Consider the following 72,089-nt stretch of genomic DNA (forward strand, 5'->3'; position numbering starts at 1 on the left):
TGTAATATATTCTATAATAGTGAATAAAATGCTGATGTTAGCTTGGTACATTTACTTCAGCATTTTGAAATAGAAATTCAGTTGAATGGTGTGAAGTGTTAGACATTGTTTCTACTTAATATGTGCAAATTTAATAATTAATGAGTATCATGAATATTTTAGTAAATTGGTAAAAATACTAGGACTGTAGAATGTTTTATGGTGCCGTAATTGAAACTCATTACAGTTAAAATGAGCTATAGTTTATCATTCATAGAAACTTATTACCAAGTAGAGCACCCAACCACATATTTTATGTGATAAATATGTGTTGTTTAGAAAAATCTCTGATTTATAACTTAGAAAGTGAAAAGTGATGACAGGCTTCAACTATAAGTGAAGGATTCAAATCCCTTAAGATATAGTTAAGTTATGATCTGTCATCTCTGGGTATAACTTTAGTATCTGTGATAAGACAAAAAAAAATACCAGAACTTCAAGTGGAACTTCTATCCCAAATAATAGAATGAATGCATCAGTGCTGAATGAGGCATCTTTAGTTTAGGGAGTACAGCAGCTTTGAACAGAATTGAGTTCACTTGAATAGCACCAGTATTTCTTGATCTAAAGCGTCTCTGCATCATTGGTATCAAATTTAGGGTATGGTCTCTAATGGCATAATTTTATAATTTAATAATGAGTACTCTGAATGTGTGATAGCTGAAAATCTGAGATTAGAATTTGATACTCAAAATATCAGAATCATATTTGAATCATGCTTAAATTTGGATGAATATGTTTTCAAATCAAATAGCCATTAGGAAAAGTGAGGACTTCATGATTTTTGGAACTAGAAAAGTTTCATTTCCAACAATAATTCTGTTCATACACCTGTGTAATACACAGGAATGTTTTCTAAGTGGAAGGAATGGCATAACCTAAAATATTTTTGTGTCTTATATTTCCTAACATTTTACCTACTGGTTTGATATATTGTTAAATGGGAAAGTTGAAAAAAAAAAGAAAAGCATTACACTCTTTGACATTGCAGCAAAAAATCACAATGGAGAGAACAGTTAAGTTGCTTTTAAGCCTGTTTAAAATAGACATCATCAGAGGAAAAACTACCAGGTCATTGACATGAACAAAGATAATGAGAAAGCCAGAGAAATGAAGGAAAATGGTGTATTGTACAAAGTAACAATATTGACAAATACATGGTTCTAAAAATGTACATAAATCTTATATGCTGTTAGATTTCATGTTGAGAAAATACATTTATTGTTAAAATATTAAATTTGAGATTCTTTTAATTGAATAGCAATATCTAATTACTGTATGGAGAGAAAACTTTATCGTTGAAAGGTGAGGTAAGAATCTTGAAAATGTCAGGCTACCAGAGTGTTGTTTAATACATTTGCTAGGATGATTAATTCCTCATAAATTTATGCTTTAAATTCAGACAGTTTTTATCACAGTGTTTAAATTCAAAGACCTTGAGTATGAATCAAACTGTCGTAGTGCCCATGAAGTAGTGAGAGGTGGCACGATGCATCAGCATTACATTTGTGACTAGTTGTAGAGAGGATGATCTATGTGAGGGTCATTATTGCTATTTGTCCCCATAGATGTTATTTGTAGATTAGTTTTACTTGATTACAGTGACAGATCATGAATATCTGATAGGACTTGGGCTATTATTTTTAAATAGATTTATGATATTATCATTGTATGTTAAAATTAAAATCAGTTGACTAAATCAATTAAAACAGAATTTATTTTCTAATAAAATATATCTATATTTTATAAAGGAAAAAATTATTTACTATTCATAGATACAGCTGGTGTAAAAAGTTATACAATCAAGTCTAATATCAGTCTCTATCAAATGAGAAAAGAGGAAAACATCATTTATTTAGGCATATATTTCTGTATACTTAAGTATTTAGTGTAATGCATAAATATATATAAACATTTACAGATATTCATGCACTTCCATAGTATTAAACTTAGATAATTTTATTAGATTTTTAAATTGTACTAGATTAAATGCTATTTGTAAAATGAGAAAAGAAAAAATACATTCAGGACATCTAATTTATTATGATAAAGAATATTCTGCATATTTGAGGTATGATAATAAAATTATTTTAAATTTAAAGGATAAAAGTGACTAAAAAGCTTATTAGTATGCTTTAAACAATCCTAATTTGTTTAACAGAGACAAGCATTCAACTGCACAAAGAGTTCAGAAAACTGACATGTAACGAATGTGAAAAAGATTTCCATTCTAACACTAAATATTTCCTCTCAAATAAATAAATTCACAAATAAGTACATGTAGCAACTTCCAAATGACCCAAAGATATACAGAGATTTTTTTGCCTCTTTTGGACAATTGTTCTCACATACCTGGAAGAAAGTCATTTTGTGTACTGTGATTTATTTATTTATTCATCTTTTTTAGACAATTCTGTATGGATACAGCTTGACATGATCATAGCCATATTCATTTTTCATATGATCACTCTGGAGTAACACTAGTCTGTTTTTCCTGCATGATCTTCCAGCCTGTCATGATCATCAAAGCCAGACTCTGTTGTCTGAAATGCTGATTGACATTAGCTCTATGTAAACCAGATAATTTAGGTTTGCATGAAGTCACTTTTATCCTAAACAACTGATACAACCATCCCATCTTCCTGTTTTTTAGGGCTATGATTTTGTTAGTCATCTCTGCTCTAAATGACATTCTGGATCTGTCAGCCTCTTTCATTCCATTTTATGGAAATTTGGGCCTGGTTCTGAACCACTGGAAAAGCAATAGAAGAATATTGTTAAGTACCATAGACACACTAGATGGAAAAAAACAAAAACAAAAATGATACCCTGGGAAATTATAAATTATACAGGTCTCACACACAGTGAGACCAAGGGAGGTTATTCATAGGAGTGGAACACTAAGGCAAAATATTTATGTGTATAAGATCATAAAATAATATTTATAAAATGAACTATAGGGAATGGAAACAAGAGGTCTTTATTTTGTTGCTGCCTTTGCTCTCTTTTTTGTATTGTTTGATCATCTGTCTTTGGGAAGGAAAGTGGAAGTCAAAGAAAGGGTAGGTCAAAGGTTGACATATACATAACAGTGATACTCACTAAATACTATGTTGAAAATGAGCTATACAATTTGTGGGTGTGGCTGAAAGAGAAAAACTGGGAGAGAGCCAAGAAAGGGGTGACATAGTTCAAAAAGAAATGTTCTCTTTATGACTTAGATAACGGTAAACCCCTGTATATCATCTTTACAATAACAATTTAAAATGAAAAAATTATTCTACGATATTTAACTTTGTCAATTGTAATGACCAGAAATCTATGCATAAACTGACTTATGCACAGAGAGAAGAGGGAGAGGTACAAAGAGGTGTAAAGGAGTAGAGAACCTAATTTTCACAAGAGTGAATAGGGATACTTTTTTTTTTTTAGAAATTTCTTTAAATATCTTTAATTACTCTGGTAAAAATACATGACAAAGTTTTAAATTGCAATGTTATTTAGTTCAAAATTCCTGAGTGGAAAAACTATCATAATGAAATAATTGGACAGTGGATAAGAATATACATGAAGACATGAACAAAGATGCACAATTTTGTGGCTTATTTGTTTAAGTATTTGGAAATCAGAAAGATGATTTACAAACTTTATCAAAATAAATGGCATAATGTCTAACTATACCCTTTAGTGGATACTTAAATCCCAACATATTGGGACTGAGTATGGGTACAAAATATAGCTAAAATATACCCACCAATATGTACACATATAAGCACATTCTCAGAGCATATCAATTGATAGATCTAAGAATACATATAAATGAATATTTTCAACACTCAAGATTTGAATTATGATTTATTCTTTCTATTCTTATTGTGGTTTTCGATTTTTGTTTTTGTTTTTCTTTATTTATTGTAACAATGATAAACAGAGGATTACAATTGCAAAAAAAAGGTAATGAGTCCTTTTTATTTTTGTCTGTCTTGGGGCTTGAACTCAGGACCTGGGCACCATACCTGAGCTTCTTTTGCTCAAGGCTAGCACTACAACTTGAGCCATAGTGCCATTTCCAGCTATTTCTGTGTATGTGGTACTGAGGAATAAAAACAGGGCTTCATGCAGGCCAGGCAAGCACTGTACCACTAAGCCACATTCCCAGACCTACATTTATTTTTAAACATTGCTACCCATCCCTCATTTTCTCCCCCTTACCCCTCCCCATACCCTTCACTTGCTCCCTCCTCAACTGCCCCCATCAAGTTTTTTTTCATATATATTTTATTGTAAAAACACTGTACAGAGGGATTACAGTTACATGAGTAGGGTAATGAGTACATTTCTTATCTAGCATTGTTACCTCCTTCTTTGTTTTACCTCTACCAGCCCTTCCATCCCTCCCTCCCCAACTCCTCCCTTCTTCCTCCCTCCTTCATTTTCAACATAGTGTCTTTTACTTTCTCATTGTTACAATGGGTCAACCTGTATCCTTATTTAAGCATTTTGTTATATCCCTTCCCTCCCCAAATTACTGTATATACAAGATGCAAGACACAGGAATAAGAGACAGTGAAAACAGGGGTTATACCTTGGGGGAAGAACATACAAAAGAAACAAAAGAATCGCATTGTGCAGTATAAGTATGTTAAAAAACAATAGCAAGAAGAAGAAAAAAGAACAACCTCTTGTGTCCCTGTCCTGGGATTCATTTCATTTAACATCATCTTATATGGTCGTATGTGGATGGTTTACACAGGGACACCTCCCTACCTCTTGGCTAAGTTTCTGCCCATATCTGTTACCTAGGTAACTGGCACACCTGAAAGCAGTCACCTTCCCCTCCTGCTAGGTCACATCCTGGGCCACCTCTGGTCACATGCCTCCCATCTGACCTTAGGAGGGTCCCAGACCCTGAGGTCTCATCCAGATCCAGTGTGGCCATGCCTTTCCTCCACCTGGCCACACCTCTTCCTTTCCCTGGCCTAGATAAGTCCTGCCCAGGGGTGGGTCGCCCCTTCCTTTCTTTTCAGCCATGCCTCTCACCATGCATGGCCAGAGCAGCAGTTCGGTAAATAAACTTCTTTTCCTGCCTGAATAGTGTGTTGTGTTCTCTTCATCAGCTACCTAATGAAACCTACCTATTTAATATACTTTACATATGGTACGGTGAGTAGGGTGGGGTTTTTGAGTTGAAAATGTTAGAATTTCCTAACCACCCCTTTTCTGTGAACTGACTGCCTTGAGACACCATGAGAGACTTTTCACCAATACCACTGCTGGCCTTCACATCCACGCCCACACCACTTCTCTACTCTGGTGAGTGAAACTACTCTCTACCTCTGTTGCTCAGTTTCTGTTCAGATGTGGCTCCAAACCTGAGAGCTCCTACATCCTTTAGCTGAAAGGCCGGTCACCTCTGAAGCCGAGGATGCTTGGTTTTGGGGGCTTGGCCATTTCTCTCTAGAGGGCTCTGGGGGAAGTCAGGACGCCGCTTCTGCCTGGTCAGCTCTCCTTCACTCACCAGACTGACTCTCCTACACATTTAATGGGGTGCTGTGAGTCACAACTGAGTTGTGAAACCCCTTTGAAATGCCTCCTATGCTCCCTGGAAAGCCAGAGCGCCTCATTTTTATGCCATTCTCAGATGTAGACAGTTTTTGTCACTGTGATGGTTAATGGTCATAAGTCTGTTTACTTTCAGGCTCTCTTTGCTCTCTCTCTGCCAATCATGTCCAACTTTCCTTATCTCTCTCTTTCTCTTTTCTACATTTTGGCTTGTGCCCTGAAGAGTGCGTGTAGGCTGGATCCCGGGGACTCCCCTCTAGGTTCCCTCTCAAAGGCTAGCCACTCTAGGTTTGAAAATTGTCAGAGTTTCCATTTGTTCAGGGTTTCTTTGCACTATTTCAGAAATTCATCATCTTGAGTTTGCCATCTTGGCCACATGGTGGGTTAAGGGTTTGTTCTCATCTGACCCTTAACCTTCCACCAAGCTTACTACTCCTCTACCCATTTATTACTGTCTCTTTTCACAGGACTTGGTAACTGAGGCCCAACCATCTGATGTGCTTTCTTAGCAAAGATGTCTAAACATTGTTTTCAAAAATTGTAGGCTTTGAGTTCTTCCTTTTTTGTTTGGTGGTGTGTATTCTACTACTGACCACATGGTTCTAGATATTAGGCAAAATAATGTCATCTGACTGCTGAAATTCCAAGAGTTTACAGCCATTATTCATTTTGGGGCACTGTAATATTTAATGAGTGCAGTGTGTGTGTGTGTGCGTGTGTGTGTGCGCACACTTATGTGTGTATGTCTGTGTCTGTGTAAACTTGTTACCTGGCATTATAATCAAGTTATTTGGCTTAAATTGTCTGAGATTCCTGAAGTTTGTTCAGTTTGGATTCACAGTTCAGTGCCAGCCAGTATACATGCAGTCCAGATCCAGGCCATCTCTTCCAACCTGGAAGACAGGCCTCACACCTGCCTAGTACATCCTGACTACCTCTACCATGGTAAAAGTTGACTGGAGTCTTGCTTGGCTCCATCATATGCAGCTGATTTCCTGGTGAAAGATTGCTTTGGATTTGCAAAAGCTAAGGCTTTTTCTATAACATTGTTTAACTTAATCACTGTTAGGGTTAGCAGAAAGAAATCAATACTACATCTGTGCTAAAATTTTCATCACATCTAATGAGTTTTGTCATTGCAGAATATTTGTTGGTCAATTCTTGATAAGGACCAGGTATGCTCTACTTATTCTATTTGATCTCCTTGTTGCTTTAGTTGGAAATAACAAAAGTTTTTTGTGGCAAAGATTGCAGTTCAAAGCCAGCCCAGGCCAAAAATTCCCTAAGTCTCCATCTCCCAACTAACCTGCAAAGAGCCAGGCTGGAAGCATGGCTCAAGACTCTTATCTGTAATTAACACGCAAACACTAGAACTTTATCTTTGAGCAGAAGTACTAAGGGACAGTGCCCAGGCCTTGAGTTCAAATCTCCATGAATACCAACTGGGACAAGCCATCCCAACAATGAGCACTTGGAATCAGCCAATGTGGGGTACAAGGGACCATGGAGAGTAGTAAGAGGAGCTAATGTCACATCAACCAGTTTGTGCCGCCCTTTCAAAATGAACAGAGCTGAGAGGTCAGTAGAAGTAAGAAGCCTGCCCATCTAATGTCCATACCTGTCTACCTTTTAACTGGATAGGAATTTAGATTCTTGCCTTTGTCACCTGACATTCTCCCTACCTAGTCACCAGATGTGAGAAGTGGCTAGGAACATTTCCACCAACTCCAGGACAGCCTGGAAAGCAGGGGATAATTTTCTGTCCAAAACCCTTCCTCTTGCTATTTATGTAAGGTATATTAAATAGGTAGGTTTCATTAGGTAACCTATGAAGAGAACACCATGTGCTAGTCAGGCTGGAAAAGAAGTTTGTTTACCAACTGCAGCCCCTGACATGCATGGTGTAGAGGCATGGCTTAAAAGGAAGTGTGACCCACCTCTGGGCCAGGACTTATCTAGGCCAGGGACAGGAAGAGGTGTGGCCAGGTGGGGGAAAGGTGTGGCCACACTGGATCTGGATGTGACCTCAGGGTCTGGGACCCTCCTAAGGTCAGATTGGAGGCATGTGACCAGAGGTAGCTCATGATGTGACCTAGCAGGAGGGGAAAGTGACTGCTTCCAGGTGTGCCAGTTACCTAGGTAACAGATACTGGGCAGAAACTTAGCCAAAAGGTAAGGAGGTGTCACTGTGTAGACCTTACATTTCAGCCTTTTGATAATTATGAAAAAGGGCTAAGATTCTCTCTGGATACTTCCTGCTGGCAAGGGGCGTCAACATTAGGGGTAAAAGGCTGAGATGTGATTCTCTCTGGGAGAAAGCAACAGGCAGCAGCCGTCACTTGGTGGTAGTCCTTGAATGAAGTCTGCAAGCAGTCTCATTAGGCAGTGAGGGGCTCCACAAAAAACAACAAAAACAAAAACAAAAAACTAGAGAGCAAACAATATGTACATAGCTTTTGAACTTTTTTTGCTTGTCCTAGACATGTACTAGTTATTACAAATGTTTCTTTGGGCCTGGCTAACTTCACTTAGTATAATTTTTTCCAAGCTTTTCCATTTTCCATTTCCTAATAAATAAGGCTATGTCATTCTTTCTGATGGAGGCATAGAATACATATATATATATATATATATATATTCATACATATATATATTCGTACATATATATATATATATATATATACATATATTATCACATTTTCATGATCCATTCCTCTACTGAGGGGCATCTGGGCTGGTTCCATAAGTTAGCTATGGTGCAAAAGAGGAATTGCTGGGTCATAGGGGAGCTCTATGTGGAGTCTTTGGAGGAACCTCCATCCTGCTTTCCAGTGTTTGAACAAGTTTACACTCCCACCAACAATGCAGTAAGGTTCCCTTTTGGCCACATCCACTCCAGCATCTGTTGTTACTAGATTTTTTTTATTATAGCCATTGTAACTGGGGTGAGGTAGAATCTCAATGTTGTCTTGATTCACATTACTTTTATAGCTAGAGAAGATGATTGTTTCTTCAAACTCTATGAAGCCATCATAACAATCATCCCAAAACTAGGCAGGGACTCATCAAATAGAGAGAGAACTATAGACACATTTCTTTGATGAACATCGATGCAAAACTTCTCAAGAAAATTTTGGCCAATTGACTTCAACAACTCATCCAAAAAAATCATACACCACTGTAGGAGGCATCTACTCACAAGCCCCCAACTGAGGTCTTGTGTGCTGTGAGGTGGCATGCTTGCATACATTCCTCTGGGGTGAGGAAGGGGGATGCCCTTTCCTCCATGCAGGGCCAAAGTCCTGTGCCCAGTGCTAGACTCAGGTGATGGTTTTCGGGAAGTGCCATTCCTGCTCCTCCTAGTTAATTGTGTAGAACTATGCCTCAATATTCCATTTGTGTTTTTTAATGGAGCTCCATGTACACCTTGCTACCTCTTTTATTACCTTCCCAAGCACTGATCACCGATGAAAGTTTGCTAAATTTCCACATTCCCCAAGAATTGTTTTAGGTCATCTATCTGTCCTGTGATTGTCCCCTGACTACAGCCTCATCTTCTATTCCCCTATGCCCTATATAAGACTATGATGTTTCAATAAACTTTATCTATATAGGCATGGTATTGTCCTTTATGCCTATAAGACACCGACTTCCTGGGTCTCACTATGTGAACAGCAACACACCATGATCAAATAGGATTAATTTCAAAGATGCAAAACTGGTTAAATATATGCAAATAAATTAATATAATTCATCACGTCAACATGAGCAAGGACAAGAGCCACATGATTATCTCAATAGATGCAGAAAAAGCAGTTGACAACATCAAACACCCCTTTATGATGAAAGTTCTGGACAAACTAGGAATCCATGCATTGTTCCTCAATATAATAAAGGCTATATATGACAAATCTATAGCCAGCATTATACTTAATGGTGAAAAGTTAAAGCCATTTCCTCCAAATTCAGGAATGAGACAAAAATGTCTGTTCTCTTCACTCCTCTCCAAATAAATATTAGAATGCCTACCTAGGGCAATAAAACAAGATGCAAACATAAAGGGGATCCAAATTGGGAAAGATGAAGTAAAACTCTCCCTCGTTGCAGATGACATGATCTTGTATCTAAAGAACTTCATGTAACTCCACTCCCAATTTATTTGAGCTGATTGGAAACTTTGGCAAAGTAGTAGGGTTTAAAATTAACCCTCAGAAATCAATGCATTTCGTATATGCCAATAACAAGAACAGCGCAGCTGACATTAGGAAAGCAATTCCTTTTGTAATAGCCCCACAAAATATAAAATACCTAGGAGTTAACTAAAGAGGTGAAGGACCTCTATGATGAAAACTTTAAAAACCTGAAAAAGGAAATGAAAGCAGAACTAAGGAAGTCAAAAAAAAAAAAAAACATGCTCCTGGATTGGGAGGATTAACATCGTGAAAATGGCAATACTGCCAAAGGCTCTATACAAATTCAATCCTTTACCTATCAATATCCCAACCTCATTCTTCAATGAAATAGAAGTAGCAATTCAAAAATTCATATAGAACAATAAAGGACCCTGAATAGCAAAAACAATTCTTAGCAGAAAGAACAGTGCTGGAGGAATATTAATTCCAAATTTCAAACTCTTCTACAAAGCCATATAATCAAAACAGCATGGTAGTGGCACAAAAGCATACCTGAAGACCAATGAAATAGGACTGAAGATCCAGAAATGCACCTACAGATGTATAGCCACCTAACCTTTAACAAGGGAGCTAAAAAAGTAGAAAGGAAGAAAGACAGCCTTTTCAGTAAATAGTGCTGGCAAAATTGGTTTAACACCTGTAGAAAACTAAAGCTAGACCCGTATTTATCACCCGGCACCAGAATCAATTCCAAATGGATCAAAGACCTCTAAATAAAAGCAGACACCCTGAAAACATTACAGGAAGGAATAGGAGAAACTCTAGGGCTCTTTAGCACAGGCTGAAAGTTTCTTAATAGACCCAGAAACACAACAAATCAAAGATAGGTTGGACTAATGGGATTGCATGAAACTGCAGAGCTTCTGCATGGCAAAGGACATAGCTAGCAAGATCAATAGTAAGTCCACAGACTAGGAGAAGATCTTCACTAGCCATACAACGGACAAGGGTCTCATATCTAAATTATACTTAGAACTCAAAAAATTAAATCCCCCAACAACAAATCCTCCAAGAAACAACTGCCCAATTAGTAGGCTAAGCACTTAAATAGAGACTTCTCTGAAGAGAAAATAAGAATGGCCCCACCAAGTTTTAAAGTTCATTTCCAACAGTGTCTAGTGAGTATCATTGTTGCATTAGTTCATTCTTTGTCCTGCTGTTTCTGTGATTTCCTTTCCCTTCCATGGATCAGATGAGCTTATAGACAAAGTGTACAGAAAACTAAAACAGAAAAAAAACTAGAAATAACTGCATACAGTTATAGTAAGAACCTCTTGTTTCCAATTCTTCGAGTTCATTTCAATATCCTTCATTTTATATGGTCCTATGCACCTAGTGATTGGACTATTGTGATCCCCTGCTAAGAAAATATAGACATATTCTAGTTATTACAAATGAGGAAAACTATGCAACCTATGTTTCTTTGGGCCTGGCTTGCTTTGCAGGTCTTTCCATTTCCTGATGAAAGGGGCAATACCATTCTTTCTGATGGAGGCATAGAATTCTATTGTGTATATATATTACATCTTCTTGATTCATTCTTCTACAATGGACAGCTGGGTTGGTTCCATATCTTAGCTATGGTAAATAATGCTGCAATGGACAAGGGACACATTTTGAGATTTTCTCCTGCTAGTATGCATTGTCAGATATATCTGATTTTGTTGCCCCATCTGTACTACATTTAAAAAAAATTGGACATGAGAAAATATTGTGAAAACAGCATAAACTTACACAATTTATTTATTTCCATGCTTTATTATAGCTATGTAAAATGTAAGTATTTTACAGTAAATTTGGATATTTAGGGGTTGCGTATGAATATTAATATAGTGAAAATATAGTTATGCCTAGAATATTAAATTAAGATTGGGTGCACACAAACACATGCACATACTTACTTGCCCTCTTTCCTGTATTTTGTATTAAAGGATCTTCAACTAGTCCTTTGGATATATTAATTCTTGGTCTTCAGATAATATGTTACAGATGACCTCAAATATGCTTCTCTTCTAAAATATTCAGTACCCTAGGAAACACACTAATGTCAATCCTCCTTAGTATCTGACTTACAGGGAAGAAATTATATTCTTTTGTTAGATTGATCATTTAATGCATTGTCATGCTAATTACTGTAAGTAGCTTTTATGTTTCCCCCTCATTTTTTAAATCTCAAAACCAGTATCTATTTCCTCAACTTATTTATATTGAAAACAATGATCTGAAAATAATCAGACATTTTAAGCCCTAAGAACTTCTCAACAATTTCAGACAAATCAAAAGCACCCTAGAAAACTATAGTTAAAAGCCTTTTAATAAAAAGAATTCTGACTGCTAGCTAAAATTAAAGGAATTCTGTTTAAATAATAAAAAGATGAGTGGAAAATTCTTATAATACAATATTAAAAGTCCATCTGATCTCACCTTACATAGTTTTGCAATATAATTACCTAGAGCTAAAAAAGGGCAATTCATAAGCCACACCTAAATAAAAAAATTGGTGAGACCTATAATTAATATTTTTACAAATCTATTCAGATGTTATAATGTGCAGAAAAGTGCTTGAATTATTGATCTAAACCAAAGCCCAATATAAAATAAACAAGTTCCTAAATTCTATTAACATCATGGGAACTTTTAAAAGTTGAGTATTAGCTCTTGGTCCTTCAAACCCACAAAATGTACACATCTGTATCCTTATACAAGCTCCAATGAGATATTCATAGATGTGCAACTTCTTCCTCTTTCTCTTTTTCTCCCTCTCCTTTCTGTTGTTCTTTCTTTCTTTCTTTTTCTTTCCTTCCTTCCTTCCTTCTTTCTTTTCATTTTTTCATTCTTTCATTCTCTCTCTCTCTTTTTCTCTCACGCACACATATAAACACATACAGGTAAAGAACTAGTTGTGAACAAGCATGATCATGACTAACTTTTCTATTCATCCCAAGACAAGTTTCACCTGAAAAACTAAGAAATTTAAAAATAGAGTAAAAATTCTATGAAATGTTTCACACTGATGTTGAAAAAGAGTATTAGTATTGATGTTTTACTATATTCTGTTTTTAAAAAAGTTTCAGGGGCTGGGAAGGTGGCTCAGTGGTAGAGTGCTTGCCTTGCATGCATGAGGCCCTAGGTTCAATTCCTCCGCACCACGTAAGCAGAAAAAACAAGAAGTGGCACTGTGGCTCAAGTGGTAGAGCACTAGCCATGAGCTGAAGAGTTGAGGGACAGGGCCCAGGCCCAGAGTTCAGGCCCCACAACCAACAAAAAACAAAAAAAAAGTTTCATATACTTAGTATGAAAAATGTAGTAAAATTTTCCATTTACTAGTTTCATCTCCAGGAAATAGTCACATTAAAGAGTGAAGGACATGAAATGAACAAACATAGCAATGTTCAGGAGAGCCACCAGTGTTTTCTTTCACTTTGATTTAATTTATGCTGAATAAAAAAGTTTGTAATAGAGAGGAACTATTGGGAGAGTGCTTGTGTTTCCAATTTTAAAATCTGTTATGTTAAACAGAGGAAGAAGACTGGTTAAGAGAATATCACAGCAGTATGTTGATGACTCATACCATCTTTTTGTTGTCTTTGTAAGATAGATCTAATTCTACTAAAATTAATTCAATTTTGATTGTTCATTAAATGTAAATTTTGTTGATATTCCTCATACTAGATATTACTGTTTATAGTGAACTATAATCATATTGAATTTGAATTGGTGTCATGATAATGATGCCAACTTCCATGTGATTCCTGAAATAAGATGGCAGGTGTAACCTCCTTTTTAGTACTTTAATCCTGACTTTTAGTGTTCTATCTTTTATTTCCCTCATCTATTTCTCTCCCTCCCCTTACTCCTTCCTACCCTCCTTCTCTCCTTCAAATTTCCAAACGTGACATACAACTTTTAAATCAACATAACACCTTCAAGATGTAAGAAATACCTTGAAACTGACACAGACAAAGTGAATCATGTTGCTTTCCAGATTAAGATCTGTAAAGCCAGAGATGCATGTAAGTGTGATATAGATATACAAAAGATTGAGCTGAAACCTGATTTACCTATAGGCTAATTTGACTGAAACTTTCTTTATGACCTTAGCACTCCCTGGAACTGAATATGCTTTGTTATATAATCTAATTAAAGAATTTAAGCTTCTATTATAAATACTGACTTCATGATGATCAGTTTAGAATGTAATATTCTGTATGGACCAGAGAGAGCTGTGATAACACAAAATCAGCACACACTGAAAGAAACAATCTTTACTTTTAGACATCCATTATTTGCATTGCTTCTCATTCTCACAACTACCTCACAATTCCGGAGCATTTGACCTCACTTTCAGAGATGAGTGGCCTGTATTTTAAAGGGATTAAGTGTTTGACCCAAGATAACAAAAAGAGTAAGTAATTGAGATGGAATTGGATTTCTTTTCTGCTGAGATTCTCTATCCTAGTATTAAATTATGACATACTGCTCTTCTTAAGAGAATAAGAAGTTAACTTTTTTCCTACACATAATAAGTTAAAACTGAAGCTACCAGTGATTTAGATGAATCATGGCACTGTGGTAAAATAAAAAGTAGCATATACAAAATTTTAAATCACTGCTGTATAATAAAATAATTAGCAGCAATGTATTAGAAGAGAAATTCTGCTGTAGCTAATTCTCATTATAAAGGGCTCTAGACTTTCTCATGCCTGTTTTCTGAAGATGCTTAAAACTATTACTTTCATGTATGTGTAAAACTCAGATCATATTAAAATATGCAAAATGATACTAATATATTCATAATGAAAAGATAAACACTCTACTACAAATTCTAGGCACACACAAAACATGAGGTATTGTGTAAATTAAAGAGTATCTGTAGAAATAAATTGTGATTAAATTCCAATTATATGCAATGCAAGAATATACAAATAAGACATAAACATTGAAAATTTGTGTCTATGCTTTGAGACCTAGTTTAGGGTTATATACAAACAAAGCCAAGACTGTCTTTGGTTAATAAATAAATAAAAATATAATTCAATAATCTAATTTGAATATTTATATGAATTAAACTGTCGATATTTAATATTATTTAGAGTACCCCATATACCAGGGAGTCTGTGAATCAACATAACTTTTTATTTTGCCACACCTAGTAAACAAGAATCAAATGACCTATTTTGATATTTGTAAACAAAACAGATTTATATCCTCTGTTAAAAAAGAAAAAAAATCAGGTACAAGTAGCCCTTCTTTGCTAAAAGATGGCAATGTGTTACAGAAATCAAGAAATCATTTAGCTTAGCAAAATTTATTTTATAGTTATTGGTTGTTTCTTAAATCACTTTTCTCCATACTTTCCCTGCATCATACAGAATGTTTTCCTTGCCAATTACAGTCAAAGTAGGCTATCATCATTAACTTGCCTGTACTACTTTTACAAAATTGTAAATTTAGTGTTTTCTTTGTTGAATCACATGGTACATTGAAAGTTTGTGCTTCAAAGCATATTTTAGATTTTTCAAATGTAAATCCCCTTTCAATCCTACCAAGGGGGAAAAGTATAGTTCCCAGACCTATCTGTTTATTGATTTTTGTGTATTCAATTTAAAAACATGCATGTGACCTAAGCTGGAGAAACAAGGTTTGCTTTGGTTCAGATTTCTTTCCTGTATGAGTCATGCCCTATGGATTTGGAAGAGAATGAGTACATGGCAGGAGGAAGCATTGGAAATGTGCCAATTCACTCTACTTCATGGAGGGAAAACAATGATGAAAGCAGCAAACCGGTAAAGAGTTTTACTTGCCTTAACTTTATGTACAGGGCAATGGTTATGAACTCTGCTGTCAGACATTCTGGATATGAGCACTGACTGTGTCATTACCCAGGGAAGATAATTACCTTCCCCTGTGATTCACTTTAGCCATTGAAAGAGCTACAATGTTCGTGATAATGAAATCTTAAATTTGTTAAGAGCTAACTTACTGGTATGGGCATTAGCAGAGTCTGTTCCCTATGTTGAGTGCATTACGGATTTGTTCACATTTTTAAAAGTTATCTCAACGTATTTTGGAATAGTAAAAATCTGCTTTTACTCCTAGTGACAGGAGAAACTATTTGTAGTTTAGGCAGGACCCTATTGCTAGCGGTAGGAAATACTACTTCTTCCAATAGCATTTCATTGTGAGCCAAATTTCCCTTTGTTTACTGTTGAATCTAATCTGTGTCTAACCGCTGGGTTAGATTAGTGCCTGAAACAGTGTGCTTTCTGTGATACTTGCTGAAGGAATGAATCACCGGTCACTTTTCAGTTTCTCTTCATTCCAAGAAGACCTGTCACAATGCTGGTAGACAAAAGTTCTTTCCAATAGCCATCTTTCAACCACTCTACTGAATTGAATAAAAATGTTTACTTTGTTCTTTAGCATGGTTCCTCATTCTTACACTGTACTTCTACCTTGCACTTCTGGGAAATCCAAACAATTTCTTTGATATCCCACTTATGGTTTTCCAATGTGGGCAATCCTTCATAAAATGAAAGAATTGCCTTTCTACTAGCTTCTATCAGTTTTCAGACCTGTGAAACAGAAACAGTAACATAATTGCATATTGATTGGGTTTTTGTTGATATTTAATACTTGGCTATCTATTTTATTTAGTTTTTATTTTTCAAAGCTACAGATTCAAGTAATCTTTACAAATAAGAGAAATAAGACTGGAAATTAATTAGTATTTAGAAATTTACAAATTCTAAGGACAAAATAGAGTTTTCATTAAATGAATACTAGGGTAAATGTTTCTAGGACTCAACCTGTACTACACAATCAGTATTAAGTACTAAAATCATCAAATTATCTAATGATCTCACACACAGTTAGGTAACAATTAATGACAATAAATTAACTACTAATTTAAAGGCTACTCAGGATGGATAGGTTTTTATTTTATAAAGTATTTCCTTGAACAAAATTTATTAAACTGAATGAAAGAAATTGAACAGTGAATTTTATCAGACATAACAGGTAAGTTGTGAATAGATACTTTCATTGAACACTTCTTATTGTTTTTTATATCTTTTTGTCATTCATGGGACTAGAACTCGGGGCATAGATGCTGTCCCTGAGCCCTTTTTTCTCAAGGCTAGTGCTCAACTACTCTGAGCCACAGCCCCATTTCCAGTTTTCTGGTGGTTTTAGTTTGAGATATAAGTCTCACCGACTTTTCCTGCCCAGACTGGCTGTAAATTGTTATAGGATAGAGGTACAAAGCCAGCCTAGACAGAAAATCCAAAGACAATCCATCTCCAATTAACCAGTAAAATGCTGGACTGGACACACGGCTCAAGTAGGAGAGTGTCAGCCATGAGCAAGAAGCCACAGTCCTGAACACAACTCAAAGTATATGCATAAAAAGAGAAAAGGTAGCTTTATATTTCCTGTGAGACAAAAACACTTAATATATGATTATGGAAAAGCAAGATACAAACAATGAGGAACTTATTATAAAAATCAAAATGAAAACGCATATGTCAGGGAAGACATTTGAAAAATCTTCACTACAGTGGTTATATTTAAATGAGTTTCTCAGAGAATGTACGGAATAGTGAAAATAAATGTATCAGGTAGAATGGTTTGTATATGGAATTCTAATGTGGTGTGTGTGTGTGTGTGTGTAAATAAAATGTTAATTTTGGACATTGAAAGTGGAATTTCATATTATTTTCACCTGCCAGACTATTAAATAATCTTCTTTGAAATGTCTCCCTGACCATGAAAACTATTTTTAACTTTCTGGATGAGGTTAGCCCAGAGGCTGTAGTTTTCCAATATTGATTTAGGTCAACAAAACAAAAATCAACAATGGTGACTTCCAGGTGCCAATAACCAAAAGAGTTCCTGATGAGTAAGAAGTGAGTACCAGAAATGCTTAATCCTAGGAATAGGGAATAAAACTGGAAATATCAGATTGACATTTCCTGTCCAAACTTATTTTCTGCCACTTTAAATAAATCAGGCAGATGATTAACTAGGAGACTATCTTATCCAGCATAGGTCTGGTTCAACTCTTCTTTGTAAATGGAAACTGAATGAGAGAATGAATGACTGGTACATGGTAGGCCTGCTATGTTTTTAGACAGAAATCCAAAAGCAGCTGAGGCCCGTAGTCAGTGCCACCTCAAACGGCATAAAGAGCATTGAGGAAAGGAAAAACTTAGAACAATGTGTTTTACTTTCTGCCTTTTATGCCCTCGAGTTGTCCAGACTGGGCACATAAGATATTAAATGGAGTCATGACCTAAGAGAAAGCACATTGTGAGGAAAATTAAAAAGCATTTGTCTAAGAACAAGCACAATCCCATGATCACAGTCTCTATATTTCTGCTCCTTTTTGTGTGAAATGTTAGAGTGGATCACCACACAATCTTCCTTGCCTCTCCTAATTTTAAACATTCAGGATTAATCTTGCTTACTTAATGGATCTGATTAGTGGTTACCAATTATTGGTGCTGGCTCTTTGGGAATCCCTAGCAAATTATCAGATGAAGCAAGTTCATCTAAAGAAGATAATACAAACTCATACAACAGAGGCAGGGAGATAGAAGAAGAGATTTTTAAAACTGTTAAAGAAATAAAAATTGGGAGGTAGAGAAAAATCAAAGTATATATTATATTAATATGAAACATTCCTAATATGATTGCAGATAGTTATTCATAGAAGTATTTGTAGATATATGCATATGCTGGGCTTAATATACAAGTAAATATATAATACAATACTTATGTATATTGTAATATACATACTTGCATATACAAGTATATGTCTTTGTTCTATCAAGTGAGAGAGCCAAAGATAAATGAGCTAACCTTCCAGGAACAAGATAAAGACTTAGAAACCATATCTTGAGTACAAATACTGTTCTTCAGTAGAAGGAATCAAGGATCCTTGGAGAAATGACTGATTACTGGGACTGGGGAAATAAATTCTTTAAAATGGACTCTGAGAATTTTGTTGTGACCAAAAGGGAGGTATCATCAAAAGCAAAATCATAGATATTTGGCTAGAGCTCATGAGACACGAAAAGACCTCACAATCACCAAAGTTGTAACTACTATAGCAATTAAAGACTTGTAGATTAAAATAGGATACAAAAAACAAATGTCTGTGTGTTGTATGTCTACCTATCAGATAGATGATTTAACAAATTCAAAAGTGTGTGGGGCAAAACTTCCCCAAGAGGCAACACATATAATTTATTTAGATCTTCAGCCTAAACAAAGGGGGAAAATATCTCCCTACTCTGAAAATGTGATAGATGTACAATGACATCCTTGAAAGTTTAAAGAAAAGAAATGAGTGCAAAAGACTAATTTTCTGCTGAAGAATCTTCAAACAACACTTCTTGGAGTGATCAAAGTTAACGCCATCAATCACCAATCATATTAATAGTGATTACCTTTTATAGAATGTAATAAAATGTCACATTATTACTATGATCTTAACAGCACTTTTAATTCCAGCCTAATCTGCAAGAAAAAAATCAAACAAATTCCCCAAAAGGTACATTTTACAATGTATGTTCATTGTACTCTTTAAAAAACTGTTAAGGTCATGATATAAAAGAAAATCTGAGTTCAGTAGAGTCTGAGATCTCAGAACTGACTGTGGTCACTTAGATGGAACCCTAGAACTGAAAGATGGCATTAGATAAGAAGTTAATTCTTCTGAAAACCTTTTTCTTACTCATATCAAAGTGACCTTTATATAATTTGGTGCCAAACATATTGAATATTATTTTTTTAACAGAGCTTTGCTATGTAGAATAAGCTGGCCTGGAACTCATACTCCTGAGATTCTAGAATAGTGGATTCTAGAGTACAGGACTACTGGCTTTGGTAAAATTTTTGTAAGTAGATATTAACTAAGACTAAGTTGTCTGCTGCTGAATGATGAATCAATAAACTGTAGCTTTCTTGTCCTATCACTAGCAGGGAAATTTTAGTTAAGCTATTCTCATTTGTGTGAATCTTAATTCCTTATGTGAGCATGAACATGAGATTTGAACCTAGGATCTACAAAAATTAGGAGCCTTAGTCAGAGGGCTAAAATTATCTATGAAATATTTACATGATAAGCTCTGGATTCAGTTAAGAAATATCCTATCACTAGAATAAGTAGAATCCAGACAAATAGTACACAACAGAACTGTTTCAGGTCTTGACAAGAAACAGGGATGAAGGTAGCAACTAAACAATCCATTATATGAGCTATCAGCAAAGTTGTAACCAAATGCTGATCAATATGTGTCTGGCTTTGAGAAGAGTGTGTTAGGAGGAAGGACAGACACAGGTTTTGCACTAAAATCTCTGCAAGCCAAAGGACTGCCTAAAGACTCATAGATTAGCATAGTCAAGGCCCTGAGGACCTATTTCCCTTCAACTGGAGAGTGAGGTGTGTTTATTTTGGCATTATGATCTCAGAGGTCTCTGCTCTTTTGCACAGACTCCAACATTTCTGGGGATATTGACACTTCAGAGTAGCTTCAATCCAATAAAGCACAGTGTGGTAGTGACTCACTATGATTTTGGCATCTGTTGGAGATGATTTTGCAGGGACTGCACAGTCATGGAAGTTTTTGTAGCAAGTGCTTAAAAGCTGCTTTTGTTGAAAAGCACTGACTCCCTACATAGCCAGGTGAATTAATTAAAAAGAGGAGAAAAGCTTGGTGTTCCAGGCTCTGATTGATATCTATGTCCTTTGCCCTCAGCCATTCTCTTCTGCAGTCATATTGCTACCATCTTCTCAGCCAGGAAGGATCAGATCATATGTCAAGCATCAATGGCTCCTTTTCTAACAAGTCTCCAGTGACAAATCCTGAAGTAATGGACTGTCAGACCACTTCTGAAGATGGGAACAGGCCTGTGACTGGGACTATTCAACTGGGTATACCTTTGATCCTCTGCCTATAAACCTCTATCTCGGGTTCACATCCTGAAAGATCATTGAAGATCCACTGAAGATATGTTTTCCCCATGGATGCTGTGCTATAAACTAAACCTCTTTTTATTTCTGCCTATCATTACATGTTTTTCTTGTTTTTGTTTGTTTGTTCAATTGATTTTGTTTTTTAGGCATATACTGGATGGTAGCTAGACCTGGCCTGGGACATGTGGAACTACTAGAGATGGGTCTAGGTGATAAAATTCCAGCTTCACTTTGGTGCTCCAATTCCACTGTGTTAACCACATGGGTAGTTAGAGAAGAGTCCAGTTTGGCACAAATATGGAATGGATAATTCGGGTTTGGCTGCATTCTCCAAACATAGACAGGCATAGAATGAAGAACATGGTACATTGTTTTAGGCAATGAAAACTGAGGACCATGCAAAATAAGTAAGTTCCAACTAATTAGCTACCTGGATTGATATCATATAAAGTTTTAAATAGAATTCTACTATCAGACAAATTAGTGTTACTCTTTTAAAACAGTGATATGTTTCACTATCTTAGCATCAGTATTTGTCACTCCCTTTACTACTGAGAAGATTGGGAAGTATTCTCAAAATACAGAGGGTGTCCAGAATGTACATGGGAAAATCACTTAACTGATCAACTGATGAGGGCTAAAACTATACCCATACTAAAAAGTTACCATGTATCTAAACACTAATCTACAAGGCCTATTATAGTAGTAGAGCGATTCTACAGATTTGAGAATAGTTGCAAAAAATAAACACATTAGAAGCAGTTTAAATTTATAGTCCTGGTACTTGAAGAAGGTCATATTGCTTCTTTATTCCTAAAACAATAGAGAAATATTAATACATTTAATCCTGGACCTCTGCCACATTTTTATTCTCAATTTCCCCGGTTAACTCTTTATAGTTCAAGCAACACACATTACTTACACATGTACAAATCCTTCAGAGTATGGCCAATATTTATTGGAATTCTAGGATAAATAGGAATACTTGACTACTTAAATAGGAAAAAGGAAATACACTTTGTTGTTCTCTAAAAAGCCACAATATCAAGCATTGATGTAGCTCTCTCTAGAGGTGAGAATAAAAACAAAACATAACAAAACAGTTGAGAGTGGATGAATATTTTCCAATTGAATTTTAGACAGATCATGGAAAGAAGATCTTAAAGGGTCCCAGAGAAAGTTAAATATCAACATAAAATAAATAAAAACAAATTAAATTTGGGGCTTTGGTTTGGTTGTTTACTGAAGATAAACTGCCAGTGTTACAGTTAGAATGGAAATCAATTGGTGTCATGGGCCAGTCCAGTAAAAAAGAAGCCCATTGGTCTAGAAAAAACCAACCAACCAACCCATAATTATGTTAAAGTAGTGGATATTGTGATATGAACAGAACAAAAATATTTATTCCTGTTATTTAAATCAGTCTGAAAGATGCTGAAATCATTTGCTGCTTTGAATTCCATAAGGTGATATAACCTGGGTTAACTTTCCCAATGTGGTTTAACTGTGTGACATTGGGCACTTGGATGTGGAGTTTGAGGAGGCAAATAAATGATTTAAAGAGTCTAAAACAACAGTGGTTGGCATGGTTTGTGTTAAAAACACAATGCTCTTGTGGTTCACCTTAGAGAGAAGGCAAGGAGTAGTTTGAATCAGCTCATGATTCCATGATGTTTTTAAGAGACACTTTGATCTTACCTTAATATTTAAATACTTTGCAAGTTGAACATATATTGAAGATAGAATGTTAAAGCAATTTAAGTACTGAGCCATTCCTTACAGGTAAAATAATATAATCTCTTATAAACATTTTAATTTTTCAAGAATTTTAGCCAGAGCTGTATCTGTGCTTTTGCATCATTTCTTCCAGATGATGAGTTCAATTACCTGGGCTGAACTCTATGTCTTACAGCAAAGAACAGCTGACCAACTATATTCTTGCAGAGTTTATCTAGGTTCTAAGCTCAGAAATATTTCAAAAATCCAGTGGAAAATGTAGTTTGAACAATATAAATGTCATTGAAAATCAACATTAAGAGATTCCAATTTTGATTTCATGGTTGAGGAGATAAAAAAGTATTCTTCATAAAGGCTTTAGTTAGTGAAATATTTTCCTGCAAGGAAAATAACCCATATAATTACTTCATCTGACATAGCCAGAGATTCATTGATTTGTCTAGTCTATAGATTTGAATTGTGCTCCCTTTTTAAAATTAGCCTTTATAAAGCACCTCTACAAAGTCAGTCAATGCAACTTGTCTTCAGCACCCTATCATCTTTCATCTTACAGTACTTATTTACATGCAGGATTTTTGAGGAATCAGGCAGCATGAACTACTTACTTAAACTACAAAGAAAAGAAAATCTGTGTCAGAATTTCAGTAGCTAAATAGATTACAGAAATGATTTTATTTACAAAAATACATGGGTTAATTGAAAGAAATCTTTGTCATATAGAGTCAAAACTGTTTTGCATCATCCTTAAATATTTGATGATGTATATATTCTTAGTTACTTTAATTTTCAGCACAAATTATTCATTTTTTTAAAAAAACTAGCATTACAGTTAAAATAATAGATCCCTCAACCTTTTTCATGAATTACAAATGATAAAAATCCTTGTAAATTTCCTTGGATATTTAGCTTTTTTTTAAATGCAAGATTTAATTTGTATAACAAGTAAATATATGTGAGGAATGTCAGCAGCATAATAAATATATGTAAATTATTCAATTTTCTAGTAAAAATATAAATATTGAGAATACTTGTTGTTTGCCAGCTAGAAATATTAAGAATATTTTTTATAATAGCATAAAACAAGAGATGCTTCTGTAAGGTATCTTGTGCTGCTAGTCAGCTTTTGCATGTCTCAAACTGATCAAGATCCTCTATTGACATTTCTTCAGCACATCACAGGAATTGTATATGGCATTAAAATGGCTTTCAAGGAAAAAGGGAAAAATGCCAAGACTTAGACAGGCTTATTTTTTTAAAATAAATCAGAAGCTTTGATTAGCAGCCATCTTCTCACATTGGACATGCTGTGTTATCATATTGGCCCAATCTGGGCTTCCAAGGTCTAAGAATAACGTATAATATTTATTTCCTTCAGCATCTGTCCTATAATCAAATGCAGAGGTATATTTGGTAGTGAACAGTTCCATAATACTGTACTTGAAAAATGAATTGACTCTTTATTACTTCACATTAAACCTCATGAAACTTGTCACCCAGTATTCTGTGTATATATTTTTTAATTTGTTTTGTTTTCCTTACTGGAGTGTAAATACTACAATTGGAGTTTTTGTTTCTTTCTCATTCTGCTTTAAGAGAAGACTTATTGTGGTAAATTTGTTGACTAAGTGAATCCTTAAAATTTTAATCCATATTTGTAAACCAGGGGGAAGCTATGAATATATTCAAGGCTTCACATGATACCAAGAGTAATTAACAGGAATATCATATTGGGGAGCAATAAGGAAAGAATAAATAATTGCTACAAAGGAAAAAGACAGTTTTGTTAATCATTGAAAAAATATATCCCAGAAAGGAAAGAGAATAAAGGTATCAAAACTCAATACTGAAAATTAAAACTTTGAAAATGAATATTAGATATCAAAGCCCTGAGATTAATGTACTAATTTTCTTGTTAATGTATTCTTCAAGAGGGTAGGCCATAAAGAAATGCTAATGCTTTTAATAGCAAATTGGAAAAGAAAATACTGTTAAATGACTAAAAAAATTTTAATTTATAATCTATTCTTAATTTTTGTTAGGGGAAGGGGTGGCTGGCCTGGGGCTTGAACTCAGTTCCCAAGTACTGTCCTTGAGCTTTTTTTCCTAAAGGCTCTGTGACTTGAGCCACAGCTCCACTTTCCACTGTTCTTTAGATTCAGTTTTATTGCCAAGGTGATATAGAGAAGGGTTACAGTTACATTTGTCAGGTAATGAGTACTTTTCTTGTCAAACAGTGTTACAGCCTTCCTTGTTTTCTCCCTCCTGATCCTTCCTGCCCCCCCCTCCAAGTTGTACAGTTCATTCTAACATATTGTCTTGTGAGTGTTGCTGTTGCTTTGGTTCATTCTTTGTCCTTTGTCTCACCATTTTGTTGTTCCTCTTCCTTTCCCCAAATCATATAAATGTATATAAGACACAGGGTACCAAAATCAAATACAGTGACAACAGGGGATATACCAAAAAGGAAGAAAAAATGAAAGAAAAAAGAAATAACTTCACACAGTTTATTACAAACAACAACAGCAAAGAAAATCCTCCTGTTTCCCTATCTTGGAGTTCATTTGGATTAGCATCATTTTTATTATTGTCATATGTACATAGCTATTGAGCTATTGTGATCCTCTGCTAGGAGGACTATCCTAGACATATGCTAACTTCTGACTTTTTAAGGTTTAAATGGAGATAAGGTTCTGGAGGACTTTCCTGCCAGGACTGGTTTTGAATTGCCATCCTCAGATCTCAGCCTCCTGAGTAGATAGGATTCTAGTGAGCTATTGACACCTAGCAGTAGTCTAATTTTTAATGGTAAGTCTAACTTTCTAGAAACTTCTGACATTTTCGTTAGACATCACAGGTTATCATTCAGCAAACCTAAATGTACATTTTATACATATAAAACAACGAAGACTTTATTCTGGATGATCCTGGAACTCTTTTGCATCCTGATCTCAAACTGTGAAAACTTGCAGAAAGAAAAACTGCCTATTACACTTGAATGGACATTATGAGCTGTGTAATAGATGACAAGTTATTTCAATTGTTTCCTTATACCAAGTTGAAATATCTTAACTAGTTGTATGTCTATGATTTATTATTCTTCAAGCTTTCTTTTCTCTACATAACAGTGAAAGACACAGAATTTAACTAAGGTGCAAGCCACAGTGTAGCAATATAATAGATAGAGATATATATCGAGATATAGATATAACAAACCAGGACTGTTCTCCAAGTTCATAACATGACAATAACTGAGTCTAAAGAGTGAAATAGATAAATTCCAAGTAATTCAAAACCTGACCTAAAAAAATGATTGATGACTTCAATGAGGTCAACCATAATTCTAAATGAAAATGGCCTTAACTCCCCAATTAAAAATCATACTGCTCAACTGGATTAAATAGTTGAATTTAAAAAAAAATTGACTATTTGTTATCTGCAAAAGACATATCTCACTGGCAATGATATAGGAAATTTAAATGATTAATGTGTATTTTTGAATGGATAGAAGTATCCTAATGAAATACTTCACTTTGTACATTCCCTTAAACAAAGCACAGCTGTATAACTTCATTTTCAACAGTTGCTAGTGAAGAGTGGCCTCTATATACTTTTTGTATTAATCTGTTTATACAAAGCCCAGAGCTTAGTACTCTCCTCTGATTTCGTAAATACCATCTCATAATTGATATTTTAAGATCATTGTATGAGTCATTTAACACTGGGATATGGCTATATACAACTTAATTCTTCCCACAATACTTGTTGGAAGTCATGAATGGTGATACTCTTTAAATCACTAGCTTTGTCATTGGAAATGGAGACATTTGTCATTGATTAATGTAAGTAATGTCCCAAAGTATTTATATTAACTTCCAAAATAGTACATCTTGAATAAACCAAATAATGATAATTGTTTTGATGACATATAATCCTGGCGTTAGAGATTGTGTTTTTTAAATTTTATTTTAATGTAAAGATTCTGTAAAGAAGGGTTTCAGTTACAAGTAAAGTAATGAGTACATTTCTTGATCAACATTGTTACCGCTCCTTTGGTTTTCTCCTATTCCTTCTCTTCCCCACCTCCCCTACTCCTCCCCTCTCCTCAAGTTGTAAAGTTCATTTCCAACATAGTGTGTTGTGAATATCATTGTTGCAATGGGTCATCCTATGTCCTTGCTTCAATATTTTGTTCCAATTCCCCTCCCCAAATTAGCTAAATGTATACACAAGATGCAGGGTACCAAAATCAAAAACAGTGACCACAAGGGGAGAACATAGGGGAGAGAGCATACAAAAGAAACAAAAAACAGTCACATAGTACATTAAAAACAACAACAGCAAAGAAAAGCAAGCTTTAATAAAATGTGTATTTCTCTAATAAGTACTGTTTGATAAAAAACAGAATTACACAGATAATGATTGTTTATAAGGCATGGAAAGAAATTGTAAGTACAGAGGTTTAAAAAACTATTCAGTATATTCTAAAATTTTAAATACAAAGATACTGTATTTCAATACAAGAAATAGTAATTATTGTAAATATGAACTTGAGGGTATAAACAATAGCCTAACAAATTTCTTTGGCTTATTTTGTATGTTAAAATGAAATATTATCCCAAAATTACAATATGGTAAATAAACTGTAGATATTTTTATGATTCCTTAAGAATAAATATTTATATTTTAATAATATTAATAGTTTATATATTAATAATATTAATACTTTATATATATATTAAAGAGCAAACTGTGAGATCTTTTGTCTTAATTTCTAGTTCATTACAAAGCACATAGTAGGCACTCAATAAATATTCATAAGGTAAAATTTCCCATTTCTCAGTTTGTTTATTAGTTAGCAATTAACTCTTTTAAGAGGGATTCCCAATGTGAATTTGATTACTTAACTATTATAATATTGCTTATCAGGAACTCAGTATGTGTTCAATTGTTTTATTGTAATTATGGATGATACCTACTTATATGCAAGACTTGCCTTTTTGGGTCTATTTGTATCTACTTTTGATAATGGCTATTTTGCATAAAATCTGTTAGAGCATAGCGATTAAGGTTTTTATTTTTGTAAGATTACTTCCCTTCAATAGTGTTTATGGCCCAATTACACTTTACAATATGATATACAAAATATATCATATGTACTTGATATAAAATATTACAAAACAAATATAGTTAAGTATCTCAAATACGATATCATCTTTCTTTTTAATTTGCCACATAGCAATGGATTTTAGATATTGCAGCATGAGGACTTAATAGTGGCTAGAAGTTATAGATATGTGAAGACATAATTAATGGCCTTTAGGAGACAAACAGAATGTGGATAGTCAGAATTCATCTAAAAGTACATCAACTTCCATTGTAAAAGTGATGACTTAAATACTATCAGTAATGCACTAATTTTACATACGAATAAAGCAGTCATTATTCAAATATTTCATTAAACAAAAGCCATTTGTCCCTAGTAGTTTTAGTCTTTGAGTTAAAAAACATCTTTCAACTCTTCTACTTAGTGAGTCTCCTAAACCCCTTACTCCTTAAACATCACCAGTTGTATAGTTTGCTAGGAATATTGACTGTGAAACAAAAACATAAATTCACTTTAGAAATTAGAATGACCATATAAGATTACTCACTTTTCAAATTCAGTTATTTATTTTCTTTGTCGAAAATTACTTTATATGCCCAAGCAATAGAAACTTACTCTACATGTATCAGAATTTCCCAATTAGTAATTTAATAGTCATCTCTACACCAATTGTTTGATTCTTATCTATAATAATGGATTTTGAGCTCATTATAACTCTTACTAGATCATAACCTTCCTGCTGAGATAACTTTAAAAAAAGATATACATCTCATGTTTTCCCAGAGTTGATTTTAAATAACTTTTTCATATGCAATAATCCCTTGATAAAATTGAAATATATAAGCAAAGTCAATAAATTACTGTGTTGGAAACAACATTAGAATGTTACATGCTAGTCTGCTGATATTTTACTTCAGTAATTTGTGGAGGGATACTAACTATAACAGCAAATAACATTTATGGATAAAGTAATTCTCTAGAAGCATTATCCCTTTTGGTATATGATTATCACTATAATTTAATGTGAATAAAATTCATTCAGTAATTCAGATAGCTCAACTTAAAAGGCCTTGCCAAATAAAGCTTATCATATTTACACATTGCATTAATATTAATTCATTTTTTGATTTGCAAACCCTTGAAAATAGAGTATAATGATGCAGAAGTAAGAGGTTTTTTTTTTTCCTTTGTTGCTGATTTTTTCTTTTCTTCTTGTCTTGTTTATCCATTTATGTGTTTTTTCAAGGGTAAGGGGTGGTAGAGAAAGGGTGGGTGAAAGGATGAACAAATACAGCAGTGGTACTCACTAGACACTATGTTGCAAATGACCTGTACAGCTTGTGGGTGGGATGGGAGGGAAACACTGGCAGAATGAGGGAGGGGTTATATTGTTCAAATATATTCTTTATCTGACTTGATCATTTCAACCCCTCTGTAGACCACATTTAAAATAACAATAGAAAAAAGTTCTCCAAAGAGTGGAAAAAACTTAATTCAGATTGTTTTATTCTCATTGCAAATCTAATCTCAATGAATAACAGAGGACCGCAAACAAGGATATACTAAAGCTACCAGCACAATTACGTTTATTGCAGCATTATTCACCATAGCTAAGATATTGAATCAACCCAGATGCCCCTCAGTACATGAATGGATGAATAAAATATGGAATATATAAACAATGGAATTCTATGCTTCCATAAGAAAGAATGACATTTTCCCATTAATAAGGAAATGGGAAAACTTGGACAAAATCATATTAAGTGAAGTAAGCCAGAACTAAAGTGACATAGATCCCATGGTTTCCATCATTTGCAATAATTAGTATATGTCTAGGATAGTTCTAGCAGATGAGCAGAATAGCTCAATAGCTATGTACATATGACCATAATGAATAATGTTTAGCGAAATGAACTCCAAGGTATGGAAACAAGAGGTTTTTCTTTGTTGTTGTTGTTTTAATGTACTATGTGATTTCTTTTTTTCTTTTGCATTTTTCTTCCTGTAATTTATCTCCTGTTGTCAATGTATTTGATTTTGGTACCCTGGGTAGTGTATATTTGTTTATCTGAATTAGAGAAGGAAGGGGACCAACAAAATGGTGAGACAAAGGACAAAGGGAGAACCAATGTGACAGCAATACTCACAAGACAATATGTTAGAAATGAACTATAAATTAGCTGGGGGTGGGTTGAGGGAGGGAAAGTGGAAGAAAAATGAGGGAAGGGGTTTAATTTTATCAAGAAATATACACAGGACTTCATGTATGTAACTGTAACCCCTCTGTACATCACCTTGACAATAAAATTAAATTAAAAAAAAGAAATTAGACTAAATAGCACTGATGACTATTAAAAATGACCTGTTGAGGCTGGATAAAATAAAGAAATTGAGTGGTCAGCAGAGAATGCAAAGATACAGGAACTTCATGATTGACCCGGGCAATAGTTTCATCTTTCTTAGGTTTGTCACAATAAAATTAGAGTAGATGCTCAGTCAGCAATTTTAGGGAGAAGAAATATTTGGGTAGGTAGGGATACTTCTTCACATTTGTAATCTTATGAAATAATAATAGCCTACTTCTCTAAGAAAACTCACATAATTATAAAATCCCATAATTTCTAGATAGTCTCATACCTGATAAACCCTAAATGGATACTTTATCATTGTATTTTTCAAATTTACTGTGCATCTACTAGGAGAAAAGAACTATATATGAATACATACCTTCATATAAAAAAGGCTCTCCTTTTCAAATCAATTGTCTAATTCAAGAGACTTAAACCAGTAATACCTCATCTAGTCAAAATGATGACTGAGAACACATATGGTTTAGAAAATTGTTGCAAACATTTGCTGAAGGATTTATTTTTATGGTCTCTGGAAGAGACAAGCATTGAAGAACAACTTCAGTCATGGAAAATCATTTAGATTTGTTTATGTTTGATTTATCTGTAGGAAATTACACAGATCTGAAAGGATTAAGGAGAAGCAAAGATGACAGGTAATAAATTGAGACTAGGAGAAAATACTAGGGAGAGTAGCCTTTATTATTGTTCAAAGAGAGAATTGAAAGCATAACTATTTTCAAGACAAAAGTGAGGAAAATTATTTCAAAATTGTTATGCAAGTATAGATCTGGTTAAATATTTCTTTAAAAAATTGAGCATTTAATAAAGATAAGACATATTTATTTATTAATGGTGTCATTGAAAGTTATACCACTTTATATATATAGAGAGAGAGAGATACAAGATTTAGAAATTAGATACTAAATGATAATTTATTAAACTGTATTGTCTTTATTGTTTTGCTATGTTTCAAAAAATTCTTTAGACTTAGATTTGTTTTTACCATTTAAAAATCTATTACTATTAAATTTTCTTAAAAAAAAAGTTTGTAAAGATGATGTGCAGAGGGGTTACAGTTACATAAGTAAGGTAATGAGTACATTTCTTTTTGCACTGTGTACCCCCTCCCACATTTTCTCCCATTTTCTCCACCTGACTCTCCTTCCCCTCAAGTTGTAAAGTTCATTTCCAACATAGTGTTTAGTGGTATCATTGTTGTATTGGTCACTCTGTGTTCTTTGTTTTATCATTTCTGTGATTTCCCCTTGCCTTCTCCAAATCAGATGAACCTATATACCAGAAAAAGCATACAGAAATCAGACAATGACAGTGGGGAATAAATCACAGTGAAAGAAAAGAAAGACAAAAGATTAGCCTCTAACTTGAATGTAACCCATTCCAAAAGAACATAGCTCAAGTGGTAGACCACATGGCTAGCAAGTATAAAGTCTTGCCTGAGTTCAGTCTTCAGAAGTGCCAGATAAATGCATGTGTATACACAAATATACACATACATATGTCTGTATATATGACTATATATATATATATATATATTTGTGCTTACCTAAAAAAGAGTAGTTGATACATATAACATACAATAATAACTACACACAGCATAGCATTAATACATATTCAGAATAGAAGGAATTTTTGTTTGTTTTTGTGGTTTTACAGATTTTTTTGATTCAAATTCATATCCATGGAAAATGCTAAACCTCAGTGCTATAAAATTAATGTTAATCATAGAGTTTTAATTGCAGGAACACTTGCTACCGTTTGCACTGTTTCAGAAACCTATTATAGTATAGTAAAAGGAATTGGAATAAAATGACATTTTAAATTACAGTTCTGTAACCTGTTCAGAAGATAGGACAGGCAGCCATGTAACTGGTTGAAGTATAATAGGAAAAATATTACTGTAGATACATTAATTTAAAACAGAGATAGATTGTTATAAATGGAAAAGGAGAATTACATGTGAAATAGAAATCTTTCTTTTACTCCACTCAAATCAGGATTACAGGGCAATTTCAGATAAGAGGATTTCCTGTTTTATTCAACTTGAGCCATTTTATATACTTGTATTGCTTCATTTCCTCCTTTAACCCATTTCTCTTTCTTCTGTATTTACTCAGACACAAGGTCAATAGTCTACCTGAAGTGTTCCCATTTAGTATGACAACTTTTTATAGTGTTAAAACCCTTTCTATGCCATTTGTGAGATCTTATATTGCCTTCCTTCTTTTTGTCTGGGTTGTGTGTGTGTGTATCCATCTCAATAACAGATGGTCTGTTTCCTCTAGCCCTCCCGTGAGTCATCACATTTTGATTTGTCAATTGATACAGTGTTAGTTTTGAATTTTGAAATATCAGCCATCTTTCATTATTAAACGGGTGATTCAACTACAAAAAATATATCCTGACCAAGGTTCAAATAATTTGTACATTATTCAGAGACTGTAAAACATAATATTTTGCTATTAGTAGTGTTTTTCACTTTTGATTAGTAAAGCATTTCAGACAATGAGAAGTTTCTATAGGAATTCAGCATCTTAAATCTGTTTAAATAAAAGGAGTAATTGATCTGAGGATGTAAAGTAAGGTAAAGAAAATTAAAATTTAAATAAAGGAGATAAATCTACACATCAAACATAAAAACTGAAAATCAAACAGGTTTCATTAAATAAAAACATTTTTGCATGAAAATTGAGTATGAAATTTGAGATATAACACCATATAGCCATTAATATTATTTATTGTATGCTATTTGTCTTTTAAAGAAATACCTTCACAGGCATCTTTTTTAAACTTCCTTGATTTTAAATATTTTCTTGCCAGCATTCTAGAATGAAGTTTATTTCTAGAGTATAAATTAAGTTTTACAAACTAAATGCAGAGTATCTGACAAAATGTTAGGGGAAACAAAGCAGGGTATATCTAGGACCAATATATCAATTTGGAAGTCATCAGGAATTTGTCATTGACTAGGTTATCCGTAATCAAGTATCCTACCATAGAAGGTCTTTTCATAAGCTGAGTGTGATGGATCCTTGAAACCCCAGGTACATATAAGAGGATCAAAGTCTGATGCCAGCCTCAGGTCAGAACACAAGACCCTATGTGAAATGTAATTTCAGACAAAATGGCTCAAGTGATAGAGTATCCACCTAAGAAGCATAAGTCTGAGCTCAAAACCTCAGTACTGAGACAAAGTTAAAAAAATGTAAATAAATAAACAAGGGCTGGGAAGGGGGCTCAGTGGTAGAGCGCTTGCCTTGCATGCTTGAGGCCCTGGGTTCGATTCCTCAGCACCACATAAACAGAAAAAGTTGGAAGTGGTGCTGTGGTTCAAGTGGTAGAGCGCTAGCCTTGAGCTGAAGAGCTGAGGGACAGTGCCTAGGCCCAGAGTTCAAGATCCACAACCTACAAATAAATAAATAAACAAACAAAACTTTTACGGCTCTGATTATGTCATTTAAAAAAAACCCTTATGATGGTTAATTATTTCTTTAAAGGTCAAGATGAGGTTGACAATTAGTGTTGATGAATTCTAGTTTTGTCTCTTTTGTCTTTCTATACTCTTTTATTTCAGGTAGAATTACATTTTATTTTGCGATTGTAGCATCCATTCCCTTCTCTTACTGACCTGGAATTTTGAGAACTCCAACTCTATAAGTCTGATAACTGTCAATACAGTCACCTAACATTTAATCTCTTCTGTTTTTAACTACTATCATGATGTAGCTTATAAATTCCTCCATTCTTCCTAATTTAAAGCTGTTCCATAACCATGTCAATATTATAAAGATTATGCTTTTAGTAGGAAAAAAATTATTATTTTTTTAAAACAACCAAAAACTCCTAGTGGTCTAATAATAGAATTTCTTTCATAATCTTGCAGTCTGTGTGGGTTGCCTAAAAGTTTTCCTTTATAGTTCTCCTAGGCTGTTTGTACACCCAGACTGTATTAGTGGGCACTTTTAAACATCTGATAGCAGAAGATCAGTCTATGGTTCTGAAGGTTCCATTAAAGTAGCCAAATCATGTTACATGACCATGTTTTCAACCCCAACGCAAACACCCTGTACCTGTAGGTAGGCCTAGTCAACAATTACTACATTAGTTTCAAATCTAGTATTTTTCCCCTACAGTATTGCTTCATTTGTTACTTCCTTGATAATAAAGTTGCATTCCCTAATTCATTATCCATACTATAACTACTGCATCTAATGTTATCTACAGCAAAAAAAAATTGTTTCTGACTAGTTTTCAATTTAAATAGCACTTTAGGCTCTAAGCTTTCTACATTGGAATACACAGTACTTCCTGCTCAGATACTGTTCTATTTTTTGGTTGTCATTTTACAGCCTTCTGTATTGATACAATTATTGTGGTTGTCCTGGAGAAACATATTCCACACAATTATTGAGGTTGTCCTGAAGAAACATACTCCATGCTATTCCACTAAAACGATCAGTTAATAAGTTGCTAAAAGCTACACATATGCCCTCCCTTAGCCCAATACTCTCGTTTTTAATCTTCATTTTTCAAAATCAATTTCTAGTGTCTATGGTTCACATCTGTAGTCCTAGCTATTCTGGAGTCCAAGACCTGGATGATCCTTGTTTGAAGCCATTCTAAAAGTCTTAACCTGAAAATGTAGTACTTGGTCTGGGATCAGGAAGTATAGCGTTCAATGTGACAAGTAAGCCCAGTAATAAGGCATTGACTGTAATTCTTTTTTTCTAAAAGAAATAAGCAATTTCTTTAGCACAATAAAGATTAAATTAAATGTAAACATTACCAAGACTTTTTTGGATCTTCCTTTCAAGTAATTGAATTAATCTGGCACTTCTGGCTCATATTTGTAATCTTAGCTACCCAGGAGGCTGAGATTTGAGCATCTGAGAACTGAAGTTTGAAAACCATACCAAAGAGTTAGGCCAATGGAACGCTTATCACCAACCAACCGGCATAAAGCTCAGCTGGTAGAGCTCTTACCTTGAGCAGAAATAAGACTGGAGGCCCTGAGTTTAGACCTCAGTACTGGCACACATATAAATAGTAAATTAAATTTCTGAGACTCTGTTCTCACATGGTATACTATGTAATTATTAGCTTACTTATTACTTTAAATGTACTGATAATTATCTTCAGCATTAGAACCTCATTGAGATCATGGTCTAGGGACTGAAATAAATATAAAGGTTTTGGAATTCAAAAATGTATTTTTATGTGTTCAAGTCTGGTGGAGTTATTTTTATTAGGCATTGCCTTAAAATGTATAAATAAGTTAACTTTGATTAAATGCAAAGGATTTTTTAGAAATTGGCCTCAGAAACTTAATTTAAATTGTTTTTTTTGTTAAAAACTATTTTAATTGTTTTTCTCCTACCTTACTCATGTAACTGTAAACCCTCTCTACAGTATCTTCACAATAAAAATATATATTTAAGAAAAATCTTTAGAAAACAACTATTTTCCAATTTTCTTCAAAAACTAAGCTTAACTAACAGTTTTTCAATAATATGATATGAATGACAGTTATGAACTTCACAATACAATTTCTAATTTAAAAAGATACCCTAGTAATTTAACTTTAAATACAGATTTAACCATCAACCAATCAAATGGAGCTTTACTTACAGGAATGTAGCAAATACCTTGACCATCTGACTTTCTGTAAATGGACCGCTGTTTTCTAAAACACTAGAGTGAGCCTTCTTGTTCCTTTCTATAGTAATTTTTACTGGCAGTAAATTGCCAAAATACAACAACAGCAACAACACATAGCACTTGTCCTTAAAAGCTTTCAGTCTCACAAGAGAATCAAAATGTAAATAAATGACTTCCACTGAGTAAATGAGTGATTATAAAAGCAATTACTATTATTATTGGTTCTGAGTTTAATTGCACTAATCCTTTCAACATCCATGGAAATTTAATGTTATTATTGCATGCACTTTGTGAGGAAAATCACCTACTGATTCATAACTGCTCAATAAAGATTGCAGTACAAATCTGCATGTCTTCCAAGGCTGTGATTCAACGGTGTTCTAGCATCTGAGAGACACCAGTACATTAACAGCAGCAATCATTATCATTTCTACAGCAAGTCCCTACTTGAATGCTACTTGATTCCTTTACTAAAGTGATTGAAAATCTAATGAATATCAGGAACAAGAAAAGAATTTCTGTTGTAAATAAAGTTATTGTCATTCTGACATATGGTTTAAAATTCCCTCTGGTGCTTCTTTTTAGAATGAAACGTAAGTTTATTTTCTTATTGTTAGCTTGAAAATTTCATCAAATTAATTTTAACTGGTACATAAAAACATAAAACCTGTACACCTTAAGGGGTACTACATGATATTTCAATTTATAGGTATACTTTTGCAATCAATTTTAAATCAAGCTGGGCTTAGCTTTCTACTCATTTGTCAGTGTGTCCAGATGTGGGGTCAAAAGTAAGATGCACAGGGCAATGCAGTGAAACATGAAAAATGAGGTCTAACTCTTCTATGAATCTCTTCATTGGTTAACTCTGAAAAGCATCTGCTTCACAGGTTTAAGAGAGCCTGCTTTTTTGCTAGCATCTCACAGACTTAGAATGTTTGTTTTCTGGAGCAATGACTCACAAATTTTGCCTGATTACAACTGACTCTAGATATCTGAAGTATACTTTGACATCCAATCATAAGGAAAATTCAATAGAAGCAAATTCCATCTTGTGCCTTTGTAAAAGGAAATTGACAACCAAAGTTAGTTTAGAAACAGGTAGGTTGTAAATAATTAGCCGATAGAGTGAGGAGATTATGATGTATATTTAGTTTTCCACAAATCTGTAAAATCATATTTGATTGCATGCATATGACCATATTTATACATTTATTATTTTCCTGTAATATTTTCTCTTCAGATATAATTAAGTGATATTATAATTTAGCTATGTGTGTAACTCTCAACCAAAAAACCCAATGTAAAATATTTGAGCATGGCACGTGGAAAAATTTAGAGGATACATTTTATTTTCCTTTTTCTTTCCTCATTGGACTTCTGCTTAAAAAATACAAATACACTTTGGTATTTCGTTTGGAATTAGATAAGTATGTTTCAGTAATTATGAAGAATTATCTTTCTTATAACTCTTAGGGGAGAATTAAAATTGAAGATATAAGAGAATTCTTGGAAAATAAATTCAATATATATATTATGTAGATTTACATAGTTTTATTTTTAATTTTACTCATTAAGTACAAGTAAGTACAAAGGTTTTTGTTGTTGTTGTTCATAAAATAATTGATATTCTAGTTAAGTGCTCATATCAAAAACAAAATATTGTTTTTTGGAGTATTTTCCTATTCATTATTTATAGCCATAACAACATATTTTATGTAAATTTAAAAAAGAACTATTTATTGTTCTAATGAATTTATAGGAGAAACAGATTTATTGAAGTTCTACTTTTTTGAATGACAGTTTATATAAGAATAACATAAATGAGTTTTAGATCTAAAACATTTTTCTAAAAGTTGGCAACTAATCAAATTTCAATACTTCTATATGTGATATAAAGAATTATGAATATGCGTTAAATATAAGTTTTATCCTGTGTATTAAAATATTAATTTAAGTATAATAAAATATATTAGGACATTTGTAATACATAAAATTTTCTTGATTACATTTATATATTAGCTAATACATTTTTGTGCCAGTACTGATATTCTCAAATCTCAATTTCCTAAGTAGCTTGGATTACAGGCATGAGTCCACAGCACCTGCCTCTATTACCTTGAATTTAATTTTTTTAAATTTAAATTCTTTGAGGCAGCAAACTTTCTTAACCTCATCTAACAAGATAGCCAAACTTTTATCAAGAGATGACTAGTTTTCTACTTTATAATCTATTTCCTGACATTTGACATTTTAAACATTTTAAGAAATAATTAAATGCCAGAATAGCTATCATATTTTATTAATAATTATTCCATGGATTATGAGAATAATTGATTCACACAATGAATAATTTTGTGAGGATTTGGACTAAAAAAGATGATCCAAATTAGCAGTTATAGAAGCATACTGACTTTTAAACTTTTTATTCTCATGATATATACCTCCTATTTAAAGAAAATCAAAAGATATCACAGTTTTCAGAAATAATAGTTACATGAGGGAGATTTTTAAAATATTGTGAAAATAATGTGTTTCTCTTTAGTTCTTAAAGTTCCTTTTGCTGATTCTAGAAGAAGATGTTACAAAGACTCTAAGCATTATTTATGACTATTTAAAGACTTATAAAGGTGTCTAAGTTCACTCTGTTAATTTTATTTTCTGTGGTGTATGAAGTAGTTTCCTTGACAGTATTTATGGATTATCAATACTTTATTTATTTTATGATCTATCATTAAGTAAATCACATTGTTATGACAGTTCTTGATATTAAGAAAAGAGAAGCATCTTACAATATAAAGAGTCCAAAACCAAATATACTTAGCAAATTTTTGTCTCAAGTGGATTTCAGTTTTCTCTGAGAAACACTTTTGTCCTTTGCAGTCTCCAGAGTATCTTCTAATTCATTGTTGCTCAATCTTTACTAATTCACAGTGGAAAAATATTTCCATCATTATATAAATTTTCAAATAAGATAAATTAACCTTAGAGGGGTTGAGTATCTTTTTGAACATATGGATTTAAATATTCATTCTTGCGATAAGTTTTCTTTTGACAATCTCCTATGTGTTTGTCATGCTCTGGGCACTAAGGATGTTGACATAAACAGACACCAAGTCCCTGACTTACTGGAGTCTGCATTAGAGTAAGAGTGCAAAACAGTAGCTTTGAAGAAGAGTACTGGTTTTGATAGGCAGTGGAATTTGAACACAGCCCTGGTGGGCGCCCTTGAAACTGGATAATGTTTCAAAGCTCATGTGTACAACAAAGGCTAGGGTCCCTTGGAATGGTGCTATTGGGACGCAGTGTAAATTTTTAGAAATGGGGCCTGGTGGTAAATTTTTAGGTTGTCGAACCCATTCCCTTGAAGGAGACTGTGGAATCTCAGTTGTTTCACTTTCCTCTTACAGTTCCCAGCTGTGAGGCAAGCAGCTTTGTTCTCCCAGGTTCTTACCATGTAGCTCTTATCACAGCCCCCATGCAAATGAGCAACCTGAACATGGACTAGAAAACCCTAGAACGTATGAGCAAATATAAAACTTCTTCCTTTATTCGTTGATTATCTCCACAACTTTGTTACAATCGCAGAAAGCTCATTAACACGACAAAATACAGCACCATTGATTTTGGGACTTATTTAGCATATTGTGGCTAGATCAGAAAGGCCTTATTGTCAATGAGAATGGTTCTAGAACTTATTCCAGCGACATGTGAAGAGTTGAAGATTTTTATATATTTGTCTTGAAAACGGTTGTGACTCTTTACACTAGGTTGTTTTCAGAGAAAATCCTAATTAATTTTGCATAAAACAAAAACAAAACAAAACAAAAAACAAACAAAAAAATCCTGATGTCAGGGGCTGGGAAGTTGGCTCAGTGGTAGAGTGCTTGCCTTGCATGCCTGAGGCCCTGGGTTCGATTCCTTAGCACCATATAAGCAAAAGGAAAAAAGCCGGAAGTGGCGCTGTGGCTCAAGTGGTAGAGTGCTAGCCTTGAGCTGAAGAGCTGAGGGACAGCACTCTGGCCCAGAGTTCAGGCCCCACGACTGGACCCAGAAAAAAAAAAATCCTAATTTAGTAACAGAGATGTTCTCAGCTTAAAAATATTTGAGGGTCATCTGGGTTGGTTCCATATCTTAGCTATGGTAAATAATGCTGCAATAAACACAGTTGTGCTGGTAGTTTTAGTATGGCCTTCTTTGTGATCATTTGGGTAAATGCCCAGAAGAGGGATTTCTGGGTTATAGGGGAGCTCTATGTGGAGTCTTTTGAAGAACCTCATACTGCTTTCCAGAGTGGTTGAACAAGTTTATGCAACCAATCAAGATACCCCTCAGTAGATCAATGGACCAAGAAAATATGGTGTATGTATATATATATATTTATATATTTATATATATATATATAATGTGTGTATGTATATATACCATACATATGCATATATATGTATTTGTATATGTACATATGTGTGTATATATGTACATATGTGTATACATATATATGTACCACATCTATGTGGTATACACACACACACACACACACACATGCACACAATGGAATTCTATGCTTCCATCAGAAAGAATGACTGCCCCATTTGTTAGGAAATGGAAGACTTGGAAAAATCATATTAAGTGAAGTAAGCCAGACCCAAAGAAACATAGGTCCCATGGTATTCCTCATTTGCAATAATTAGTATACATCTAGGATAGTTTTATCAGATGAGCAGAAAAGCTCAAAAGCTATGTACATATGACCATATAAAATGATGCTAAATGAAATAAACCCCAAGATATAGACACACGAGACCTTTCTTTGTTGTTGTTTTTAAGGTACTCTGTGATTTCTTTGTTTCCTTTGTATGTTCCTCCCCTTGTTGTCACTGTGCTTGATTTTGGTGCACTGCATCTTGCATATACAGTTGTCTAATTTGGGTGGGGAAGGGGAATAACAAATCCCTGAAATAAGGACACAGGATGACCCATTGCAACAATGATACCTACAAGACACTATATTGGAAATGAACTTTAAAACTTGGGGTGAGGAGGTGGAGGATGGAAGGGATAGTGGGAGAACAACAAGGGAGGGGGTAACAATGCTCCACAAGAAACCTACTAATCACCTTAGTCCTGTAACTATAACCCCTCTGTACAGCATCTTTACAGTAAAATAAAATTTAAAAAATGAGAACTGAACTTTAAATAGTTCTCTTTATACAACTTTAAGGCTTTTTTTAGATATTGGCAATGTGGTATGAAGAAAACTATTTGAGGAAACAAAGGAGGAGACCACAATGCTTGATAAGAAATGTACTCATTACTTTGCCCATGTAATTGTAACCCCTCTGTACGGTATTTTCACAATAAAAATAAATAAATGAATAACAAATAAATAACAAGTGCATCTACTTAAAAAAATAAAATAAAACAAGCCTTAGTATTTTCTTCATACTTTTAATCTCTCAATCAAGTTCTCTTTTCAATGAAATAACTGGAGACATACCATTAAATAACCATAGTGATTATAACTTTACTCAAGTTCAAGTAGTAAAATCCTAAACTGAATGAAAATGTTTTAGACACGAAAAATGAGCAATAAACTATAGGTGAGATAGTTACATACCACAAAAATTTAGAATATCATTCAAAGAATTGTGTTTGTGATTCTCAGATATAGATTTCCCTACCAAAGATATCAATAATCAATTATTTATTTTACTTTTACAGTGTATTATCAAAATTAGAAGCTAATAGAAGGTAGTTCAGGGACAACACCCAGGCCATGAGTTCAAGCCCCACAAACAACAAAATAAAGACCATGATATACAAAAACTAATTTCCGAGACTCAAATTTTCACTTCTACATGTTACATTTTTGATAAGATGTATCAGTGAATAGATAAGTAGAGTATAAGCTGTTGTCTATTATTTTTAGACAGAATCATACATGGATTTAGAGTTAAAAGTGTAATGACAAGCTTAAGAAAAATTGCAGATAATAGGGCCTGGGAAGGTGGCTCAGTGGTGGAATGCTTGCCTTGCATGCATGAGGCCCTGGGTTCGATTCCTCAGCACCACATAAGCAGAAAAAGCCAGAAGTGGTGTTGTGATAAGTGCTGTTGTGATTCAAGTGTTAGAGCATTCACCTTGAGCTGAAGAGCTGAGGGACAGCGCTCAGGCCTAGAGTTCAGACCCCATGACCAACAAAAAAAAAGAGAGAAAAAAAGTTGTAGATGGTAGGGTGATAAAATTTAATAGATTTTTTTTATTAAAAAAAAGCTTTAGCAAATAAGAAGACTTACAAAACTCATTCAGCATGGGCCTCCTCATTTGTCTCTGATTCTTCCAGCATGCTCTTCATTGTCTGAATCGTTTTTAACATTAGTTTTTAACATTAGTTTTAACATTAGCTAGTCAGTCCAAGTTAACTTAAGTTTGATATTCTGTATACGCTCAACATGTTTATAGTACAATCTTTTCTAAAATGTATTCCGTGTCGGTCAGGGTTCTGCTTAACCATAGTATTAAAGGGCTTTTTTGTTTATAGCTAAGGGGTTTTTGTTTATAGTTAAGTCCAAATGCTCTCCTCTACATTTTGAGTAGGATATACAGAATATAAGGATTATAAATTATTTCTAAGAACCACTGAAGATTCACCAGAGGGATTGTTACAGCTTCTGGGGGATATTAGATGAATATGTAAGAGAGCAAACAAATTCATATCTACCTAACCCAGACAGAATCTCACCTGGCAATTACCACAGAAGACAGCCCCATGAAGAAGACAATTAGCACAGTCAATACTGAAACTGTCTATGACTGAATGATTTGTGGACATTAAAACGCTGAAATAAATTAAAAGTATGTTAAGTGCTAGAAGACCAAGAGAACTTTGACAAGACCTGCTATTTTATTCTTACAATGTCTGATTTATCACAGGAAAGCAGACACAACACAGCATCTTTATTAGTAAAAACAAACATGAAAGCAACACAATCCTGTGCCAGTAAGTTAGAAATACTACTAAAGACAGCTAAAAAGGTAATAAATAAAACTACCACAATAAAAAAGACATCATTACAGCAACAAATGCCCAGCATATTGTCTATTATTTTCCCTTTAAACTGATCTGTATTTCTTGCAGCTCCAGGGCTTGGAGCCATTTACCCTCTACAGTTGTTCTAATTATATCTATCAAACGTGATGCATGTTTAATTGGATTTTAATAGGACTGCAGCTCCATGTTTAGCAGCAAGTTTAACAGGAGAGTAATTTATTGCTGATAAGGTATGTGGTCTTCTGTTCCTTCTACTAAATAAGAAAGAGAAACATGTTTGCACACTAAAGTTTTAGATGAAATCTTATTTTGAAAGCACATCCCTATAAATCAAAATGCATGATTATTTTGTCCATGGTCTAAGAGAGTTGAGAACAGATATTAACATGTTTAATAGCCCTGCCAATAAAAAATGTCATTTAACATGCTACGTAATATTTTCTGCAAGTTAATTAGATATTGGGTTCACAATTTTAATGATAACTTTATATCAACAGGTTCATTTCCTGCTAGAGAGAAGTGTATATAAATAACAAACGAATTCTGGAAATAACAAGTATTCTGACCAAAAATTAGGGTATTATCATAAAAATAACATTGACATGTACAGAAGGTGTAGAATGTTTAGCAGTGGTTGCATTTCCATATGAAGTCTTTTTTTTCCATTTGTATTGTTTCAGAGGGTTTTTAAACAGTATTGATTAGAATATATTGAAACCTATTTAACCATATCAACACCATGTGGTACTTTATGTGGCTGAAACTTACTCTTAATCTCTGATCAGATACTTGTCTATCTTAAGTGAGCTGGTTTCCATTTTGATAGAAAAATGAATGTTAATCATTACAAGAACAACTTTCAGAACGTTTAGATGATCATTTGAGGCATACTCAGAAAAGCAGAGACACTATAAAAGACAAGAAGGAAGCTGGCTTCAATAATAATAATAATGTGTCTTTATCATTAAGAAGTATACATGCCTCCCTGAACACAAACTACTCCAGAATCATTTTTATACTTTGGAAATGCAGAATAATGTAAGATGACTAAAATTAAGATACACTTATAGTGCTCATTATATGAGCTTTGAAAATTTTAGTTGAATCACAAGGGCAATATATGTAATCATTTTGTTATGAACATCTTGGTATTCAAACTATTTATTCCATACAAAATAAAAAGCTACTTTTAAAATACCTCATTAATTTGTACCTATCAACCTTCTGTGCTTAATTGCATGGAGGAGGGAAACAATGGCTAATTCAGTCATAAAAACAAAATCCCTTATAGAAGATGCAGGTGCAAGCAAAGGAAGAGAAATCAGAGCACTCTTTAAAGAGTGAAATAAATTAACAAGATATTTAAAGCAGCACTTTCTGGAACTCTGTGTAATAATGCACTAGAATCAATACATCTCTTGCAAGTTAGATTTTAAATAAAATCCTAAGAACGAGTTTTCCATCTATGAAAGCTTCCTGCCTCCACCATTGCTTCTTGAATCCCAGCATTATTTGAAAGCCAGCAGAGTCTAAGTATATGACATTCTTTTTTTTCCCACTCATGGTTTCAATGTATAGGGCATGGCATAAACCAGTTTCTGTAACCTTCCTGAAGCAACAGTGTAAAATCAAGTGGCTACATGATATAACATAAAAGGTTACATATAACCTCTGACCTTAATTAGGCCAGCTACTTCTTTCAGAGAAAGAATATATACATAAAATATAACTCTACAAGAGAGAATTTTAAAAGTCAGTTGAATTTACATCTACTTTGAGGCTCTGTGGGAAAGCAGTTTACAGCCAATGTCTACATTCTTAATCTTTGTACTATGTTTTTTTTTTTTTTTTACAGTGTGTTACCATCATTCTCTTTCAGGTATTTATGAATTTTCTGCACTCCCAATGTCTTCATCGAAACTTATCTTTTCCCATCTGTTCACAAAGCCGCCCAGAACTCACACGCTCTATAGAAGTATTCATGACAAGATAAACATAAGCATGATATTTTAAATCAGGAACCTGAGATTTCTGGCTCTGGATCTGCTGATTGCAAATGGTGTGATTCTGAATAACTTCCTCCCTGTCTATAAAGTTTGCTTTCCACATCTGGAAGATGTACGTTCTTATAAGTGCCATTGTATTAAATTAGGCAAAACATTCAAAACACTTCTCACACTGTCTGGCTTATAGTGGGCAGATGTTTATTAGTTATTTTTGGTGCTCAAATAGTCCAGTATCTCTAAATTGTTGATTTAAGTTCAATTTTGGAATAGTAAAATGAAAACAATTTTAGGTTAACGGTGGATTTCTGGGAAGACCTATTATTGCCCAATTACTGATGACACTTTGAAGCTGGCAAGACTTAATTAGAGAAAGTAATGACAACAATACTATTTAATGATTAAAAAATGAGATTATGATAAACAGTTGAAAGATACCAGTATAGATGTGTTGAATGTGAATTGTATACAATATTTTCTCTGGCCTAATAATGTCATTGTGATAAATAATTTAATTATTTATGAGAAACAAGGGGACTTGGCCTTTTATTTGTGATGTTACTAATTAGTGTATCAAATTTGTAAGATTTAACACTGTTACAGAAGCCAAACTATTGATTTTGTAGTGTTTGTTTTGGCAATGACTCTTTGGATATGATCCCAAAAGCTCAGGCAACAGAAGCAAAAATAGCCAAGTGGAACTACAGGAAAGTAAAAAGCTTCTCTAGAGCCCAGGAAACAAAAGAATGGAAAATCCATTTATAATAAAAGAAATATTTAAACCAGTTGTACAATAGTGGTGGTTCATTTCCAAAATACAATAATTTCCATACTGTATAAAACACAAAACTACAAACAACTTGATTAAAATGTGGGGGTAAAACCTTAAAAGACATGTCTCAAAAGAAGAAATAGAAATGTCCCGTAAGTACCTGAAAAGCTGCTCGACATCACTAATGACAAGAACTTTGAAACCCACAGTGAGAAATAACCACAGAGTTATGAGGAGGACTATGAACCTATGAGCAATAGGAAACGTACGTTCAAGGATGAAGATGAATTGAAACCTTCATATGTTCTTCATGGGGCTGAAAATGATGCAGGAATGACAAAAATGGTACGAGGGTTCCCGAAACAATTACAAATGGAACTGCAAATGCTTTTCATTCTTATCTTCCGACCAAGCTTTACACTGAGTTATTCCCTTCTGAATGTTGCTGCAAAACTAAATAATAATGCCTTTGAAATACGACTGTGTGTAGAGTGATAGCATCAGAAAACTGTTGAAAGTAATTTTAAAGGATTTTTGAGAGATTTAGTTATGCACACCTCAGTGGTTTTTGAGAAGTCTGTTCAGTAATAAGACCAGATCTATTTTGAATGTTATCTTCATGTCATGCAATAGTGATCCTTGTTTGTTCAAGAATTCTCATGTCAAGTGTGTATTTAATAGATAATATTGCATTTATGGTCAAGTATGTTTGCTTTCTTATTTTAAATCCTTTTTGCAAGGATTTCTATATAAAACACATAGCATCAGCAAGATATATTTGTTATGCAGATAGAGTTACAATGCTAGTGTCAGTAGTAATTCAAATGCCTTCCTTATTTAAAGTAGCTCATTTAAAATACTCAACACACACTGTTATACGGTAGTTTAATAATTTCCAAATGATAATAAGTATTGACCTGGGGTGGTTCACATGAGGTTGTGATTCAAATACAAAGCAAAATTAAGTAGCGAGTTTCAAATTTTCCATCTAAGATATCTCCACAAAGCCATTAAGTTTTTTGGCAAGTTTAATGTGCTTACTTTGCTATATCAAACTCAAGCAGATAACTGTGTCACTTTGGGTATTCACATACATGGATTCTCAAATTTACTCAGGTTTAAAATAATAATTTTAATAAAAAACCAACCTATTTTGTGTGAAAATAAAAGTGTATAAAAATATATCTATACATACATGCATACATATAGAAAGAGCAGTTTATATCATATAGATATTTTCCATCATCTTCATTTTTTACATTATTTAATAGTTCATTTAAATATTACATTATTTTAACAATAAATTATAAATGTGCCTCTATAAAATTTCCTTCAACTTATCCTATTTAGCAACGTGTGTTTCATTTAGTTTTTTATTATCTTCCTCATAGAGCATGAGTTCTTTATGTAAATTTATTTTTTTGTCTTGCTGCTGCCCAGCATATTGTAGACACAAGATGATTCTGCATTCCATATTGGTTGAATAAATAGGATGAGTCACCTTTATATAACATAACATTATCTGAGAAATTTTATTTTAAAACTATAAAACATCTGCTTGTTTGGATGACTACTTTTTTTCTTATTTATAAAGACCTATCTTCATGAAATATACCTGTTAAATTCTAGCATGGCATATACCATTTTAGGAATTGGATGAGTGTAAGGATGATTGAAAGTCATATGCTGATATTATTTTAATGTAGCTAACGTGGAGAAAATTACAGACATCTTAATGGTCTGATAGATCATATCTATTGAATCATTCTTGTCTCTCTCAAGACAATAAAAGTCCTGTAAGAATGAATCTCTCATACTCTTGAAGCACATCAGAATGACTAGATCATGAAGAAAGTAAATATTAGATTAGCCTATTCTAAAACTGAATTTATCTTCTGTAGTAATCCAAGCAGTATACCACTCCAATTTCATAATTTTATGAAAAGATACATGGTTAATTTTATTTTGAAAATTCATTAAACTACTTGATGAATTGCAATGATTGCTTTGCTTGGCTAAGAAGGTAGCATTTGTAATTTTATTAAAATTTGATTAATATTTAATAATGTTAATCTTGTTTTTTTATAAATTTTATAACTGAAATCTGGATGGTCAGCTTCTAAATATAAATACAAAGAAGATTGCATCTTCAAGTGTTATAAAAATTTCAAAGGCATAATCGTTGATGTTAAAACAAACCTGAGAGAAAATTTTAATTAAGGGCCATAGGTTATGTTTGTAGCCTTAAAATGGTTTTAATCATCCTCTTTGGTGGTATATTTGTGATTTTTACTGGGAGTGACTATATGTAATGTTAAAAATTCTTTTGAGTTTATATAGCCCAATTTTAAATTCATTTTGTTTTTCTAATTACAGGACTTATCATTAAGAAAATGTATTGATTTGCATTTCCTTTATGGGCAGAAAATTGAGCATTTGTTCATTTGTTCATTTGTACTTCTTCTGAGAAATCTCCCTTTATTTTATTAGCCTTTTTTTTTTTTTGTAGGTTGGGTAGCTTGAACTCTGGGCCTGGACACTGTCCCTCAGGTCTTCAGTTCAAGGCAAGTGCTCTACCACTTGAGCCACTACATCACTTCTGGTTTCCTAGTGGTTTATTGGAGATAAGAGTCTCACAGACTTTTCTTCTGGGGCTGGCTTTGAACCATGATTCTCAGATCTCAGCCTCCTGAGTAGCTAGGATTACAGGTGTGAGCCCACCGGCGCCCGGCATTTATTAGCATTTTTATTAATCGGGTTGTTGTTTCCTTGAGGGTTTAACTTGAGGATTTAAATTCTTGAGCTCTAGGTATATTTTCTGCAGATTAGGCTCTTGTGTGGTGTATGGCTAGTGAAAATCTCCCATTCTATGGGCTTTTTATGTAGCTTGCTATGTTTTTTGCCATGTAGAAACTTTTAAGTTTGATGTAATCCCATTTATCAAATCTTTCTTTAATTTGTTGTTTCTGAATTGTACACTTAGAAATTTTGATCTGTGCCCAAGATCTCCCATGTTTCCTCTACTCTTTCCTGTAATAGTTTTGTAGTTCGTTGTTTTACATTGAAGTCTTTCATCACTATCAAGAAAGCAAACAACAACAGATGCAGGCATAGATGCAGCCAAAAGGGAACTCTAATATACAGTTAGTGAGAATATAAGCTTCTACAACCACTTTGGAAAGCAGAAAGGAGGTTCCTCAAAAATAATTAAATAAAGAACTTCCCTTTGATCTAAATAGAACACAAACAAGGTTACAAAGTAAAGCCATCAGCACAATCTTGTTTATTACAGCATTATTCACCATAGGCAAGATATGGAATCAGCCCAGATGCCTCTTAACTGATGAATGCATTGAGAAAATGTGCAGAATGGCATTTTACTCATCTGTTAGAAAGAATGATATTGTGCCACTCAGAAGGAAATGGAAAGACTTGGAAAAAATTATTAAGTGAAATAAGCCAGACACAGAGAAAAAAAGTTGCATGGTTTCCCTCATATGTGATAGCTAGAATGTGCTATACATCTAAGTACATACACTGGGTGGTATGAAAGCAGTTACAAATGAATTAGCAAGTATAACATACTGTACAGAGAGCTCAAATAGTAAAAAATTTTTAGAAAGACTAGATCACAACACAATAAAATCAGCACCAGGACAGGGAGTAGGGACAAGTAGAGAGGAGTGCTGAATGTAGCTGGGAACAGAAGGTGAATGTAGTCAAGAATATATTGACTAGACTGCAAAATTAAGAAAACGAAGGAAAGAAGTGGGTACTAGGAGCATGAAAATGTTGAAGGGATGGCGCTCCTTAAGATGCGTTATGTTCATAAACTTCTTTGTTAGATGGCATTTCCTTTGTACAACTACTTCAAGTTAGTAAAAAGGATTTTCCAAAAAGAAAAGAAAAGAAAACACCTTGGCCAACCACCAGTGGTTCATGCCTGTAATTCTAGCTACTCAGGAACCTGAGTATGCTTCAAAGATATCCCAGGCAGGAAAAAACAAACAAACAGAAAGAAAGAAAGAAAGAAAGAAAAACAAAAAAAACCCACTTTTATCTCGAATTGACTGGCTAAAACTCTAAAAGTGGAGCTCTGTCTTGAGTGGTAGAGTGACAAACTCAAGGACGGCCCCAGGACCAACACACACACACACACACACACACATACACACACACACACACAGTAAACACCTTGAATTAATGTGTCTAGGTGTTGTATTTATGGGTTCAATCTATATACTCAAATTTGTCTGATGTTTTAATGGAAATGTTTATAGCTATCTTTTGTAATGGGTTTCTGATAAATGGGATCCCAGTTGCTGAGAATACACAAGCTGTTTTCATCCCTGAACACAGACTGCTTTCATCTTTCCACATAGTAAATATAAGAACTCTTATGGCTTTTGAATGAAAGGATTGCCATTGTATGTGGCACAGAAATTAGAGCCCTAAAGTTGTTTCAGACTCCCGGAACAGTAGTTTATCCTTATCCAGAAGACTAGCATCCCATCCGGTCAAATCTGAGCAGGGATTTCCTCATGACCACTGGGGACAACTTAAATTCGACATAGAGGAAACAACAACAACAACAACACAATAATAATATAAACCTGGACTACTTAAATTTGACATAGAGGAAACAACAACAACACAATAATAATATAAACCTGAATGACTTCAAAGTTCAGTGGAGTTGGTGAGCATGTGCTCTTTTAAATTTGGTGCACTGGGAGATTCAAAATGACCTCTGTGCAGCAAATGATCATGACTCAATCAGCAATGTGTTGAAAGGAACTGCTTGGAAAATCAATGATAGAATAATGCAGTCTGATGAAAGTCGTCCTCTTTTGCATTCTTGTTTAGCTATCCAGCTAAGGCAAGTTAAGAATCCAAGTGACTGTCTTCCAGATCATTCTTGTCTTTCCATCCCTATTTACGGTCTCCGTATCTCTAACTGCTGTGAAGCATTACATGATGCTGTAAGTCCATCTGTTCTCATACCAGAAAAGCAAAAAGGGATAGAATTTCATCTAAGAACCCAACTTCCCAAATGTGGCTGAAGAGACTGGCACAAAAAGTTTAAACTGAAGCTCTTGGGCCTGCCAGTACATTTCAGCTTTTCAATAAACCTTACCTGTTATGCACATTAAATGGACACAAAACAACCTTAGGGTGCGGGAAACTGCCAGACAGGTAGCAGTAGACTGGCAATTCTAAGGTCCACATCATTTTGCTGTAAGTAAAAAGAAAGGCTATGGAGTAAATGGGCACTTAATAAGGAACCTGAAGGTGACGATTTCAGCTAGTGGCCGTGAGGTTGAATTCTGATTTGGGAATTGCTTAGCATTGTACTATATGACTTTTCACACTGACAATCCTTTGTCTGCTTTGGCTTCCAAATTCAAATATACTTGCTGCTGTTTCCAAGGATTTATGGAAGATCACAGCAAGAAAAATGCCATACTGTTTCAAATCTATTAATTGTAACATGAAATGTTAGGCTCTACGATGGACATTAGGATCCGTCTGTGCACTCATGGAGAAACAACAGTAGTTATTTTCTTTCTTTAAAAATAAATTTGTGCATAGACCAACACTTAATCACAATTGATTATTCTAATTGAATTGGGTTGTTTATATGTCTCTCAGTTCTGACTTTTTGTTCTGATTGCTGTTTCTGTGGTCATTGATTATGCATTTCAACCTGTGAACCCTTCTATTTACTTCGTTTAGTCTCTGATGTGTTTTCTGGATTCTTTCCCCACGTATTTGAATGTAACTAGATGACATGGATTTGCCTTTGGTTTACATGAAAACTCCCATCAAGTATAGACAAATGATTACTTTGATAATAAATGTTTAAAATATTGATTTGTTAATGTTGCTAAGAAATTTCTTAACATGCATGTTGATCAATAATCATGTACAACATTTTAATGTATACTAAATACTTTCATTTTTATGATCTATAAGTGGTTGTATAAATGAGCAGCCATTTTACTGAGCAGTTTATAAATACAGTATATCTTGATCAGTGTTACCCTTTCAATATTCTCAGCCATTCCTTCCTGACCCTTTTCCTTCTCTCACTCTTCTTAATTTTGTTGGATATGAATTGGAGTCTTTTCTAAATTTATCCCTTCTTCTCCTTGGGTAGGGTCAAGGGGAAAGTATACAAGAATGAAGAGGAAAAGACAGGAAAATGTAGACATCAAATAGTTGAATATTTGTTAAGTCCTGTGATTCAAAAGTTTAGTTTTATTTTGGAGAAATCCTGATAAAATAAAAAGCAAATTGCATAGATTGAAGGCTTCTGATAGAAAGGATCAGAGCTTTACAACTTCTTTTTCCCCCTGAAGCTTCTTTCTCCTGGAGCCAAGGAAATCTTAAATATAGAGTTCCCATTGCAATAAAGTTCTTTTTGATGAGGCTTTTCTGGGAGTCATTCCTTCTGTAGCCGGAGGAGCCTTATGTTCTGTCTGAGCTTTCTCGTTAGAGAAGGAGACCCTCTCTATTTAATTTGTTGGTGAAATTCATTTATCTCCAGATTTAAGACACACACACACACACACACACACACACACACACACACAGACTTCAGAAGGAATTCTTACAAAATTTAAATTCTCTTCTTTCTTTTATTGACCTGAGATGTTGGTTTTCAAGTGTTTCAAATTGTTGTTTGTTTTAGGCTTATTATGTAGGAAGAGATAATTTCTTATCCCAAATATTATCACACATACAAAGTTATCAATCAGAATTTCATCAATTTAGAATGGTGGCATGAACAGCCAAGAATCTGGTCTCTCCAACGACTGGAATCTGTCATGTGACCATAGCTCCCATATTCTGTTAACTGATGACTTATAGGAAGTCAAAAATAAAGCTGTGTTTCCTTCTTATTTTCTGCAATGTGATGATTAAAATTTCTCATTATGGGCTGAGATGTAGCTCAGTGGCAAAGTGCTTGCCTAGTAATTGCAATGCCCTGGGTTCAAACTTCAGTAGGGAAAATTTTTAAAAAATAAATTAATATAGTTTTAAATTTTCATTTTGACCACCTAATAATAAATTATGAATAAAATATAGCTATTTTAAGTCCAAAAAATTGTTACTTTTCTTTTTTCTAGGATAGCTTTAGTATGTTCTTTTATGAAATATTATTGGTATTAAAGATATGGTGTAAAATATAAAGTGTCAATTTAGATTTCAGAAAAGTTAGAATTAACTTAATATTATGTTAAAATTTTAGTAAATGCTCTTCAGTCTGATTGTTAGGAGTTTTTTGTTTGTTTGTTTTGTTTTTCTGTCAGTCCTGGGGCTTGAACTCAGGGCCTGGGCACTGTCTCTGAACTCTTTTGCTCAAGGCTAGTGCTCTATCTATTTGGACTACAGCTCCATGTCTGCTTTTCAGGTGTTCAATTAGAGATAAGAGTCTCACAGACTTTCCTGCTGGGGCTGGCTTCAAACTGCAATCTCAGCCTCTTTAGTAACTATGGTTATAGACAGGAGCCACTGACACCCAACAGAAGTTTGTTTCCACATAAAACTGATCTTTTTGGAACAGGTCAAGCAAAGTCAATGCCCATGTATAGGAAGTGTGCACATGGCTCATTGTGTTTTCCCTAGGAAATTGTGTACACGGAGGAATACTTTTGTCAATACAGAGATTTTAGTTTAAAAAAAGCACATAGCTTTTTGGTTATTCTTTGTTATTATTGTTGTTGTTCTGCAGTTTGATTCATTTATCTTTTAATGGAATCTATATATCTAACTCTGACTAGTACATGGCAGAGAGAAACAATGTAAGAAGAGGCAGAAGAAAATTACACATTCATGAAGCCAGAGTCATCAATTTACAAAAGGGCTATTGATCAAATATCTTAGAAATAAAGACAAAATTACAATTGAAACAGTGTTGTGCAATCAATAGAAGGCAACTGAGCAAATGGTAACTCTACTCCAAAAGAAAGAAGGAAGAGGAAGTGGAGGAGGAGGTGGAGGAGGAGGAGGAGAAGAAGGACAAGGAGAAGGATAAGAGGGAGAAGGACAAGGAGAAGGATAAGAAGGAGAAGGAGAAGAAGAAGGAAAAGAAGGAGAAGGAGAAGAAGAAGAAGAGGAAGGAGAAGAAGAAAAACAGAGAAGAAGTGGAAGGGGATGAAGAAGAGGGAGGAGGAGAAGAGAGAAAGAAGAGGAAGAGGAAGAATAGGAAGAGGAAGGAGAAGAAGGAGGAGGAGGAAGAGAAGGAGAAGAGAGGGAGAAGAGAAAGAGAAGGAGAAGAAGAGGAGGAAAAAGAGGAGGAAGAGGAGGAGGAGGAGGAACCTAAAAGCAGAATAAAGTCTGGGTGCCAGTGGCATATGCCTGTAATCCTAGCTCCTCATGAGGATGAGGATCAAGGTTCAAAGCCAGCCCATGCAGAAAAATTTAAGATTCTCCTATTTCCAATTGTCCACCAAAAGCCAGAAGTGGAAGTCTGGCTCAAGTGCCAATCATGAGCAAAAAAAAGCTAAGGGAATGTGCCCAGTTCCTGAGTCCAATTCCCAATACTGACACATACACAGAAGAATACACTAAGAGATTACTTAGTTGGAGAAGGGGAAGAAAGAAAGGAAAAAGAAAGAGGGTGAATGACTTTATAACACATTGCATGCATGCATCGGTGCAGCCTTAGAGAAACACAGTGTTGACTCAAAAGGGTTGAGAACATGGGAGGCAATGAAGAGATTCTGCCAGGTGGGTGGGTGCTAGCAGGATCAGGCTGGACTGGGGAGGGTGCAGCTGCTTAAAAACGGTTGTAATGGATTATGTGCAGCTTTGAAAATGGAACAATGACAACGGAAAGATACATAAGAGTCCCTCAAGCAAGGGGACACTTATCCTGAAATATACAATCTGATGGCTGCCAATTCCATCACTCTGTGTTGGAGAAGTAAAATTGAACTATATAGCTCTTCTTTCCAATGACTTAACCTTTATTGGACAGGTAATATTCATGAATATTGAAACTTCTCTGCTGAGCTCACAAGTACCTAGAAGAGGATGAGCAGGCAGTTGACTCAGTTTAGTTCCTCACTGACCATGACTGGATACAGCCAGTTCTGAGAGAGGATACCTGCCAGTAATTTTGCTATAGGATGAGGTAGACACTCTGTAACTATATATATATATATATATATATATATATATATATATATATATATATATATATATATATATATATATATATATAATAGGTGAAGAGTGCAAGAATTTGAATGGAACACAAAGGTGCAATACCTATGTGCATCTGATGATATAATATTTATCTAAATGAACTTCAGGAAATGGAAATCAGAGGTTTTTTATTTTGTTGCTGTTTTTGTTTTATTTTCCTTTTGTCTTGTTTGTTCATCTATCGTCTTTGGGAGGGCAAGGGGAACATAGAAATGGTGGGGCAAGGTGTGAACAAGTACAGAAGTGGTGTGTTACTAGAAACTCTCTTGAAAATGAACTCTACAACTTGTGGTTGGGAATGGGAGGAAAAAACTGGGAAACAGGGACGAAGTGACATTGTTTTTTTTTTTTTAAGTATTGTACTCTTTATCTGACTTATAATAATGTATCGCTGTTGTGCATCATCTTTACATTAACAATAAAAATGAATTTAAAGACAAGAGTTTTCATGGCAGGCTGGGCAATTTGAGAGCCACAATGTAAGAAAATGAATTTAACACCTATGGCCACACCAGGTCATTGGAGATGCAAGATAAGGCATTATTGATCATAAATGATGGCTCTAAGCTCTCAGAACTTGTCCCACTGTTCAGCCAAATATATTATTCTTAGAAAACTTACAAAATACAAATATAAAGTTATTATGAATTTCCAGATGATGAGCTCTGAGGACGAAACTCAAAGTCCCCAAACCCTTCTGAACTGGTTTATTTCGTGCCCATCAGTGTGGCCCAGAAAAGCAAAGTCAACTGTTGTAAACATGCATTTCCCTTTCTATGAATACATTAAGTAATAGCAACAAAATAAGCAAAGCTTAAAATAAGCAAAGAAAAGGAAAGGAGGTTGACATTGAAAGCAAATTGAGGAGTCTTATAGTATTATTTAATGCCTTTAGCGTGTCATGTATTTACTTTTGAAATTTCAGGTTCCCAAATAAGCATGCAACGTCATGGATAAAATATGAAACCCTTTCCAAGAATGAGCAATGGGCCAAGAGAAGTTATTTAACTCTCTCAAGGGCATAAACATTATTAGCCGAACCTGATCAATCTACCACAGAGGCTGAGCTCTTAAATGCAACTGATAATGGCTCTCAAGGTGAAATGAGTGGATAGCCGAGAAGGAAAGTAGAACATTTTCCCACATTTCCAGGGAAAATAAATTGTAACAAACAGGTTGAAGGATACTTGGGAAATAGTAAAAGCCTGAGCATGCTAATAGATCTTGCTAGATCCATTTTAGAAATTCATAATTTAAACTCAAGTGGGTTTTCGAATTTTTGAAAATAAATCCTTTTTTTATATAGGAGTGTTTAGTGATATTTTAGCTTCAGATAGCTGTCTTTGTATTTTTGGTGTTTGTGCTTGGTTCAGATAGGATCTGTGGACATATGGTTTTCTCCATATATGTTTGTATATTCCTACATTCATCCTTTGGAGAAATCAAATATACTTGATGGTATATCACAGCACCCTGTGGCTATGTCATTTTTGTCTGTGCTCTCTTTGAGTCAAAATTGAGACAGTTTCAGTTGGTGTTTTTTTTTAAAGCTCACTAATATTTTTTTAAAGTGACAATATTGTGGTTTTCTTTTACAGTTTTAATCGATCTTTAAAATATTTATTTATGACTTCATGTAACATAATCTTTCTTTATTTCCTTGAATATTCAAAATGGATTTGCAGAAACTAGTTTAATGTCCACACAAATGTTAGCATTTCTGTCACTTTTAGAGCACTTTTTATTAATGTGGTTCTTTTTTTCATTATGATCCTATTTTCTTGTATTGTTTTATGACATGTAACTTTTCATTGAGTATTGTGTATTTTACCTTGCTACTTGCTGGATTTATTTTTCCTTTTTTGTATTTCAATAATTTTCAGTCTTCTAGGGTATAGCTATGTAACATTTCAAACTCACTATTAAGAAAAATGATCAAAACTGGGAAGAATCACTCACTGCGATAATCCCACCTACTCAGGAGGAAGAAATCTGGTGGCTCAAGCAGAAAAAATAGAAATTGAGAACTCAGCAAAAAAAAGTCAGAAGTATGGGTCCAAGTGGTAAAACATTTGCCTAGCAAACATGAGGTCCTAAATTCAAATTCTAGTGCCACTTGGTTATTCCCAATTTCTAGTGAGCTCTCTTCCACTCAGATGGGTATAGACTGAAATTCCATCCAGTCCAGTAGAAAGTCTCAATAAGATGCATTCCAGGCTTTACCAGTCTTTCCCACAGGTAGATACTGACCTTTGTCTTCAGGAATCTTATCTAGTATTTTCTAAATTCTTTATCACTGGCATTTTACTCAATAAACTAAAGCTCTTTTGGCCTCTGTAAACTCACAGCTTCAAGTCTTCAACTGAAAGAGACTGCTGCATCCACCTCAGTTTTCCCTATATGTAATTTTATTGTACATATCTGTTCATTTATGATTGATGGGACATCAGTAGTGTTTGTTGGACTACAGAATAAATACAATGTGGCACTCACTAATGTGTTCGAAGCTGTGGTTGTCTTCCTTGGCTTCTCAACTTCTCTGTATCTCTTTGTCCTTCCCTCACCTTCTCCCTCCCTTTTACTCTTAATGTGGCATTTCATCCTGGTGTGTCTCCATGTGACTTGGTTCAGCATCATGGTGGTCTGGGAATTGTTGAACAGCTTGAAAAGTGGTACAGGACTCTAAGAATAAGTGTCCTAGCAAATCAAAGTGGAAGTTACAAGATTTCTTCTGAATTGGGTCTTAGAAATCACACCACAGCACAATTAAATCCTGCCACATTCTATTTGTTACAAATGAGTCACAGGCTCTGTCTAACTTAAAAAGGATGAATTACACAAGAAGATGAATCCTGAAATATGTGAGGTATGGGAAGTCATTTTTTAGAGAATAGGTATCAATACGAGATATATTTTCAAAAGTATTATGTTTAGTTATTTTGTAAAAACAAGGAAAATGCATCAAGTAAGAGGTCCTTTTTGTATTAATTATAGTTTTAAGAATGAATTATTATTCTACAGTATTTTATTACAATATTAAAGATATATGTATATATAAGCTTATCAATTGTGTGAAGAATAGCTATGCTTCTTTCTGTGTAAATGAAGGTTTGATATTATAATATTTTATCTGTTTCAGTATTTTGCTTAGTTTGAACAATTTTATCATATTATATATATATAGAGAGAGAGAGAGACAGAGACAGAGACAGAGACAGACAGAGACAGACAGAGACAGAGACAGAGAGAAATCAGACACCAATGGCTCACACATATAATCCTGGCTATTCAGAAAGTTGAGAGAGACTTGAGAATCATAGTTCGAAGCCAGCCAGGGCATTTCTGCAAGATGCATATCTCCAATTAACAAGCAAGAAAAAAATCTGGAACCAGAGTCATGGATCAACTAGTAGAAACAATGCGAAAAAATTGAGAGTCCTGAATTCAAACCACAGCACTGGAACAATAGACAATAGAGAACTAAAGCAGATATATAGTATTTACAAATTTGCTGTTCTTCCTACTAACATGTTTCATTTTTAAGTTGCTATTTCCTTATTAAAAATAAAAATAAAAAGATATGCCTCAACTCTAAACTCTGGTGTTTCAGAGTTTAGTTAGTGCTTAGTTAGTTAGTAGGTTAGTGCCTATTAACATTTCTGGAACCTGGATTAATTTGCTTGCTGACTAGACAAGACAGTGGAAAGGAATAGACTTATCTCTCTTTTTTACTTGTTTTTATGTTGGTCCCTGAATGTTCAGAACTAGCTTTATGTTTTATTACTGAAGAATTAGCATTAGCCCATTTTTATAATTTCCTTCCACAGGTTTTTTTAAATAATATTTTAAAAGGAAGTTCAGTTATCTGGTTCTATACTGAACTGAAAATGTTCTTAAATCCCTTTATTTATATATGATGAAGATAGTACATTATATGCTTTTTGTAAAAGACTAGAAAATATGTCCTTAAGCAGTATGTACAATTATATTTTGAAAATGATAAATTATCAAGGCCATCAAACTATACATGAAATAATTAAATATTTTAAAATCAATTAATCACCATTTATGAAATGCTATAGATTTTCTGACCCATGCTTTTGTGGGTTCCATTTTGAATTCAGATATATGCTTCTTAAATTGTTTTATTTTAAATTTCCATAAAGTACACATGAGTACAACTTAAATTTATAGATGTCTGTGGCTCATTTTTTCTCTGCAATGCCAGGACTGAGGGCATGTTAGACTTCTGATAAAGCTTTCAGTCTACAGTATTATGATAAGGTTCAACATTACAAGGTCTCTAGGAAGTTACATTCAGTGTATAAGGAGATTCAAGTATATGTTTTGTATCTAGCATAAGTGCTAGTAAAATAATGACTGTAGGTCTCCAGTGTTGGTGGAAAATTGCAATGTAGTCATAAAATTTATTGATTGGAATGCCAATTATGAAGAAAAAACATAATTAACTGGACTCTTGTGGCTCAATGTCAGGAGGATTTATTACTCATTTCATTCATGTAAAAATTAAATGTGAATTTGTTTGAAGAACCATTTCAGATATTGGGAAATAAAGAAGAAAGATCAAAATTAGAGGTATGGATTTTCCTGCACTGTTGGAGCTTGGACAAAGCTCTTTTAAATAATGTGCTCAATCATGCGAGTGTGTGTGTGTGTGTGTGTGTGTGTGTGTGTGTGTAAGAGAGGCTTACAAAAACAATAGCTGGAATCATCATCTAGGTTAAACAATGCTGTAAATTTTGTTGAGTTTATGATTACCATCATAAATGCATATTATTTCAAGTACAAAATATGTATTAATACAATTCAGTCACTAGTTCATTCAGTTGAAAAGTAGAAATAAAGTTCAATGCATTAGATATGAAATGCATATTGCTTTACTCAGTATACCATTTTCTAAAATCATTCTGTAATTTGTATTTCTCAAATTTTGATATGTGTCTGTAATTTTTGTTGCTATTGTTGTGTTTTCTTTCTTCAATTATACAATAATAAACACCACATTCATACTGGCTTACATTCGACTGCTTGACAAGTGTTCAAGTGTCTGTTATATAGCCAGCAGAGCATGAAATTATTACAGATTTTTTGTTTCTTAATTGACCAAAGATGAAACAGCTGTCATTTTTGTGAGAATCAAATTTCAGCTGTAAATGCAACTTGAGCATTCTGGCATAGCCACTTCAATATGGCTCAGGTTAACCTACATTTTTATTCCACCCTCTTCTTCACTAGTCATCAAAGCTCTTTGCTTCACAAAGCTCCCTTTTACCTTAATCGACTCACTACAGAATTGTTTCTGGCAATTGATTTTTGCCACATAGGTTAGCTGACTACGGCACGCTCATTCATATTGGTATCCAAGATGTCCTTCACCATCACTTTTTATCTCTGCATAAAAAGTAAAAGACTCTGACATGTAGTCACATTTGAAAATGGGAACTAGTATTTAATGATTAAAATTTTCATTTTTATAAAAGGTGGGATATGTAGGATTCATAGAGAATCTTATTTGCACCATAAAAATTGTATTTGTGACTGAATTCCTTCTGAAATACAATTTTGTAGTTAAAGAAGCCTCCAACAATGAAATCTGATGTGAAATAAAAGTAAAAGCAAGATCCAGGTGTCACTGCTTTACACCTGTAATCTAGCTACTCAGGAGCCTGAGAACTGGAGGACTGAGTTTGAAGTCAGCCTGGCACAAATGTCCTCCAGATCTCCAATTAACCAGCAACAACCCAAACTGGGGGCATGGCTCAAGTGGCATAGCCCAAGCTGAGCAAGTAAGCCAAGCAAGTATAAAGTCTTGATGCGAAGCCCTGGTGCTGGCCCTGGTACAAACACAATGGAAGAACAAGACAGAAGAAAAAAGAAAGGAGGAGGAGAAAAAAGGAGAAAGAAGAAGAAAGAAGAAAGAAGGAGGAGAAAGGAGGAGGAAGAGGAGAAGGAGGAGGAGGAAGTAGAGGAGGAGGAGGAGGAGGAGGAAGAGGAAGAGGAGGAGGAGGAGGACAAAGAAGGAGGAGAGGGAAGAGGGAGAGGGTAAGGTGGAAGGTGAAGAAAGATGAAGCTGAAAGATGTTACAGAAGTGTTAACCTAAACTTTCTTTCATTATTTTTTTTAATGAAAACGCTATATGAAATTGGAATGCATGTGCTATTTTCTTCTCTGTTTCCTCATGATCTAGAAAGGTAGTTTTCCTTTCTGCTTCCAGAACAACATATATTCTGGTCAAATTGACACTAAGATAAAAGCAAAACTGTGTCTTTTCTTTAGTCTTTAAGTCGCCTCAAAATTTACCAACAGGTTTTATCTTGGAACTAAGAGGACCGAGCAGGAATGATCCCCTATATCTTTCTCTTGCTCTCTTTGTGATCTTACAGCAGCCTGTGCAGAATTTGCTACACTATTAACAAAAGATGACACACTCTTCTCTTTAGTATTAGGAAATGAAAATTTCCCAATATATGGGGGCGAAAGTCTGGGAAGCATATACAGCTTAATAATCTAAATAACCTATTCCACTTCAAAAAAACACTGCAACCATTAAAGTTTTTATTATTCATTCATTTGACTCAAGAGTCAAAGCAAATGACCTTTCTGAGAAGTAATCTTTTACTCATGTATTTGGGAAAATAAATACAGAAGTAGTTTTCTGCACTGTATTTGCTCAAAAATTTAGTTACAAAAGTCAAGGTGGAGACATAGAAATGAACATAGAAATTTAATCTATAAAATAATAAAAAGAGCTGATTGAATATTTCCTTTTTGCACATTAACTCCTTATTGAAAATAACTACCTAACACAAAATAGCTTGTTTGTGAAGAGGAAGAATAATCAAAAAACATGCAAGACGTTTGAAGTAGATTCAAATCATTCAATGTTAATTGACCATTTCCAAAGAAGAAATGACTAATTCAAAGAATAGGTTTTGTCAAAGGCTTATTAAATAGAAGTTAACAAGCCTTGATATTTCATGCAGCAGAAATCCAGAAGTTAGAAGATAAGTTACAAGAAAAGTAAACACCTGGATGTTAGCCCAGCATTTGAAGACTATTTTTTAAATTCAAATACTTATTTATTATCAACAAAGTAACTTTGAAAGTATGAGACAGTGACTATCAATAAGTATAAATAAATGCAAGAAGTGAACAAAAATATGCCTCATAGCTCTCTACATATTGAATGCTCTGATAGGTATAGTATTATATAATAACATACTTCTTTGCAAATATACTCCAGATCCTGTGATACTAAAACCAGTGACAGAAAAAAAAACATAAGATAAACAAGCCCTTGTAAAGCATCAAATATAGGCTTGAAAAATTCCAATTCCAAAGTAAAATAATATATGATGTAATTATTTTTCAAAAAGAAGTCAATTAAATTTAGAGCCTCAACATATTTCTACTTTGTTTTCATTGAAAATGACTAGAAGCATATAACTTAAAAAATGACTGAGATGTCAGAAGACAAAATCAAACAAGAGAAATGGTGATAAATAAATAATGGAAAAACATGCTAATACAAAGTTAATCCAAATATTTTTCATTGCATAAACAGCTTTTATAAAGTGAAAATGGTATCTCTGAAAACTACCGCTGCTGGACTCCAGAAAACTCTGAAAGAATCCCAAGTTCAGTGGAAAACACCCCAACAGAAATAGTGCATCATCAAAGAATAAAGGTTGATATGCACTTATAAGCATGTCATATAGAGTAAACAGTGACAATTCTGATGTGGCTTCATGGGAGTCACAAGGGAAAAAAGACATGACATATGAAGCTGAAGCACTAATAGAAGATACAATGTCCACAAATCTTCTAATGTTTTTATAACAGACAACAGCAGCAAATATATTAGGGACACAAAATAAGGAGTAAAAAGTCAGAGAAAGCCACTGCTAGACTCATCAGAGAAAATCTGTGAAACCAAATCCAAAGAGAAAAACAGAAGCAATAAGAAGAGGGAATAAAATACATAGTTTTTTTTCTTCTCTTTTTGGTAACAGAATTTTGGCACCATACTGAAAGCACCTTTGAAGATAATATTATGATATCAGCTAAGTGCAGGAAAAGATAGCTAAGGGTTAAAATTCTAAATCAAATAAAAATTATTCTTTTTTTTCGGTCATGGGGCTTGAACTCTGTGCTTGGGCACTGTCCCTAAGCTATTCAGCTCAAGGTGAGCACTCTACCATTTGAACTACATCGCCACTTCCAAAATTATTCTTTAATATTAATATAGATTTAAAAATTAATGGATGACATTTTAAATATGTGAATTGAAAGGATATTATGTAGGTTTTGGGCAAAAAATGGTAAGCAAGGACACACAAAATGAATTAGAGTCAGAAGGTAATAAATATAAAAGTAAATATCTATGAGGCATTTCTATATGAAATAGCAATAACATTTTTATCATAATTAAGTGGTTGTACTAAGGAGTTTCAATTCAACTGTCAGTTTGTGAATACAGTCTATCTTTACCAGTGTCATCTCTTCCATTGTTTAACCATATCTCTTCTACTTACCTGGTCCCATTTTCACATATATACATGAAGAAATAGGAGAAATTCTAGGGTTCCTTGGCACAGGCTGAAAATTTCTTAACAAAGAAACACAACAAATCAAAGAAAGGTTGGACAAATGGGATTGCATGAAACTGCAGAGCTTTTTCACAGCAAAGGATATAGCTAGTAAGATCAATAGAAAGCCCATGGATCTTCACTATCTATACAACAGACAAGGGCCTCATATGTATGATTTTTTTTAACTGTATTTTTTTTGTCATTTCTTTTTTGGTATTGGGGATTGAACCCAGGACCTTGCGCTTGCTAGGCAAGCACTTTGCCACTGAGCTACATCCCAGCCCAAGGGCCTCATATGTAAAATATGCTTAGAACTAAACCTCCCAACAACAAACCCTCAAAGAAACAACTGCCTCATTAATAAGTAGCCAAAAGACTTAAAGAGAGACTTCTCTGAAGAAGAAATAAGAAAGGTCAATAGACACATGAAGAAATGCTCAATTTCTCTGGCCATAAAAGAAAGGCAAATCAAAACAACATTGAGATTCTACCTCACCCCAGTTAGAATGGCTATAATCAAGAATTCTAATAACAACAGATGCTGGAGGGGGGATGTAGACAGAAGGGAACCCTACTACATTGTTGGTGGGAGTGCAAACTTGTTCAACCACTTTGGAAAGCAGTATGGAGGTTCCTCAAAAGACTATGCATAGAGATCCATTATGACCCAGCAATCCCATTTCTGGGCATTTTCCCCAATGATAACAAAAAGGCCCATACTAAAGCTACCAGCACATCTACATTTATTGCAGCATTGTTCACCATTGCTAAGAAATGGAATCAATCCAGATGCCCCTCAATAGAAGAATGAATCAAGAAAATGTGGTACACACACACACACACACACACACACACACACACATACTCACACACACACACAATGGCATTCTATGCTTCCATCAGAAAGAATGACACTGTCCTATTTGTTAGGAAATAGAAAGTCTTGGAGAAAATCGTATTAAGCGAAGTAAGCGAGGAAACACAAAGAAACCTAGCTCCCATGGTTTCCCTCATTTGCAACAATTAGTGTATGTCTAGGATAATTTTATCAGATGAGCAGAAAAGTTCAAAAGCTATGTATAAATGACCATATAAGATGATGCTAAGAGAAATGAACTCCAAGATATGTACACAAGAGGTCTTTTGTTGTTGTTGTTTTTAATGTACTATGTGATGTTTTCCCTTCCTTTGTATATTCTTCCCCTTATGGTATATCCCCTGTTGGCACTCTACTTGATTTTGGTACTCTGCCTCTTATATATGCATTTATCTAATTTGGGCAGGGTAAGGGGAATAACAAAACACTGAAACAAGGACACCGGATGACCCATTTTAACAATGATACCCACAAATCACTATGTTGGAAATGAACTTTACAACTTCAGGGGGTGGTGAGGGAGGTGGGGTAAGGAAGGAATAGTGGGACAGTGGGAAAACAACAAAGGGGAAGGTAACAATGCTTGATAGTTAATATACTCCTTGCCTTACTTATGTAACTGCAATCCCTCTGTACAGTATCTTTACAATAAAATAGAAAAAAATTAAAAGGTTTTGTTCTTCTACATTGTTTTTGAGTTTAATCTATAAATTAGGTTCAAAGAAACTATGTAGTAATAAATGTAAACAAGAAAAAGGGGGGCTAGGTATTTATCTCAGCACAGGGCCCTCCTGGCATATGCAAGGCCCTGGGTTCAGTCCTCAGCCATGGGAAAAAAAAGCTACAAAAGAAATAGGAAAGACAAAATTAATAGCAAGGAATGAAATATCACCAATGTGTAATAATGTTAAGTATCAAATGGAAAAATCACCTAATATGAATAAACATTTTTAAATGAGTTAATTAATCCTCTCTCAAATGAACATACACAAAATTCATTGAAAAGAAATAAAATAGTCTGGGAACTGGTGGCTCACACCTGTAATCCTAGCTACTCAAGAGGCTGAGATCTGAGGATCACAGTTCAAAGCCAGTCCAGACAAGAGTCTGTGAAAATCTTATTTTCAATTAACTACCAGAAAATGGAAAGTGGATCTGTGGCTCGAAGTGGTAGAGCATCACCCTTGAGCAAAAGAGATCAGAGACAGTGCCCTGAGTTCAAGCCCCAGGACCACCACCTACAACAACAATAAAAATAAAATAAAACATCAAAGTTTCATTTTTATTAGATGAGTTATATATTCAATAAAAATATTTTAACATTTTCTAAAATTCAGAAACAAAACTTTATATCTTAGAGTTGGAAGATGTATTTGTAAAAGAAATAACACCAATTTACCACCTTTTCTAGGAAAGAATAGAAGAAAAGACATTAAAATAATTTTATCAGTCCACCATGCTATATCACAAAATGAAGGAATGATATATTGGAATGGAAAATTCCTGAAGATTTTCTCATGTTAGCATTAATACATTATTTTTAATATATACATGAAATCTGACTTATTTCTTTTAATTCTCAGGATGTAAGATAGTATTAATATTTGAATATTAAGGGAAGGTACCATCTATAGCTATTATTTTTTTAAAGTATATGATTGATTTAATAAGCATAAAAATGTGACCAAAGTAAACATTCATATAAGCATAATGATGAAAAATGGTATCTATCAGATGTCTGGAATCTAAAGAAGGAAATTTCTGCAAAGCTAACATCACCCCCAAAACAGGGGTGGTTTTGTTTTAGCTTATTTTTTGTAATAAAGTGAAAATGTATTCTGTATCTTTATATCTAATAAACATACTAATATTTAATAATAATATATGAGTTATAGTTATATATGAATATATGTTATCTATCTATCTTCTATCTACTGATCTACACAGAAAATGGTTATGAGGCAAGCAATCACACATAATGTTATAGTTAGCAGCAAAATGAGACAAACTATAAATTAATGATCATTTTTGAATGCACAAAAATACAGAAGTGAAAAGGAAACAGGAAAGATTCCTGCATGGAATGCAAGAATCCTTCATTAACTGGTAAGAATGTTTACTTTGAACTCATTTAAAAAAATTTACTTTACAGTAAAGACAAACGTTTATCCATGATATAAAAAGACATATCATAGTATTATAATACAAAGAACAAGTGTAGTTATATCAGTTTCAGAACAAAAGTTAATTTGGTAAAAATTATCATGAGGAATAGTCATGACATTCTGATAAAAGAATCAGCACTACAAAAAGAAATAAAAAGTCTAATTTCAATAAATATAACAACAGAGTTTCAAAGCACATGTAATATAAATTGATAGATCTGAATGGAAAGAATAAATGCACAATTGTAGTTAGAACCTGTCCTAAGTTCAACACACTAATTGACAGAAGTAAGCAGATGGCTGGCACAAATGCAAATGACCTAAAGAGTCCTATCCATGACTTAAACTAATCCACATTTTGACATCCCTTCACCCATCTAATGAACACACATTTCCTACAATTTCACAAAGAACACTTATGTAGCATCCCACTTAAACAGTCAACTGCTCCCAGAAATAAATCAAATAAGTACATTTTCTGGTCTGGGAAAATAGCTTAAGAGAGACAGTTGAAGGAACAATGCATTGAACAAAGTAGTTCTCTTCACATAAATATCCTCACAAAGCTCTGTCCAATAGGTAGAATTTTGCTTTAAATATACAAAAGGTCAAAAGGGGTATTAGAAATGAGTGATGTGTGGGAAGAGCTGTTGATAGATATTGCCTCTTTCACTCAGATATGATTTTTAAAAAGAAAGCCTCTACTCTGATCCGATCCGCTTGGAATGAGGATGCAATTGAGTTTGAAGAGGTTAGAGAAGAGGAAGGTCAAATATTGGGAATCCAGAAGAGAATGCAATAATCAGCCAAGGGCTTTGGCCTTGATTGCGGCTGTCAATTGAAAACTGAATAAAAAGCTCACAATTTTGTGAAGCCAGACACAAAAGTTTGTAATAAGAAAGCAGATGTGAGAAATAGACAGTGAAGAGAGTCTAATACAGTAGCTAGACACTCTATGACAGGAAAAAACAGAGATTTTAGTGAAGATAGAAAAGGCTTTAGAAAGATGTGAATAAGTTTGGGTACTTGTGTCAGCTGTCCAGGCCACTTGAGTCAGTAGAATTGTCAGCACATCTGAGAAGAACATATTTTTTTCACTTTCTTTTCAGGTCTAAAATGAAATCTCAAAATGTATGGAGTGTTTAAAAATGTTTCACAGAAAAGACAAAAAATATTCAAGTTTAAGAGTTCTCTCTAAGTGCATTCATTTTTCTCTTTTCCAATTTCATTCCACCTTGGTAAAGGTATTTTCATGGTAGAATGTTGGTTTTCCTGGTATAAAATCTGATGATACAGTAGTAGTAGTAGTAGTAGTAGTAGTAGTATTTTTTGAAAGATAATAGTTGCAAGAGGAGTTCATTTTACCAATAAAATGATTATATGAGTCATTATCTACTTGCAGTCCTCAGCAGAAGGCATAAAAATCGAACTTTTTCTTAATAAATAATTTCCATCTTATCATTACTTCCTTTTTAATTTTTTCTTTATTATTATTATGTGAAAGGTACAGAAGGGTTACACTTATGTAATTCATATGAAGAATACATTTCATTTAGACAAATGTCACACTTTCCCTCTCTCTCTCTTCCAGTTTTTCTCCTTTTCTTTTCCACTAATTGTATGCTTCATTTTCAATACATTATCTAGTGAATAACACTGCTTTCACTATCAGTACTTCTGATCTCATTTATTTTGGTGTTCAAGAAAACATTTAGAAATAGGTATATAAGAGGAGTGCCTTGGTTCATCTTAATATATTAGATTAACATAAATTTTAATAAATCTTATTATTGTGAAATGTTGTAAAATTCTAATGTATCACAAAAGTTGTTAATTTGGGGCATAGAAAAGATTGTCAAGATGTTTTTGCTTTGATAATTTGTCTGGCTGGAAAAAGTTTGATCAACGTGTAGAATATTCTTCCTAGAAGATATTTTCTTCCTTTTCTTCAGTTCCAAAATTGCGAACTCTAGTTCCAATAATGCTTGCTATATACTCATTTGTTTCTTCTTTCAAGAATTCAAAAAGTTGCTGAATTACTTTGTGCACTCACTTATAAAATAAAGCTACTTCACTACTTGCCATTTGAAGGTTAATTTCAAAGACATTTTGGAGGCAGGAGAAAAAGCCATATAAGATAGTATGCCACTACATTTCCTAAACTCATCAGAAAACAAAAACACAAGGCAACCAAGTTACCTGAATTTCAAAGATAAACAAATTGAAAGAACCTCAGGATGTACACGTGACAGAACACTGAGAACGAGGTACAAGACACCAAGAAAATGTATAAGATAAGGTCAGATAAATAACTTTTAATAAATACTCAAATTGTTCTAAATAGCTGTAGCCTCAAATTTAAGTGGATTTGACAATTTATCCTATTTTTTCTTTTTTTAATATATATTTTTATTGTAATGATACTATAGAGAGGGGTTATAGTTACATGAGTAAGTTAGGGAGTACATTTTGTATCAAGCATTGATATCCCCTCTTTTGTTTGTCCCCTACCATCCCTTCCTAACTTTTTTTCTATATAACCTCTAGGATGATGGAATCCTAGAGGCCACCTAATGAACACAGACAGGTAGACAGTTATCACATCTAATAGTTATAACACTTATTCAATTATGAAAATTATTTAGGATGTAAACAATGACTGTAGGACACAAACAGATAATAATCTCATTTCCACAAATTTTTTCCTCCAAGTAGAAGCCTTAAACCATAAGGTGGAGTAATATAGCTGCACCCAGGGCAAAGGAAAAGAGATTATACACCAAGGGGAGCACAGAAAAAATAAAGCCCTTCTATTATTGAAGGTGAAGTAGTAAGCAATTCTATAGTCTAAGACAGTAGTTCTACATGGTAATGGCTTGTGTATCAGTGATACTAATCAGAGTCAAAGTAAAACAAAACACTAAGGAACCACTATGTCTATATAATATCAGTTCATACTTCTTCAAAGAACAAGCATGTTCTATGTGCAAAAATAATAGACCTAAAATTTTTCTGTTCTAGCTGGGCTTTAAGGCTCACAACAATCTAGATATTCAGGAGGCTGAGATCTGAAGGGTGCTGCTTAAAGCCAGCCCAAGTGGACAAATCTATGAGACTCATAACTCCAATCAACAAACAAAAAGCTACAAGTAGAGGTGTGGTTCAAGTGGTAGAGTAGAACCCTTGATGGAAACAGCTGAGCAAAGGTTTGGAGTTCAAGTTGTGGATCGGATGGTAGAGCATCAGCCAATGAGCAAAATCATCAGATACTGAACAAGTACTGGTCTCTGACAAAAAAAAAAAAAAGAAAGAAAGAAACAGCCAAACATGTTAAAGCCCCAGCAATGGCATGTATGCACGCACACACACACACACACACACACACACACACAAAGACAAAGAAAAAGGTTACATTTATTACATTTAGGGGTGTATGCTTTTGTAATATATGGGACTAACTACTGTTTGAGTAAAATATGTTTTATACAGAATTGTTGTGATACACTGCACTTCTAGCTAGAAATTCTCAATAAGGAATGTTAAAAAAATCCCATGAAGATGCTTAGCAATACTTCATTACCTTTTCTAGGGATGCCATGTGTTGCTGGCCTGTAATTCATGTGATAATTCCACTATCTAAACTGTATCTAAGTACTTCGTTCAATAAACTCTTCCATTCAGGTTCATTCAGATCATTTGTTGAAGTATACTACGAACCTGTCTAAACTAGAGAGCTATACAAATGCTCAACATCAAATATTTATAATTTCATACCATCTATGGATTATACAAATTATACTTTCCTTTATTTCTAATTCATTCTCTACTGGAACATATTATGAATAATATTGAGTATTATCTAGATAAAAAAATTTTAACTTGTTTTCTGTCACTTTACTCATATCAAAATGTCTTGATGAATTGGCTATTTTTAGGATGCAATCAGTCATTTTCTTTTTCCATTTTTATTGATTCATTTGTATGTACTTATTTCTACCCTTAAGTAGTTGTACAAAGGGGTTCCAGCTTGTCACTTTGTTGAGTACAACGCATCTTGATCGATGTCACTCCTTTCCTCATGATCCTCCATATCTTCCAATCCCATTCCCCTCAATTTAGGGCAGAAGTGGTTACGCAGGTTTGCACAGGTTTTACTAGTTCATATCCAAGAAATTTTCATCTTTCCTCTTCTTTAAGACAAAAGGTAAAGTGTTAAAAGCAAATATATGCAACAAGTTCTTTTATATCTTTTGTGGTCCAACCTGGTCTGACTGATTTGATTGCTCTTTGTACCAGATGAGTTGCCTGAGATGCATAGGGCGTGATGGCTTTGTCGGAATGAGACATTAAGAGAATTATTTAAATTCTAACAGTTGAAGTAGTTACAGTAGAATCTTCCAAAAAATGGCCTATCTATAGTACTTCATGTTTTTATATTTAAACTTTCTTCTTTTTATTGCCAGTAAAGGCAGACATGTTAAGAAGACGGACTATGAGCTCATAAGCCAACTCTTGACAAGAATATAATTTTTACTCACATTCTATTCTTTTACTTAAAGGATTTTTCCCAAAAGTCAGGAAAAACACTGTGATTCACATTTATGACTGATTCTGCATCTATAGAAATGAAATAGGTTTGCTATTTGTACTGGTTTAAAAATGGAAAAAAGGAATATTTTTAGCTATGATCTATAGAACATTTTGCTTGTATCTTTAAAATGTATTCCAATTTGACTAATAATTAAAAAGCTTAGAGAATTAATTGGATCAATTTGAATACATTAATCAAGATTTCTGAATAATATTTCATTGCCTTCTAAAGCAGATACTTAGTAATATCCATTATTTATTGTATTTAGGAGCACATGCATTTTAATATGCACTTTGGCAGTACCAGATATGCTGAATTGTAACTGTAAGACCTACAAGTTTATTTCTTTATAATTTTGCTATATTATTACATAGAAAAGTAATTATTTGCTTTTGTTTATTTAGTCAGTGATCAAGTATGGGTTGATTACAATGTGCTTTACAGTGAGTTGCTGTGATACATTGAAGTTTTTATTTACAAGTCACCATAATCTATGCTGAGACACCCCAAGATACTGCTTACTAATATACAATGCCTGTTATGGAGATGTGGTGGGGTGTTGGCCTATAAGTCATGTGGCAGTTTTACTATATAAACCATTTCTAGATTCTTTAACATATAAACTATCATTTAAAGTGTATGTAAGTGTTTCCAGTTCATAGCACTGAGGCATAATCTGAAGTTGTTTAAATCTATATTTAGGGGACATCATTTTCAGTTTTAACCTTTAGTTTACTTTATTTCAGAGTCCTGAAAATTGTTTTGTTTTTGAACATTTTCCAAAAGTTATTTTTGTCAGAGACTCTTATCATCTCCAGAAACTCAAAGAAAGTATGGTCAACAGGCTTCAGAGAAAAAATTAAATGTTAACAAATGAAATGCATATCTTCTGACTTAAGTTTAAATTACAGTTTTCAATCTTCATGGGTTTTCTTTTATATTTTAAAGGAATAAATTTATTTCACATACAAAATTAGATATGTTAATTGCTAACACATTTAAAAGAAATAAAATGTAATTATTTCTTGCCCTACTGAACAAAGATTTGTTAAATGAAATACCCCGTTAATTTAAAAGCTATTACAAGTTATGATTAATCTCAACAGCTATAATACTTATTAAAAATAAATTGCTTAAACCTTTAATTAAAAGTTGAATA

The sequence above is a fragment of the Dipodomys ordii genome, unplaced genomic scaffold (assembly GCF_000151885.1).
Source record: "Dipodomys ordii isolate 6190 unplaced genomic scaffold, Dord_2.0 Scaffold93, whole genome shotgun sequence".
In the NCBI taxonomy this organism is placed as follows: domain Eukaryota; kingdom Metazoa; phylum Chordata; class Mammalia; order Rodentia; family Heteromyidae; genus Dipodomys; species Dipodomys ordii.